We start from the raw sequence: 72,089 nt of genomic DNA, 5'->3' as shown, positions 1-72,089 counted from the left end.
TTAAAACGTCGTTTCCTGTTGGTTATCAACTGCTCTGAGTACGGCCCTTTAGCTACATCCCTTGAAAAAGTAGTGTTATCATCGTGGCACAGTGGGTTAAACAACTGCTCTTTAGATGATCCGTATTAGAAGACATGGGTTTGTGTCTCACTCTCACTTGAGATCCAGCTTTTGCTCCTGGCAAATGTGCCTGGCAGGCAGTAGATGACAGCCCAAGGACTTGAGTTTCTGCCACCCACATGGAAGACTGCTTAAGTTCCTAGACCCTGCCCGGTTAAACCCTAGCAGGTGCAGGCATGTGAGAAGAAAACCAGTAGATGACAGTCTCTCTTTCTTTTTCTCTCTCTTCTTTCTCTGTCTCTCTCTCTCCATCTCTCTCCCTTTCAAATAAAACAAAACTGAATACACATTAAAAATGAAGTTACCGGGCTTGGCAGCGTGGCCTAGTGGCTAAGGTCCTCGCCTTGATCCCATATGGCCGCTGGTTCTAATCCCGGCAGCTCCACTTCCTCTCTATCTCTCCTCCTCTCAGTATATCTGACTTTGTAATAAAAATAAAATAAATCTTAAAAAAAAAAAAAAAAAAATGAAGTTACCTTAGTTAGCAATGTGTGATTTTGACACTTAGCTAGCTTAGATTCATCTTCAGTTGGTCTAACTTGAGTTAAAATGGTACTTAAAAGATGTCTGCGCAGATTCAAGTCTGTTTGCATACTTAAAGCCGAGGCGATGCATCACTTAGGAAGCTTTCGGGAGGAACATAACACCTGCTGTGTTAATTTCTGCTAGGCCTATGAAGACAGCTCAGCTGCCTCCTCCACTGTACCCTGGCTAGTGTTGGCAAGACACTTCCGGAAGCCATGGAGGTAAAAACGGGAAGAAAATGGTGTGTGATGTGGAATTTAGGAAACCAGACCACCAGTATTTGGTCCTGCGGAGTGTATGGGTAGACTGAACCCATCATTTTATCTCAACTGGTGGTTCTGGTGTATTGTTTTCCTACCGCTACAACCAGCCATGAAACATATTCCTGAAAATAAATTGTTTTATTAGAACTTTGATCACTTGCTGTGGGTAAATTCCTAGAATTTATCAATGCAAAAATCGTGGTTTTGGTAGGTGCTTGGTGCAGCACTTCAGATGGTACTTGGCGGACTCACATCCGATATCAGAGTGCTTGAGTTCAAACTCTGGCTCTACCCCTGCGAATGCATTTCTGGAAAGCAAACACATGGCTCAAGACCTTGGCTCCCGCTCAGCTTCGTGGGAGACCAGCTTTGGCCCTGGCTGTTCTGAACTTTTTCAGAGTAAATCGATAGACAGAAGATCTTTTTCTGTCTATCTGTCTCTTCTCTCTCTCTCTTCCCCTCTCCACCCTCCTTTACTCCTCTCTACACTTTCTCCATTGATCTCTTCTCTGTCTTTCAAGTAAATAATACTTCTTTTCCAAACATTGCATTTCGCTGCCATTTTGATCTGCATTTTTTTATTAAAGATTTTTCTATTTATTACAAAGTCAGATACACAGAGGGGAGGAGAGACAGAGAGGAAGATCTTCCGTCCGATGATTCACTCCCCAAGTGACCCGCAACGGGTGGTGCGCACCGATCCGATGCGAGGAACCAGGAACCTCTTCCGGGTCTCCCACGCGGGTGCAGGGTCCCAAGGCTTTGGACTGTCCTCAACTGCTTTCCCAGGCCACAAGCAGGGAGCTGGATGGGAAGTGGAGCTGCCGGATTAGAACCGGCGCCCATATGGGATCCCGGGGCGTTCAAGGCGAGGACTTTAGCCGCTACGCCACGCCGCCGGGCCCTTGATCTGCATTTTTTGCAGTAATGTTGAACTTTCTTTCACGAGGAAGTTCATAACTTGTTTTTTATTTCTTCTTATAAATGTCCTGTTAATGCTGATGCCCAGCCTTCACTGGGGATGCTCATTTCCGTTGTGTGATAAGAGCAATTAATGTACTAGGGCCCTCAAATACTCACCTGATACTTGCTGCAACCTTCTTTTTTCCAATCTGTATCCCAAGGAGTATTTATATTTTTAATATTTTACATGAAACATACAAAATATTTTCACCATGATTCCATAGCTTAATTTTAGAAAAACGAAATATTGCAGGTAAACCTAGATCTGCAATGTCCCCTCCCCAGTACAAAATCCTTCTCTAGTTTTCTCATTTAGTGAACCACTATTGGGAACCTGGTAATCTCATTCCAGATGTTTTTCTATGCTTTAAATATACATTATACATACATATATGTATATATATGTTATATGTATATATATGTTATATATACATATATGTACATATAATGTGCATTTGGCATTTACCACTCTGCAAATATAATTTGCATAAAAACTGCTCTTTCCAGTCAACATTTTTTTCCAACATACATGTAGTTGTGGTATAGGTTATGATGTAAGCATGCCAAAACATTATCCATTTGTTGTGAATGAATGTTCTCACCTTTTGCTATTGCAACTTTGCAATTAATATTCATAACATACACCTTTAGTCTTTGTATGAGAGCATATTTCCTAAAAAGCAAAATATTAAAATCTTTTACTATTACACCAACTTGCACTCCCACTAATTGAGTAACAAAGTCAAATTTTAATTTTGATAACAAAACAGATATGAATTGATGTTGTTGCAGTTCATACTGTCATAACAAGTTGGACTTGGAAATCATTCTGAGGGCTTTTTTTTAAGATTTATTTATTTGAAAGCCAGAGTAGCAGAGAGAGAGAGAGAGAGAGAGAGAGAGAGAGAGATCTTCACTCCCCAAAGGGCTGCAACAGTGGGAGCTGGTCCAGGCTGACGCCAAAAGCCAGAAACTTCATCCAAGTTTTCAGTATATGTGTCAGGGGTCCAAGTACTTGGGCTCTCTTCCACTGCTTTTCCAGCCGCACAGGCAGGGAGCTGGATTAGAAGCAGAGCAGCCAGAACTAAAGCCAGCACTCCAGCATGGAAGTCCAGTCTTATTGAGTAATGGCTTAACCTGCTGGGCCACAACTCCCCTCCCATCCTATTCATAGTATTTGCCTGTATTTTAGTCTTTCTTTTTGTTACTATAACAAAGTGATGAGGACTGACTAACTTATAACATAAAGAGATTCTTACCATTCTGAAAGCTGGAAAAAACAAGGTTTGGGTTCATATGGGGTCAGGGCCTTTTGCTGGAAGGGACTTGCTGCAAAGCTAGAGCCCTCATGACACAGTCAACCCCTGAAGATCCCACTTTTTTTTCAGCCTCACCAACACTGAGCTTGGGGACTGTGTTTCCATCGCAGGATGCTTGAGAAACGCACTCAGGCCATAGAGCAGTCTATTTTCTACTGGATTATCTGTTGAGCACTATTTGTAGAAACTCCCTAAAGACCCGAATACGATTGTCTATTTTGTACACTGCATACAACTTCTTGCAGCGTGTGGCCTGCCTTTTAAGCTTCTTTTGTTTCAATGTCTTCATTGTGAGGAGGCTTTCCATATTCATGCAGCCCAATGTATTGATCCTTTTCTCTGTGAAAAAATGCATTCTTTCTTTGAAAGAAAGTGTTCCCATGAATAGAGCTCACCGATGCTCTTCTGTATTTTGTCTAAAAGCTCTACCTTTGAAATGTTCACTTTCAGATCATTGAAAATTTATTTGGGAGATGGTTATTTAGTCTAGTGGTTAAGACTTCCTACTTTGGAGTACCCGGCCTGCGGCTCCTGCTCCAGTTTCCTGCTAATACAGAGCCTGGGAGACAGAAGCGATGACTTTGATCGGGCTGTTCCACCCATGTGAGGGACCTACACTGGGTTCCTGATTTCAAGCTCAGTCCTTGACCTTGGCCAGAGCCGTCAGGGCCACTTGGAGAGTGAATCAACAGAAGTGTGTTCCTCTTCCTCTCCCAACAAATACGCAAAAATCCATTTGAAAGCATAAAATGGCTTTACTTACAGAGTGACCAAGAACACGTTTTCCTCCGGCTCCTCAGTACTTCATTTCCCATTCATTTGGGATACTATATCCTTCACAGGTCGTATTTCTTACACACTCAAGGATATGGTGCTGCGTTTTCTGTGCAGTTTCATCCTGTTTGTTTAGTATTTGGAGCACATTTCCAAACTGAAGACCAGGAATTCTATGAATTCGTAATCATACTCTTCATCACTCACACCATTGCTTTGTTCTGGAACTCTGAGAATTGCTACCAGTTGACGTTTATCCTCTTACCTATTAACTGCTAGCTTGTGCTTTGCATTTCTTTGCCTTTCTTGGAAATATAGAGTGAGAATTTCACTAATGTCTTCCAATTCACTTATTTATTTCCTTTTTTATAAGAATCCAATAATGATGATTATTCTTTTCTGGGAGTGGGTTGTTTTAATTATATCTTTTTTACACATACTTGAATTTTTTCCAGCTTTGTCTTTTCCTTTTGTGGTTTCTTATGTTCAAATGAAAAATGTTGTCATTTGTCTCTTTAATTACTCCCAATAAATATATCTTAAAGTCTTAGATCAGCATAAAGATTTTGTATCCTACTGTGTTCTGTTTTAAATCTATGTTCTATTCTAAATGTTGATTTAACTGGTCATCTTCCAGTTTTTTCCTTGCATTTTGATATTCCAGTTTACAATCTAATTTTCTTGGGGTCTTGCTTTTGTTTCGTGTCCACTCTGTCTAGTGATTCTTGGTGGCCTCCATTGGTTCTTTAGGACTTCAATCCAAAATCACACCTTAGTGGACTTTGAGACCATGTACAAGAACTGGTCAGGCAGGCTCCAAGTGTGCAAGTCAAGTCTATGTTCTTTCTCCTGGGCCATAAGCTTATCAGAAGCAATAGCCGGGGCTGACATGATGGCTCACCTGGCTAATCCTTTCCCTGCAAGTGTTAATATTCCATGTGGGCACCAGTTTACATTTGATTTGTTCCACTTCTCTTCCAGCTTCCTGCCTGTGGCCTGGGAAAGCAGCAGAGGATGGCCCAAAGCCTTGGGCCCCTGCACCCACATATGATACCCAAAAGGGCCTCCAAGCTCCTGGCTTCTGATCAGCTCAGCTACAGCCATTGCAGCCATTTGGAGAGTGAACCTGCAAATGCAAAATCTTTCTGTGTTTACTTCTCTCTGTAAATCTGCCTTTCCAATAAAAAAATTAATCTTTAAAAAAATTTTTAAAAAGATTTATCACCCTAGATATTCTTTTTTAAGGAAGCATTTGATTAAGTTAAAGTCATGGCCCATTCAATTTGTACTTATAAGATATACAGTGCAATGGTGTTTAAAAGCAAAGTTCAGTGACCAACATCTTATTCTAGAACAATTTTGTCAATTCAAAAAGAAATTTTGTATTCGTCAATAGTCATTCGTCATTCCTACCTATTCCCCTATCTTCAAAACAGCTCATCTCCCCCTCTGTATCTATAAATTTGTCTGTTCTGGAAACTTCACACAAATGGAATTGTACACTCTAAGGGCTTTTTTTGCCTGGCTTTTTAAAATTTGGCATATTTTCAAGATTCATTGGTGTTGTAGCATGTATTGTGACTTTGAGCCTTTTGGGGGCCGATGCTAGTCAGTTGTATGGGGGAACTGCCTTCCCTTCATCTATCCTCAAGTTACAGACATTTGGGCTATTTCCACTTTGATAGTCATTATGAACAATCCTACTGTCTTAGGAGGCAGCTCAAGCTACCATAAAAAATATCATTGATTAGGTGGGTTCATTAACAGAAATTCATTTCACATACATATGAAATCTGAGGTAAGGATGCCAACATAACTAATTTTTGGTGCAGGCACTCATCATGGCTTCCCAGTGCCCTTCCTCTTCCTGTGCCCTTAAGTGGTGGAGAGGGGAGGGAGAGTAAGCTGACTCTTCTTACAGGGCCCTTATCCCATCATGAGGTTACCGCCTTCTTGACCCCTTTAAACCTGCTCACTTCACCAAGATCCTATCCCCAAAGGCCATCATATTTTGGGAGATTCATGATTTTGTCCACAGAACCAGACCTGAACCATGCTGCATAGATTTTCATGTAATCCATTTTCTATTCTCCTGGGTATGTGTTAAAGAGTGGAAGGACTTGGTCGTATAGCAATTCTATGCCTAACGTTTTGAGAAACTGCCAAATTGTTTTTCCTAGGAGCTGCATCGTTTTACATTCCCAAAGCAAGGTAGGAGGATTCTGTGTTCTTCATATCCTTTCCAACATTTGTCATTGTCCAGCTTGTCACCACGTGAGTGACAAGTGGTGTCCCATTGTAGTTTTGATTTGCATTTCCCTAAGAACCAACAATGTTAAACACATATTCATGTTCTTATGTGGCACTTGTACATTTTCTCTTGATGTAAATGATTTGTCTTTTTATCATTGCATTTTGAGTTTCTGATATGTGTACGTTCTAGGTAAAAACCTATCAGATGCGTTTTTCCTCAGGCAGGATTTGGCAGCACGGTTAAGTCTCTTTGCAGGAGCATGCTCAGTAAGGCTCACTCCAGCCTCTGTCTTAAAACAGAGCAATGATTTATCTCAGATCTCCCCATCCAGCCTGATTCTGGATCCAGGGTCCAAAAAGCACTGGCTTGAGTTTGTGTTTCTGCTGTGTCCAATCCGTGAAGATGTTAATCTTGTACTTGAGCCTCAATCTATCTTTTGGTTTCCTGTTTATGTTTTATCCATCATTGCTGAGTGTCTAGCAAACAGCATCATTCAACTGCAAACCCACAGTACCACTTTGTCCTCCAAGACCTCTATCAATATTGTTTATGGTGCTTTTCTTTGTGTGTACATTTTGTTAAACTGTGAGGTTAGAGCTATCAATATTTTTGATATGATTTCCTCCCTTGCTTTTAAGCTTGGAAGGATCCCTTCCAGGCTAAAAGCAGAGAGATGTAGATCAAAATTTCTTCTTATAATTTCCCTTCTTCTTAATATTTTGCTCCTTAATCCATCTGGAATCTATTTATTGTGTATTTGAAGATCTAAATTTAAAGCCTTCTGAACTGCTTAGTAGTAACATCATTCAAAGATTTAAAATTTTTTAAAAAATAATTTTTGTGCTTGTTTGAAAGAGGGGTGACAGAGATCTCTCATCTACTACTTTACTCCCTAAAGGCTCACAACAGCCCAGGCTGTGCCAGGGCGGAGTCAGGAGCCTAAAAGGCTGTCTGGGTTTCCCACACGGTTATCAGGAGCCCATCACCTGCTGCACCCCAAGATACGTGTTAGCAGGAATCCTGAATTGGAAGCCGAGTCAGCACTCAAACCTGGGCACCCTGACATGGATGCAGGAGACCCAGGCAGTATCTTCACTGCTGTGCCAACAGCCCATTCTGTATCTAAATGCTTTGCACGACACCCCAGTTACTTGTAAAAGTTGAGTATTGACTTTGATTCTGTTTCCATTTTAATTCTATCTCATTATTTAATTTTGTTTTTCAGTCTTTTTCCAGAAGCTAGAGGCATATGCCGTGTGTGTTTCATCTAACCCCAGCCTATGGCCAGGTGTTCAACCAAGATATGCTGAGTGAATTTATGACTGAAGACAGAACAGTAGAAGAACTCAGAGGGAAAGTATTCTAACATGTTGGTGAGGATATTGTTGAAACAACTGACTGTGGCATTACAAAAGAAAATCTATAATCTGGGATGGTGTCTATCACTCTGACACCCGATATATTTTTAAAATGTGGGAAGAGTTTCAAGGTGGTAAGTTCTGCATGAATTCACTTCCTCTGTGTTTCCCTCATTCCACTATTGTTCCGATCTGTCTCAAAACGCAGCCAGTGGTGAAGCCTTCACTTTCAATGTATTTGCTGCCCTATTTGCCCTCGGCAGCTCCCCACAGAAACCCATGGATCAATGCCGAGTCAGGTGACCCGGCAAAAAGTGTTGGGGACAACTCAAGAAAATGGAAGTTTTGATGATAAATGGTGATAACCTTTGTGAGTCTAGTCTCAGCTCTTGCTCCCTGAAGGCCGGCCAATCATTTACAACCCATCTCAGCCAGCTTTCAGAGCATGACAGAGTGGCAGGTACCACTGGCTTATTCGCAGAAGCTGTGGATTTCTGTCTACTGATTTTGCTTTCTTAGCTCTGTGACTGTTGGCAAGATGCTGAACTCCTGCATCTCACATCCGCTCCATCTGTAAAACTGACATAATAAGACCAGTTGCGAGGGACAGTCTGAGAATGGAAGTGATAACGCAGAGTCGTTTGATGAGCAAAGTGCCGGATGTGTCTGATTAGATTTGCCCCTGCTGCATTGCTTAGCCCTCGTTGCAACACGCTGTCTCTGCTTCAGGCAGTGCAGGATTTTCCTTAGCACCCAAAGATTCTCCCTCCTCTTCCTTCTGAGCTTCTTCCTACCTATCCTGATTCTACCCATCCTCTCTCCCATTTTTCTCCCAACAACTTCTTGCCATTTTTGTTCATGTGCGTCTGCCCTTTCTTCTTTTATTCACATAATGTCATTCCCACACATTAACACACAACGATTCCTTCCTTATTTTGTGAAGGCTGAACCCGATTCAGTGACCCTTCAGCTGTGTCAGCTGTGGTCTCACCATACGGCCCACATTGCCTTTAGGTTCACCCTCCATGGTACCCTAGTGTCAAACTAGGTCCAACGGGGAAGTACAAAGCTCACTACCATATAAACAGTAAAGAGAATGCGATGGTTCTAATTCTACTAGGTTGACATTTTTTGTACATGTGTGCTGGCCCGTGTTACATCACTGAAACCACAAGGTATGTCTTCAGTAGCGGTCTGCCTTCGATACCTTCATCAAACATTCAGGGTTCTGAACTAGAGTGGACCTGGTTAGAAAGGAATGAGGGGGCAGAGACAGGGAATTCTGGGAAATCGATTTAGAAAGAGAATCATAGGACCAGGCAATTGGTCTAGCAACTAAGATGCTGTTAAGATGTCTAAGTCCAAATCAAGAGTACTCATGTTCAAGTTCTGGTTCTAACTCTTGATTTTCCACCAGCCACATGAGAGACCTGGGTTGAATTTCTGACTCCTGGCTTTTAACACTGTCCCAGCTGTTACAGATGTTTGTGGACTGAACTCATGGACGGACTCTGGCAAGGGTAGTGGAGGAAGATGAATGTGTCTATTCTCTCTCTCAAGTAAATAATACAAATTTTAAAAATAAGTTGAATCACAAAATACTGGCCCTTGAAAGAACAAATACTATAAATCATTTGCTCCAACCTTATTATTTGACAAGAAAGGAGACCAGGGAATAACTATTGCTTTCCCAAGGTCAACTGTTAAAACTGGGACCCAGTCCCCTTGGCTCCCATGCAGAATTCTTTCCTGTACAGTCAGTTCAGCTCCTTATACATGTTTTTCCCAGTCCAGGATCACAACTTGGACCAGGGATGATAATGGACTCAAAGACAATCTCAGGCATTGTCCAAAAGTCTGGGAGTCACAATTATCACTATGTATTGTCTTTCTGTTGAAGCTACTTTGGGAGGCAGAGAGAACTGTCATCTAGTTGACCTTATAACAAAGTCCAAAAACATGAGGTTTGTGATTATCCATCCATCTCATTGGGAAGGAAAGCCTTTGACCAGAAAATGACTCGACAAGCGTTGGACCACATGAAGCACACGTTTCCCCATTCATTTTTTCACTCTGCCATTCCTGTTGCCAGAGGTAACACCTTCAAAGAGATGACAAACAAGGCTGTGCTCTCTTCAGGGTCACTTCTGACACCCCAAAACATGAGGGTTGTAAATTGTTCTACAGGAAAGTATGTGCATAAGACTAGATTGCACCCTTCACTCTCATTAAGCTGGGCCAGAGCAGCACCTGCTGACTCATACCAACAATACTGTCAAAAGCTTTCCCTGCAGTGTTCTGAACACCAGGCTTTGGGGCTGCAGAGCAAGGCTGCCTGGTCCAATGACAAACTCTTATCTTCTCTTGCAGGCACTAATAAAGAACAAAAAACCAACATACCTAGGAGAATACATAGAGGAAGCCAGGCTCAGGCAAGGGCACAGCAACTACTATTGAGAGTGACCAGGCCTCTCATTAACAGAAGACGGGAAAGGGACCAGGGTCAGAGTCAGTAAGTCACTCTGTACAATGGAGTCTAAATGGAGCTGACTCTGGAAAGAGCAGATGCTCCAGTTCATTTATCATTTTGCAAGAACCAAAGTGTGGAGTGGCTAATTCCCAGGTCACCGAATTCTCTAGCATGGTTACTTTAGATGCCAACTTGACTGAGTTGAGGAATGTCCAGCTGGCTGGTAAAACTTCGTTTCTTGATGTGTCTGTGAGGGTCTTCCTCAAGGAGATTAGCATTTTCATACGTAGACTAAACAATAATCTGCCATGTTCAACATGAGTGATCATTTCTTCATCCACTGAGTACTCAAAAATGCTGAAGAAGGGCCAAGCCACTCTGTCATCTTCTATCTGTTTGTCTTTCTTACTCTCATCTATCAACCTGCTATCAGTCATTTCTCATCCCTTAAGTTGGGGCATCCATTTTCTGCCCCAAACTTGTTCTTGGTTCCCTGGACTCCAGCTGGATTACGCAACCCACTTCCCTGCTTCTCAAGCTGCAATAACTGCTTCTCGCTGGTTCTGTTTCTCTCAAGAAAATTGACCCATAGATTACTCATACAAAACTCCTTTTTCCTGTGGTAAGCTCAACACCTTAGATATTTTTCCAAGTGCTGGTTCCCATTAAGGGCTAAAGGCAGAAGGAACATGGGAAGCTCATCTTTGTTTCATACAGCTATCATGGGGGCCCTGGGTTAGGGGTAATTCATTCTCTCTCTCTCTCTTTCTCTCTCTCCCCATTCTTGAGTTGGTATGTCCATCTTCTCCCCTTGGACATCAGAACGTACCTAGTAGGTGGACTGAATCCATTATCCATGCTTTGCCACCCACCCTCCCATGAAAAATTGTGTTTTGATTTTTTCAGATCTCAGTATTGATACTGCGATTTTTCAATATCTTTGGTTGTGAAATGAGTTCCATGAGATCTGGGCAAGAATACTATTTCTTACCCACACAGAGGGACCCAGAGCACTGCCTGGAAAAAATTATCCAGGTCAGTACATGAGGGCTTACTTCTCTGTTTATTATGATCGTTATTATTACTGTTTGGGTGCGAGTCAGGGAGGGAGAATAATAGCCACAATATCATAAGCCTCAGTCTAAAATCCTCGAGAATCAGAGGCAGAAGTCACGTGTTCATTTATTCAAGGAATATTTACTGAACTTCTATTGTGTGCCCATAACCGTACCAGAGCTATAATAAGAAGCCAGATGAACCCCAGCTGCTTCCTTTCAGAATCTACAACCTGAGATGCTTTTCAAACAGTAAACAAATGTCACATTTCCCTAGAAAGCAAAACACTGTGGAAGAAAAGAGAAGGAAACTTTTTTCAAGCTTCTCTCATCAAAACTACATTTTACGTTAGTAGAACTTTGTCCCAACAGTGCAGCGACATACAAAATTGGTTTTGCCTGTGACTTTGAGACTTCCATGCCAATGCGTTCATGGCAGAACCATATCTGTCTTTTTACTGTTCTTCATGTTGACCCCACTATTTATGATGCCCCAATTCCTGAATAAGTAGTTGTAAGATGACATGGCAGGAGATTATCTCTTGACTCGTGGTGAAATTCATGGAACACAGAGTTCATTTTAGAGTGTAGAATTCCAAGGCATTTAGTACATTCACAATATTGTGATAACATCCCTTCCTTTTCTTTAGGATATTTTTTGTCATCCCCAACCCTCCTTCTCTCAGAATCTCCAATCTGATTTCTTTCTCCAAGGATTCCCCTCCTCTGCACACGTCACACACACAGAATCATGTATATGTGGCCTTGGTCACAGACTCCCTTCTCTTAGCACCATATCTTGGAGGTTCATCCATGTTACAGCATGGATCTGTCCTTTCATTGTTTTTTATGTCATTACATTTAACAACAGCATAACAATTCATTGTGTGAATGTAACATAATCTAGCTCACCACCTCTTACTGGTGGACATTCAAATACATTTTCTTACCAAGCACATTTCATGTTTCTAATAATTTGTATGTGTCTGTGAAAATAATTTTACAGTCTTCTAAGGTCAGTTTTTGTTAAACACACCAAGAATTTCTTTATTTTACTAAGAAACAATTTCATTAACTTTATTATTATTCTTACTTCATCGATTAGTGGTATACATGATGTAAAACATATTTTGAAATATTTGCATGTTGTAAAAATGGCTAACCCAAGCTAATAGACACATGCACTACTTCACACACTTACATATTTATAGTAGAAATACCTGAAATTTGCTGTTAGGAATTTTTAAGGATATAACACACATTTGACTGTACTTGTCATACTGTGCCAGCGAGCTCCTGACTTTATCTCTCCTGTCTAATGGATTCTTAACTTCTCCAATTCTCCCTCTCCTCCTGCCCTCCAACTCATCGCCTGGTAACCCTAGCCTGCTCTCTGTTCCCATGAGACCAACTTTTTTGATCCCACGTATCGGTGGTTACAAACAATTTATTTCTCTCTGTCTGGATTATTTCATTTCATGTATGTCGGTTGACTGTGATCCCACTTTGTGTCTCTGCCCTGTTTTACCTGTTCTTCTATGGATGGTTATTTTAGTGGGTTCCGTATCTTGGCTACTATGACCAGCACTGCAGTGAGCATGGAAATTCAGGTAACTGCTTGATAGTGATTTTATTTCCATTGTGTGCAATTCCAGTAAGGGGATGGCTAAGCCGTATGGTAGTTCTATCTTTAACTTTTTAAGGAAACTCAATGCTGTTTTCCATATTGTCTGCACTAACTCACATTCCCACCAGCAGGGAGCCAGGATTCCCTTGCATCCATAGCTTCATCGGTACGTTGATAAAAGCCATTCCAGCTGTTGTGAGGTGATGCTTCATTGTAGTCTAAACGTGCATCTTTTAAAGTTTCTAAAATCCTATTTCTTTATTTGAAAGGCAGAGCAATGGAAAGAGAAATGAATGTGCGCTTTTGTGATGGTGTCATTAAGAAGCTTTTTACGCCATTTTTGACCATTTCTATACCCTCTTTTGAGAACTATTTATTCAGGAACTTGGCCTGTTTTTAATTGGAGTTCTGCTTTGTTGGTAGATGAGTTTATCACATGTTTAGATAGCAAGCCCTTGTCAGACGCATGGTTTGCAAATATTTTCTCTCACCTTCATGCAAAAGTTTTCAGTTTAGGGGCCCACATAGTAGCACATCAGGCTAATCCTCCACCCTGTGACTCCAGCATCTCATTTGGGCATCAGGTCATGTCCTGGCTACTTCACTTCCAATCCAGCTCCCTTTTTATGGCATGGAAAAGAAGTTGAGGAAAGCCCAAGTCCTTGGAGCCCTACATCCATGTGTGAGACCTGGAACAAACTCTTGGCTCCCAGCTTCAGTTCAGCTCTGGCCATTTGAGGAATGAACCAACCCATGGAAGACCGTCTATCCCTCCTCTCCCTGTTAAGTCTGTGTTTCAAACAACAATAAATACATCTTTTTTTAAAAAAAGCTTTAGTTTGATATAATCTCATTCAGTCATTTTTACTTTTGTGGTCTGTGCTTTTGAATTCGTATCCGCCCCCGCATAAATCACTGCCCAGACATATGTCATAGAACTTCTTCCCTGTGTTTTCTTCCAGGAGTTTATCTTTTCAAATCTTGTATTTAAATCTTGAGCTAATTTTTAGCCGTTTTTTTTGATGTAATGTGAGGTGTTTAATTTCATTCTTCTACTCATAGATATCCAGCTTTCCCAATACTGTTTATTAAAGAGACTTTTCCCAATTGTTGCTTTTGTCATCTGTTGGAAATTAGTTCACAGTATATGTGGGGTTCATTTCCAGCATCTCTGTTCTGTCTCATTGATCCATCTGTCTCTTTCTTTGCTAGTGACACACTATTTTGATTAGTACAACTTTGTCTTATGTATTGAAATCAGGTAGTAAGATTCCTTCGGCTCTGTTTTTTTTTTTTTTTTGGATTTAACATCATTTTACTATGTGAGCTCTGATGGAGTTTCATTTGAATTTTTACATTGTTTTATCTAGTTCTGCCAAAAAAATGTCACTGAGATTTTTGTAGATAATTCATTGAATTATTAACTATTATCATCTTAACCATATTAATTCTTCTAATTCATAAATGTTAAGATAACTTCTTTCATTTCTTTATTTCTTATAGTTTCCAGTGTATGGATACCTCATTTCCCAGTCTAATTATTCCAAAATACTTCTTGGTGCTATTTGAAAATCATTTTTAAATGTTTCTCTTTTTGTTTTTGAAGGGTTTCTGGTGAGTGTATGGACAATCTCATTGATTTTTTTTTTAAAGATTTTTTATTATTACTGGAAAGCCGGATATACAGAGAGGAAGATCTGCCGTCCGATGATTCACTCCCCAAGTGAGCTGCAACGGGCCAGTGCGCGCCGATCCGAAGCCGGGAACCTGGAACCTCTTCCGGGTCTCCCACGCGGGTGCAGGGTCCCAAAGCTTTGGGCCGTCCTCTCCTGCTTTCCCAGGCCACAAGCAGGGAGCTGGATGGGAAGTGGAGCTGCCGGGATTAGAACTGGCGCCCATATGGGATCCCGGGGCGTTCAAGGCGAGGACTTTAGCCGCTAGGCCACACCGCCGGGCCCAATCTCATTGATTTTTAAAGATTTTTTCTGCTTACTTGAAATGCAGAATTAGAATGAGAGAGAGAGAGATCTCCCATCTGTTTGTTCACTTCGCAAATGGCTACAATGGCCAGAGCAAGGCCAGAATGAAACCAGAGACCAGGAGCTTCTTTTAAGTCTCCCAAGTGCTTGCAGGCATTGAGCACTTGGGCCATCCTCTGATGCTTTCCCAGGCAGGGGCTGGGTCACAAGTGAAGCAGCTGGGACGCAAACCAGCGCTTATATGAGATGTCAGTGCCTCGGATGGCAGCTTTACCTACTATGCCACTTTGCCAGCCCCAATGCTGTTGATTTTGTATCCTCCAACTTTACTGGTCTGCTAATTCTAGCCTTTTTGTGTGTGTGTGATGGGTTTTGGGTTTTCTGTGTGTAAGAGCATATTGTCACCCAGATTAAGACCTGGCTTCTGAATTTGGCCTGACTCAGCAACAGTTGTGGTGGTCATTTGGGGAATAAAACAATGGATGAGAGATCTTCTTCTCTGTCTCTCCTTATCTGTAACTTAGCCTTTCAAATAAAAAATTTTAAGTCAGATTTACAAAGAGAAAGATCTTTCATCCACTGTTCACTCCCAAAGTGGCCCCAATAGCCAGAACTGAGCTGATCTGAAGCAAGGAGCCAGGAGCTTCTTCTGGGTCTCCCACGAGGATGCAGGGTCTCAAGGCTTTAGGCCGTCCTTGACTGCTTTCCCAGGCCACAAGCAGGGAGCTGGATAGGAAGTGGGTCCACTTGGACGTGAACCAGCACCTACATGGGATCCCATCAGCTACAAAGTAAGGACTAAGCTACCACTAAGCTACCACGCTAAATAAATAAATTTAAAAAGCATCTGGCTTCTGCTGGCATGGGTAGGCCTGGTTGGACAGGCAATGGCACCCACTGGCTTAAGTGTGGGCTGGATAGTGGGGTCAGTTGGGCTAAGCTAGGCTGCAGCACCCATTAGTATATACAAAAACCGAATGGAATGTGGGACAGACTGTACAGGTCTACTGTACATACCTGCACACGCAGGAACCAGGACTGGGGGCAAGCCTGATGGAGATTATTGGGGATTGCTCCAACTAGGCTGAAGTTCCTGCTGGTGTTCATGAGGACTCAGTCTGTGGTGAACAGGGTTAGACTGGGCTGCAACATCCATTGGTTTGAGTAAGAGAAAGGCCTGGAGTCACTGACCCCACAGCTGCAACCACCACCGTGTGTGTAGGCTGATGTGGGTAACGGAACGAGCTGGACCCTGTACTAAGCAAGCACACACAGAAGTCAGATCTGGGGTCACCTCCAACCCTGGGGGGTATCATAGTATCTGTGTTCTGACTGTGGAGTGCATGTGTCAGAACTGGGCTTATCCAGTGGCTCAGATGGAGCAGGGGGGATGTGGAAGTTCACTGGGGCCTGCAGACGACATCTAGTACCATGGCAGAGGATGGAGGGCTGAACAAATTGGACAATCCTCCCAGCCAAGTGTTGACAGAATTTATCTGGGAAAAATGGATTCTCTAAGGCGGGCTCTGTCAGCCAATGGACCTTGGAAGGATTTCTTCATCCTTGGAGTGATGAAATCAACAGCATTTCAGAACTATTGAAAACATTTGAGCAACACCCTCGGAGCCTACTCTACATCGGGAACCCTGGGATAACACTGGGTGGTCGTCCCTCATCCTTGGGTCCTGATGTGTTTAGGATGCTGGGTGCGGCCTCTCCTCTTCTCTCCCTATTTCTGCCAGATACAGCAAAGAGAAAACGAAAATTGGAAACAATGGTCTCATCTGCTTTCCCCTGTTCCTCAGCCCTTCCCACCCTGATCAGTTGTCCACATGGGCATGCACTTTTTTTCAACAAAATTTTTAAAAACAGAGCATGTTATCAGCAGAGATACTTTCGTCGTCTCCCTTCATATTTAGGTGGTTTTAATGTTTTTCTTTCCTAATTGCTCTGGCAGGACTTTTCATACTTTTTATTTCTGATTTTAGAAAAAAATGACCCTCTTGTTTTTTTTTAAGTTGAATAGAATGTTAGCTGTACACTTGTCATCCATATGACCACTGTTACTGAGAGGTTTGATCCTTCTTCTCCTGAAAACTTTGATATTTTTCCAAGAATTTTTATCATGAAAAAGGTTCAATTTTGTCAAATTGAACCTTTCCTGTGTCTATTGAGATGATCATCGAGGTTCGTTTTTATTCTGTTAATATGATGGATCATATTTACCAATTTGTGTATGTTGACTCGCACGTGCACCCCAGGAATAAATGCCACTGGATGATGGTGTGTGACCCTCTCGTTTTGTTTGCTAGCGTTTAGTTGAGGATTTTTGCATCCACACTCATCAGGAATATTGGCCTGCAATTCTCTGTTCTTGTTTAATGAGTTTCTTCGGTCTTACTATCAGGATAATGTTGGATTCAGAAAACGGATGTGAAAGTATTCCCCGGTGTTTTAACAATTTGAAAAGAATTGCAGTTAGTTCTTTTTCCAATGATTGATATAATTCAGTGTTGAAGCCATCAGGGTTTTCTCTGCTGGGAAATATTTCTTTACTGATACAGGATGCTTACTCATTGTTTGCCTGTTCAGGTCTTTATTTCCTTATAATTCAACCTTTGTAGCCTGTGTGAGTCTGGGAATTTATTTGTTCCTTCAACATGATCCAACGTGTTGGTAAATAACTGTTCATAGTCATCTCTTAGGATTCTTTGTGTTTGGAACGCCTCTTCCTTAATTTCTGATGTTCTTTTTCTGAGTCCTCTTTTGATGCTAGTCAAGCTAAATTGTTCGTGGTCTTTCAGAAACCAACTCTTGGTTTTACTGATCTTTTCCGTTATTCTTCGAAACTCCATTTATTTTTGCTCTGATCATTATTATTTCCTTTTTCTACTGACTTGAACTTGTTTTTATTTCTACTTACGTGGATTTTAATGCTCAGATGTTTGAGACCTTTCCTTTTTTTTTTTTTCCAACATAGGTATTTAATGCTATAAACTTTTGTCTTAGAAATGCTTTGGAGGAATCTCACACATCTTGGTATGCTTCCTTTTTCACTTATCTAAGTATGTTTTTTAATATCTTTGTAAATGTTTTCTTTAATTAACTGGTTGTTCCAAACCTATACTTTTTTAAAAATTTATTTATTTATTTATTTATTTATTTATTTATTTATTTATTTATATTGGAAAAACAGATATATGGAGAGGAGAGACAGAAAGCTCTTCCATCCACTGGTTCACTCTGCAAGTGGCCGCAACAACTGAAGATAAGTCAATCTGAAGCCAGGAACCTGGGGCTTCTTCCACACGGGTTCAGGTTCCCAAGGCTTTGGACCATCCTCCACTGCTTCTCCAGGCCAGAAGCAAGGAGCTGGATGGGAACTAGGGCAGCCAGGATTAGAACCAACACCTTTATGGGATCCCAGCGTGTGCAAGACAAGGACTTCAGCCTGTAGGCTACTGGGAGGGGCCCAAAAGCCTGTTACTTTAAACTCCACATATTTGTACGTTTCTTCCAGTTTTTCTTGTTGCTAATTTCTGGTTGTATACCACTGTATTTGGAAAACATACACTTAATATAACTTACCGAGATTTGCTTTGTTGCCTGATACATGGTTCTTTCCTGGAGACTGTTTTGGGAGCATTTGAGAAGAGTGTGTATATTACTATTGTTGAGTGGGTTGTTCTATATATGCCTGTTAGGGCCATTTGTCCTAAAGCATAGCTCAAATCCAGTGTTTCCTCATTGATTTTCTGTCTGGATGATCTCTTCTTGTTGAAAGTGAGGTATTGAAGTCTCCTGTTACTATTATATTATAGTCTATTTCTTCCTTTTGATCTACTGATATTTCTTTTTAATAATTTAGGTGCCCCAGTGTTGCTTGAATACATATTTGCAATCACATTATTTTGTTGAATCAGCACCTTTGTCACTGCATAATAATCTTTATCACCTTTTAAGGCTTGATATGTGAAGTCTGCTTCGTGGGTTGTAAGTGCAGTTCTCTTTTGGTTTCTGTTGTATTGGGCTATGGTTTTTCCATCATTTTATTTTCAATTCCACGTTGATCTTTACAGATAAGTTGGATATCTTAGGCAGTTGGGGTATGTTTTCATTATACAGTTAGTTGCTCTATATCTTATGATTGGAGAGCTTAAGCCACTTGATTGGTAGGTAAGGACTTAACTAGTGTGAGTTTGTTCATGACTTTCTAGTGGTTTCATCGACATTCTGATCTTTTCTCAGTCTGCTTCTGAGCTTCTTTTGTTATTTTCAGTAGTAATAGAAAAATATTTTCATTGTCTATTTTTTATTTTTCTTTTTTTAAAAAAGATGCATTTTATCCTTCTTGGAAAGTCAGATATACAAAGAGGAAGATCCTCCATCCATTGATTCACTCCCCAAATGACTGCAATGGCTATAGCTGTACCAATCCAAAACTAGGAGCCCGGAGCTGCTTCTGGGTCTCCCATGTGGGTGCAGGGTCCCAAGGCTCAGCTTGGGCCATCCTCAACTACTTTCCCAGGCCATAGACAGGGAGCTGTATAGGAAATGGGGCTGCCAGGATCAGAATAGGTGCCCACCTGGGATCCCGGCATGTACAAGGCAAGGACTCCAGCTGCTAGGCTACCATGCCAGGCCCTATTTTTTTTTTTTTTTTAGTTTTCATGTACTAATTGTAAATTTCTGCTTTATAGTTACATAAAATTTAGATGAAACGTCTTCAGTTGGTTATCTTAAGCTGATAACCCCAGTCACATGAAAATACCATACCTCTGGGGCAGGCTTGGTGGCACATTCAACTAACCCTCCACCCTGTTGCATCGGCATCCTGAATGGATACCGGTTTGTGTCCTGGCTGCTTCACTCTGAACCAGCTTCTTCTATGGCCTGGGAAAATAGCAGAGGGTGGCCCAAGTATTTTCAGGCCCTGCGACCATGTGGGAGACCTAGAAGAAACTCCAGGCTCCTGACTTCAGATTTACTCAACTCTGATACTGCCATTTAGGGAGTGAACCAGTCAATAGAAGACCTTCTCTTTGTCTCTCCTCTCTTTTTAAAATCTGTCTTTCACATAAAAATAAATAAATCTTCCTTTAAAAACACACATTCCCTTTCACACACATTTTATATCTTTACATCATGATTTATATTTTAGATTACTTATCCCTTAACCACTTACTCAGCCATTGTTTTTCAGTAATTTCATCTTTAAGCCTACATACTAAGGATATAGGCATTTACAAACTGCTATCAATATAGTGTTCATTCGAGGCAGAGAGACACACGGGGGAAAATGGTAAGACAAGCAGAGATGCCACCAGTCTGTTCATTCACTGCCCCCAAACCCACAAAGGTGGGGATCGGATCAAGCTCAACTCAGGGCTAGGAACTCAACCCACATCCTTCACATGAGTGACAGGAATGACTTGTGCCATTATCGCTTGCTTCCAGAAACCTTTTGGGATTGGCTCATTTCCCTTAGCATTATGGTTTCCAGTTGGGCCCATTTGGCCACAAAGAACTGCATTTTGGTTTTTTTTAATAGCTGAGTAGTATTCCATGGAGTAGATGAACCATAGCTTTCTTATCCAATCCTCTGTTGATGGGCATTTTGGTTGCTTCCATGTTTTTGCAATTATTGATTGTGCTGCTATGAGCATAAGGGTGCACTTGTTTCTCATGAAACAAGTGTTTTGGATATATTCCTCGCTTTAGCATTTCTTTAAGACAAGTCTTGTCTGTCTAGAAAGGTCCTTTCAGTTCTGAAACATAGACTTGCTGGGTATAGCATTCTTGTCTAGCAATATTTTTGTGCTCAAAGCCTGCACTTTGACTCTTCTATTCCATTCCCTCTTGACCAATACTGCTTCTATGCAACCCACGAAAAATCTTACAGATACCTTGTATGAGACACACTGCTTTTCTTTTCCAGGTTTCAAAATTCCCTTTGACCAAAGGTCATTTGATTATAATGTCTTGGTGAAGCTTTTTTGTTCAAACGATGTATAGTGCTTTTGGTGTTCACAGACCTGAATGTTCTTTCCCACTTTTGGATATGAATACTCTTGTGTTATGTTTTCATGCTTACTTATTTTCATCTACACGAAAGCCAGAGTGACGGAGAGGAGAGAGAGAGATCTTTTAGCCACTGGTTCACTACCCAAACATCCATGCAACTAGAGTTGAGCCAAAGCCAGCAACCTAACACTGCATCTGGATCTCCCATAGGGGTGCCATTAAATTCAGCCTCTCCCAGGATGCCTTAGCAGGAGGCTGGATCAGAAGCAGAGTAGCTGGGTGGATGTGGGCGTCCCGAGGGACACTGTATCACAACAGTTAGCCCTGTCATTATTTCTTTAAGTACGATTTCTTCCCTTTTCTCTTTCTCTGTTCTTTGTAGTACACTTACGGGATGGCTGTTGCTCACTTGTTAGTGTCACATACTCCCTAGACTCTTTCTTCAATCTTTTTCTTTCTTTTTTTTTCTTTGTGTTCCTCTGATTGGGCAATTTCAAATGACTTATTGAACTCAGTAACTCTTCTATTTGATGTAGTTGGCTGTTGAAGTTCTCTATGGAATTTTAAAATATATATATTTTCTTTGAAAAGCAGAGTTAGAGGAAGAAGGAGAGAGAGAGAGGTTTTCCAGCCTCTGTTTTACTCTCCAACTGGCCACAATATCCAGAGCTGAGCTGATCTGAAGCCGGGAGCCGGGAGCTTCTTCTTGGGTCTCCAATGTGGATGTAGGGGCCCAAGGACTTGAATGATTTTCTGGTGTTTTCTCAAGCCATAGGAAGTGGAGCAGCTGGGACATGAGCCAGCTCCCAAATAGAATGGCAGTACCCTAGGTACAGGCTTAGCATATATTTCCACAGAGCTAGGCTGCTTCTATGATTTTTTTTTTTAAAAAAAGCACTATGTTATTTAGCTCCATAATCCCCCCCCCCCTCTCTCTCTCTCTCTCTCTCTCTCTTTTTCTCTCTCTCTCTGTCTGTCTCTCTCTTTTCATAGTTCACTGTTGAAGTTTTCTTTTTAGTGTATGGTTTTATCAATTTTATTGAGTTTTTTGAGTCTGTAATGGAAGACAAATCTTTACTGTGTATCACTCTGGAGTCTGGGTAGTTCTGTACTCTCAGACTACTAGAATTAGTCCAGTATCTAGATCTACTGAGGTGCAGTTAAACTTTGGAGCCTTTTGAACTTGGGTCCCTGCTGGCCCTCCTTGGGATGAGCATGTAAGCACTGGCCTGAAGGCTAAGTCCATGAATGTCCACGAATGTCATTGTGAATTGAAGGATCACAGGGTTTTATTTGGCCCTGCAGTGGAGCACCTGGGGTTGGTCCATCTTGACTAGTCAGTCCAATGTTTGTGTCTACTTAGATGGGCCTGTTGGAGCTTTGGGACACAAGTACCACCTAGAGCCTGTACCCTTTGGAGCCAAATTTGGAGTAGAGTTTCCGGATTTCCACCTGGCATGGGAACAGGCTTAGCAATTGGACCTTGTTGTGCCAACCTGGAGTGTGGGGTTCTAAGGGTTGGTCTGCTGCCAGGTGTGGGATGGAGTTGCTGAGGTTAGAGTGAGCATGGAGCCTGAGACTTTGGACTTGCATTGGGCTACAGTGAGTTCAGAAGCCGAGTCCCAGGCCAACTCAGTGCCTAAGGCATGGGGATGTAACCCAGCATGGAAACTGGCTTGAGGCTAGGTCTTTGTGTGCTGGCCTGAAGTCGAAGGTTTAACGGGCTGGTCAGGAAGTGGAGCAGACCTAGAAACTAAGTCCATCCCATCTTCCTGTAACCTGGGACCTGTGGGGCCAAACATGGTGCTGGGGTTGACCTGGTGCTTGAGGCTGTACAAGGAAGGCTGGGCACTGGAGCAGGCCTGGAAGCTTAGTCTACAGCTATAACCCTGCTTGGGGCTATGGAGGCCTGTCTGGGTCTGAGTTATTGGAGGATCCCCGTGTTGGGGTTGGGAGATAAGGAGTGAGAAATACTTCACTCTCCCTCACCAACGTGGAGGGCATAACGCTCTGTGTGATACACTGCTTAGCCTTAGGGAACGGCTTATATGAGTGACATAAAACTGTCCTTCCTACTCTCTTCAAAGCATCTCTTTACATTTCTGTGCTATATCCAAGGACTGTCATCTCTCAACCGGTTTCCTTAGCTCTTGCAGAGGCACTCTCATGCATGAACAGTTCATCAAATTGATGCTAGATGAGAGCTACAAAGCCCTTTCCCAACATTTTGCTAATATCACTGGTTTAATTAACTTTTTAAACCAAATTGACCATTTTCAATTGTCCATTTCAATGAGATTGCTGAACTGGGAGTCCCATGTAGACTCAAACATAACATAGTGGGAAGAGGAACATTGTAAAAAGAGAGGAATGAATCCAGTAGAGACTCTAACATGCCTTTCTTCCTAGCCACAGGAGAACGCACTTACATCTTCCCAAACATAATTACCTTCCTGGTGCTTAATGAATACCACTTTAATACATGTGATACAATGGAAATCTACTAAAACTCAAGAAGAGAGTTTCCTTGTATTTGCTGAACTAGTATATACACATGATGCTTTCAATATCTGGAAATTATCGATTTGGCTATTTACTTGGGGCAATCTAGCAGAGTGTTCCTGCAGTCAACTAATGTATCACAACCTGTTTAGCAAATCTAAACAGAAACCCTGGAGCAGGATGCCAGGTGATGGACCCGGAGACACAGCAAGACTCATCGCCTGGGACCAGAACAAACCAGTGGTTTTCAGTCTTTCGCAGGTGCAAGGATCACTGGGGAGATTGTTAAAAACACAGATGCCTAAACCAATTCTCTGACTCTGATTGCGTGGCAACAGGCCTAAGCCTCTATATTGCTAACAAGTTCCCAGGATACTTATGATCCACACCACAGCTAGAGAACTATTAGACCCAACCATTGGAGAGCTCCCCAATGTTTAGCTCTTGCAACAGAAGAGATTTTTCCCGAATGATCCCATCACTCACACTGAAGAATACTGCAGGAAACTGCTGTGCAAACCCATTCCTACAGTGCTGCTTACTTGATGTTAACGCTGTGACCTTGGGCTTTCTATGGAGCCTTGTGTGGAAAAAAAAAATCCAGACTCCATAGTCCAGAAAATTCTTGTCTGCCTGGAAGAATTATTATACCTTAACAAAGCAAGCATTATTACAATGAGGATTTTTAATAAATCACATTTCTGATTTATCCTAATGGATAAGATCCTCCTTTTAAAATAATTTCTAAAATCGTATTTTGTTTTTATTTGAAAGGCAGGGTTACAGAGAGAGAAGAGAAAGAGAAGTCTTTCATCTATCAGTTCACTCTCTAGATGGCCACAATAGCTGGAGCTGGGCCTGTCCAAAGCTGGGAGCCAGAAGTCTCTCTCGCAGGTGCAGGGACCCAAGGAGCTGGGCCCTTCTCTGCTGTTTTCCCAGGCCATTAGCAGGGAGCGGGATTGGAAATGGAGCATCCAGGACTCAAATCAGCACCCATATGGGATGCCGGCATTGCAGTCAGAGACTTAGTCTAGCATGCTGTGGCAGCAGCCTATAAAATGTGTTTTTATTGCCATCTTTTTGCTTGATTGAACCATATTAAACTCTGAACGCTTTGTCTCAGTCTATTGTGTGTTGTTTGCTAGATATCTGTGGCTAAGTATTTTGCTCAGAAAAGATGTTTACTTAGTTTACAGCCTTGGAGAACCAAAGGAATGGCACAGCATCTGCTTATCCTGGTGAGGGCTTCTGGTTACTCCAAAGCATGAAGGATGACATTATAGCAGATCCACATGTTACAGAGAGAGCCCACAGTGTACAGGCTGGCAATAGGTTGGCTTGCTGTTTTAAATAACAGCCCACTCTCCAGGGAACCAGCACAACTCCTACAACACACTCATCCCTTCCAAGTGTCACCCTCGATGACCTAATGACTTGCGGCTAACCTACACCTCTTACAGCCTCTGTCATCTCAACATTACCACACTGAGGCCAGGTTTCTGGCACACAATGCTTGGGGAGACAAATCAATCCAAATTGTAGCAAGTTTCTATCCGATACATTCCTCCAGAATGCATTTTTCTATGCTATCGATTAAAATTTCTCTTTTGGATCAGGGCATGACCTTTTCAGGGACTATGTAGAAGAGGACATGTTAAGGGACCTGTGCTGTGGAATAACAGTTGAAGTCACTTCCTGCAGGTCAAGCATCTCATGTGGACTCTGATTTGAGTCCTGCTGCTTCACTTTCAATCCAGCTCCCTGATATATGGGAAAATGGTGGTGGATGGCCCAAGTGTTTGGACCCCTGTATCCACATGGAAGACCCACATGAACCTCATGGATCCTGGCTTCAGCCTGGCCCAGGCCTGGCTGTTGCAGCCATTTGGAAAGTGAACCAGCAAATAGAAAACACTAAGGAATCTCTTCAATGGAAGGATGGTGCCAATATGTGAAAGCCTGGGAAATTACGATGCATGGCTGTGAGGGTTTCCTAAGAAAGTAGATGCAGGCAGTCAGTCCTGAAGGACCTTTCCCTTCTCCCAAGCTGACCTCCACCTCTGGGGATTTCATGAGCCCAACCGGCTCCAGGGCTCATGGTATCACATCTTTCCATACCAGTTTACACAGTCTCCGTCTCCTGACCTTGGCAAGTTGCCTGACAATTATTGCAGAAGCAGCAGACCAGAACATGTGGCTAGAGCAAGGATCAGTTCCTCTCCACTCCTGGGGAAAGAGCTGCTCGTTTACATGCTGGTAGCTACAGCTTAGTCGTGTCATCCTTAAAACGCGGGCATTAGATGGTTTCCATAGGGGAAGAGATTCATTCTACCACTTACCCCTTTAACCTGCTCTGGCATGGAGTGCAGGTCTGAAACAGGAGATCACAGTTGGAGACTTTTGGCAAAAAAAAACCCTGTAGAACGGATTACACAAGCCAGCAGCAGCAGAGTGGACTGCGAATGACCTTTGCACGCAGCGCAAATCACAGGATACTCACAAAACCATGACCTCCTCCGAAACAGTCCTAAATTGAGTCCCTCAGAATGCACCACTTTCCTACAGAAAAAAGCTCCAAATAATAAGACAGCAATTTTCTCCTGTTTCCTGGTCTGGTGTCGCTGTCTGGGTTTAGAACGTGACAGTGTCCATCTTTACTCTCAGACATGACTGAGCCAGCTCAGCGTCCTCCACTTCCTTTTGGTGTCTCACTGGCATAGGCAACCCTTCCTCCCATTTTGATGAGTGATTTTTTTTTGTTTGTTTCTCCTGGAAAGCAAGTGTGCTACAATGTCCACATAACAAGCCATGAATAGAAACGACAGGAAGGCCAACACTCTAAGGAGAAACAGTGAGTCACTGTGGGCCATTTATGGATTTTTAGGCAGTGACCTTTCTCCGTGGGGGAATAAAGACTGTCCCCGTTGGTCACGAAGGCATGCATGGGCCAAAGGATTAAGCCTAGCAGGTAATGCCTTCCATAAGATCAGGATGCCTTCCATAAGCCAAGACTCTTCTAGCCTTCTGTGTTATTTAGTGACAGGTGAGGTATCGCCCAGCTGACGAGTACACTAAGGATCTGGAATGAATTGGTGGGGGTGGGTTTATCTCAGATCCAGTCCCAGTACACTTGGAATGCTACATGTCTTCAGCTCACTTTGCTTTTCCATAGATACAGAAAAAGAATATTTTCAAATAACCTGGGTGGGTTTCTTTTTTCATTTAGTGATATGCGGCCAGTGTGGGCACAAACCAATGGGGAGAGAGCACCACCTATACCAGTCAGGACACGTGAATTACACCAGTGCCTTCCTGCCCAAGGGAAACAGCATGTGGGCCTTCCAATGCTTGGCTGAGTGGAGTCTATCGCAGGCCTGGACCCATGCAGAGACTCTGGCTCTGCGGCCCTTGACTATAGGCCCGGTTCCTGTCTCCGTTGACCATCTCATAACCCTCGTGGCCAGAGGCTGATGTCTTGGGGAACTCTGTCATGTGATCTCATTTTCAACAGGTGGAACCTGAGTCTCTGGTTGCTGCAAGTGCTTGTCTCCTCGCTATCCTCTCCTTGCATCCCTGTGGCAGAGTCGGAGGCATGGAGCCCTTCTGCTTCTCTGAGACTCCAACTGAGGCTACATAATAGGTCTACAGAGAAAGAAAGGGAGGTAAAGAGAGAGAAACACAATTTGGTATCATACTTACAAGCAAGGCTTCTCAGCCTCTCCTACGCACCTAAATGTGGATGATCACTTCATCTTTCTGCCTGTCAGTTTTCTCATCTATAAACTGAACTATTATATAGAGGAGGATAGTTCAAAAGGTGGGTGGATAATGTGGATGATTTTAAAAAGAAAAAAGGCCTCACATGAGTCTGGTGTGATGGCTCAACAGTTAAGTCTTCACCTTGTGAGCACCGGGGTCCCATACGGGCATCAGTTCATGTTCCAACAACCCCACTTCCCATCCAGTTCTGCTTGTGGTCTGAGAAAGCAGTAGAGGATGGCCCAAAGCCTTGGGATAGTGCACCCACGTGGGAGACCTGGAAAATGCTTCTGGATCCTGGCTTCAGATTGGCTCAACTCTGGCTGTTGCAGCCATTTGGGGAGTGAGCCAACAAATGAAAGATCTTTTTCCCTCTGTAAATCTAGTTTGCCTTTCCATTTAAAAAAATTACAAAGAAAAAAATCACACATAAATTTCAAAAGTGTTTTGCACCAGGTTAGATATTTGACCTAGTAGTTAACACAGGGATTGGATGGTTAGTGTTCAAGTCCCAGGTCAGTATCTGATTCCAGTTTCCTGCTCACGAGCACACTGGAAGAAGGCAGATAATGGCTCAGGTGGTTGGAACCCTATGGTCACTTGAGGAGATCTGCACTGAGCTCTCTATTCTGGCTTTAACTTGACCCGGCCCCAGCTGCTGTCCACACTGGAGGAAGTGAAGCAAAGGATGGATGATCTCTCTCTCTCTCTCTCTCTCTCCCTCTCCATCTGCCTATCTCTTAAAGAGATTTTAAAAATTCTTTTAATTTTGCATCAAAATTAATTTACCTATACGTGCATTCTTTCTGTGAACTTGTTGAAGTATTTGTGTATGGTATCCATCAATCATGTGAGCTATAGATAAGTAGATAGACTCGTGCTCAAAAAGTTGCTGTGGCGTGTGGAGAAAGAAAATGAGAATCCTTGTTTAGCCTAAAGGAAAGAGTCATTGTCATGATCATGAGAACGCAATCTTTGTGTTTAACCTTTCTGGGAAAACGGGAGATTTCCAAGTGTCTGGATTTATGGAAATCTCTGCAGAAGCACACACACACACACACACACACACACACACACACACACACACACAAATCTTCACCTTCAGGGAGAGCGCTTCTACAGATTGAATAATCCGAAAGCCCTGCGGGTTTGTGAGCAACTGTGAGGTCCCAGAATCATCTCTTCTGAAAACCACAGAATAAAGACATTAGCAATCACCTTCTGGGCTAACATAGAAAATATCTAAAATGTCAGGCCAGACTGATCAGAGAAGCAGCAGTTAGAAACACCTGCTGTTTCTGTAATGGACGGAGCGCGTTTGTAGACTCTGATCATAACACACGACGCGGTGTCAGCATTGCATTCTATTTGCAGTGCCAACACTCCCGTTTAGGCAGTGAGGTGCTCTCCTCGGGAGTTAATAAAACCGTAATGGCCAAGGCATCAGGGTTTCTTAATTTCCCTCAGTAGTGAAGGCATTTTCTCTTTGAGAAAGTCTATAAAGCTTTTTATTAAATCCATTGCCCACTCCTTCCCTAGTAGAGCGATCATTGCCATCCCTTTTGGCTGCCTAGCCTCTGACCTCTCAACGTTTTCAGAGAAATGGCCCACCTGCAATTTAGAAGCTAAAAGTGCAAGATACTCATTTCCTCAGCCTCCCTTGCAGCTAGATGCATGATGCATGATCATACACCCTCTGCCTAGAAATCAAGACAGAAGTCAGAGGTGTGAATATGCCAGGGTCTCGTGGGTCAATTTGCAGCTGGTGTAGCAGCTGTCTAGCCCTGACTCCTGAGTCATAAGCATCCCACGGGGGCAACGATGCTATACATCCTACGCTGTACATCCTTATTCACTGTTTCTGTTTGCATCAGACCCTCTGGGCACGATTTCCAGATTCTTCCAGAACTTCTGTCAGCTTCTTCCTGTGTAGCTGGTACTCCTTCTCTTTTGCGCCGTGTTCTTCCTTCCCTTTATCTGATGGATTCCTGCTCATTCTTGTAGAGGTAAGACCTGGCTGGCCTTGCTTTCAGCCCGGTACAAAGTGCTCCCTCTCCCGAGAAATCTTCCTTGACATAACCATCTTAGACGCAGAGAGCAGCCCTTACTGGAATCCAAGCCTGGTGACACTTTGGCCAGGAACTCCCATCCTCCACCATTCTTAAGCATTCTGTCATAGCAGCAAATGTGGGACCAAGACCAGCCATATCTTATCTATTCTTTTGTCAGAAATGTCCATAATTATAGGTATCCAGTAAACACAATTGTGGTCATTTTCCCACAGTTGCCACACAGATGAGTACACACTTGAGGTCTTCAATGATAAAAAAATGTATTCCCACAAAGACCTGAAGACTGGAAATTCAGGATACACTTTTGTTGGTTCAGAAACAAGATGTCAGCAAAGAGATGTGGGGTCTCCAGGGAAAGAATCCACTCCTTGTTTCTTCCTGCTGGCGGTTGCTGTGGACAATCTTTGGCTTGTGGCTGTGTGCACTCCCTCTCTGCCTTTCTGGCCATATTGCCAGCTTCCCTTCTGACTGCTTGATTTCCTCTCTGCCATATAAGGGAACATTCACAGGTGTCAGAAGCCAAGACATGGACAGGTTGGCCACCAATGTTCAGCCTCCCTCCATCACAGGTCAAATACTGACCACATTGCCCTGATGAAAGTCACTAGCCCTTCCTCTCTAGAACACTGTACTTGAATTTGCTTCTATAGAGCCAGGTCTGTCTTGGGTGAAATCATTAGATGTTTTACAGTATTAACCCCTTATGCTGAGTCTCCATTGAGCAACCTGTTCCATCTGCAAACTTGCTGGTGGCTGAGAGTTCTTGCAAAGGTCTCTAAAGCCGTTGTGTTATCTCTGTTCTCAGGCCTGCTGTGAATCATGAGTCTTACACAGAAATGCTAAATCAATGGAGCAGCTCTGCCTCCAATGGCTGGGAAATGTTGCCAGCATCATCTTCCGGTGGGAACTTTTTTTAAAATTTATTTATTATTTTTAATTCATTAATTACATTGTATTATGTAACACAGGAGAATCCAAGTACCTGTGGGAACTTAAGTGAGAATTTCCTCTGTTCCTGGGCCTTGGTTTGTTCACTCCTATAAGAACAGGCTGAACACCTCAACTTAGTCACATTACATACAATATAGTTCCATTTACATAGCCCAAATGAAATGGTTTTATTTACAAATGCTTTCCTGGGTGATAAAACAACTTTTAAAAAAAAAAAAACAAAAGGAAATGATGTTCATAAAAGTTAAGCAAAGCCTATGTGATACATGCAGTGAATTATTATTTAACTTTCAAAAAGAAGTAAATTCTGACACGCCTGTAAATGGGTGAACTTTGAGGACATTGTAATGAAGTGGAATAAGCCAACCACAATGGAGTACACCTCCAAGGATCTCCTTATAGGAGGGGATCGTAGAAGCAGAAAGTAGTTTAGCACTTGCATGGGGCCTATAGGTATAAAGCTCAGAAAATGTAATTTATAACACGGTGCCTAGAGTTGTCAATTTCATGGAAGCAGGAAGCAGAATGCTGTGGCCAGGGTCTGGGGAAGGTGGATAGGAGTGTACTTTTGGAAGGAGGCAGAGTATGATTTTTCAAAGATGAAAAGTTGAGAAGATGAACGGTAGTGATGACAAAATAAATCAGTATAATGCCATAGAACTGAACACATAAAATTGGTCAAAGCAGTACATTTTACATTATTTGTGTTTTACCACAACTTTAGAAAAAAAAAAAAACCAGAAAGGTGTAGGGACTGTGTCTTGTTTGGAGAGGGCACTAGGAGATGTGTTTGGAACTGAGCAGTTTCTATTTCTTGTCAAATGGGTATTTGCTTTATAATTATGTGTGAAGTTGGGGAAGGCTTGGAGGGGCCTTGGACTTGGTATAAGTATGAGCCCTATGAAGGAGAGAGGGAGACAATGGGACAGGGAAGAAAGGGCTTAGAATATGCCATGGTTCTGAGGTCACTTTGGTGAAGCTCGTGGAATGGTCTTGAACCAGAATCTCCCTCAAGAAGAGTTCCAGATCTCACAGAAATGAGCCTGCTTTCCTGTCCCCAGAGTGTCCTGTCAGCTGGATGCACAATGTTGCAATTTGGATGTGGTTTGTGTCTCAGAGATTTGCATGTTGGGAACTTGGTCCTCAGGATAATGATGTTGGAAGATATTGTAAGGTGTAAGGCCTAGTGCAAGCTCTTTTGGCCAGTTAGGAACAAGCTTTTGAAAGGGACCTGGTCCAGGCCTGACTCCTGCAGTTCACCTGGCCTGGCCTGGCTTACCCCAAGTCCCAGCTCTCACACTCACCAGCAGAAGATACTGCCTAGCAAAGGATCCCCCAAAGTTCCCTACCAGACCTGCTCCAAATCCTGGATCTTGTATGTGCTGATGGATGCTTCAACACAGCTTGACATGGCCCGTTCCCCAGCTTGGCACATCTCGATCGATGCTACAGCCCAGCCTGGCATGGTCCACCCCGGGCTCTGGCCTCTGCATGTGCGGGCAGGTGTTGTAGCCTAGTCCAGTTCAACCTGCCACAGAACCAACCCACACTCATGCCAACAGGTGCAGCAGGGAACAGATCAAAGGCAGAACAGCTAGGAGACACTTATAACTCCAATACAAGATGCAGTTGCTTAAGCTGCTGCACCACAATGCCAGCCTCTTAATATGTATACTATTTGGCCATTTTCAAAAAGCGTTCACCAATCCTCTCTCAGAAATGCAGTTGTTGAGGGCTGGCATGTAGTAAAGCAGGTAAAGACACGCCTGGCAACACTGCCATCCCATATGGGCCCAGGTTCAAATCTCAGCTGTTCCACTTCCAATCCAGTTCCCTGCTAATGTAGCTGGAAAGTAGCACAACATGGCATAAGTCTTTGGGTCCCTGCAAACATGTAGGAAATTCAGATGAAGCTCTTGGCTTAAGACTATCCCAGCACCAGCTATTCTGACCGTTTGGATGTCTTTCCCTCTCACTGTAACTCTACCTTTCAAATAAATGAATAAACTTTTAAAAAGAAAAGAAAAAGAAAATGCCCTCACTCTGTGGCGACTGGAAACAGATCCATGGTTTCCTAGAGATGGGGCTTTAGGAAGGGGCGAGTTGCAAAGAAACTTTGGGGTGATGGGTACATTCACTACTGTAGTTGGGATAGTTTCAGAGACATTTGCGAAAACATCACGTTCTACAACTTAAGTATATACAATTTATCTCCAGTTGCTCAGAAAATTAATCCTGTGAGCTAATGAATACTGGTCTCTCCAACCTTCTCATATGTCATTCTGCCTACTGCTTAGCCAATACCAGAACTTTGAATTGAACTTGGAATGGTGGTGCTTGATTGACCCATGATGAAACTGACATTCTTCAACCTGCAAGTTTCCAAGTCTTCTGTACCTCTCTTGCCAATGAAAACATCTTGCCTTCTGATGTCTGAGTAAACCTAGTGTGCTTTATTGGAAAAAAAAAAAACATTGTTTTATGGAGCCAGCATTATGCTGCCCCAAGTAAAGCCACTACCTGCAATGCTGGAATCCCATATGGACACCAGTTCAAGTGCCTATATCAGCTCAACCTTCAATCCAGCTCCCTGCAAATGTGCCTGGGAAAGCGGCAGAAACTAGCTAAGGCCCAAGTATCCATGTGGGAGACACAAAAGAGGCTCATGGCTCTTGATTTCATCCTGGCCAAGCTCTAAATATTTGGGGAGTGGATCAGGGGAAGAAAGACCTTCCTCCCTCTTTGTAGCGCTGCGTTTCATATATAGATAAACCTGTAATTTTAGAAGAAATGGATCCCCATCTGATGTCTCATTTCTCAAATCCCTGCAACAGTGGGGCCAGACACCCAAAACTTGTTCCAGGTTTCTCGAGAGAATGACAGAGATCTAAGTACCTGAGCCATTACCTGCTGGCCCTCAAGGTGTGCCTTAGCAGAAAGTTGGAATTGGAAATGGAACCAGAACTTGAACCTAACTAGTTCTGTATGGAATGTGGCCATTCTGAGACCATGGGTCATCACTTGAAAGCTCTGTGACAATTTTGTCTAGACATATTTGTTGAGAGAGGGTGTTTATCCTTTTTTTTTAAGATTTGTTTTTCTTGGAAAGTCAGATATACAGAGAGGAGGAGAGACAGAGAGGAAGATTTTCTGTCCAATTATTCACTCCCAAAGTGACCACAACAGCTGGGGCTGTGCCGATCTGAAGCTGGGAGCCTCTTTTGGGTCTCCCACATGGGTGCAGGTCCCGTATTCTGCTGCTTTCCCAGGCCACAGGCAGGGAGCTGGATGAGATTTGGGGCTGCCAGGATTAGAACCGTTGCCCATATGGGATCATGACGCGTGCAAGGTGAGGGCTTTAACCACCAGGCTACTGTGCCAGGCCCGGTGTTCATTCTTGTTAAAGCCGCCTCAACTGCCCCCTAAACCCTTGGCAAGATCAAAGCTCAGTATGATCTAGATGGTTTAGGTATGACCTAGGATAAAATTACATGGAAATAATTGTAAGACTTTGCTTTTTGTATCCTAGCAAAATCCTAGAGGATATGGGCAGAAGGGGATGTAGCACAAAGTTGAGTTAATTGCTCTGGCTTCGGTGCACTTACTAGACAATCTGGACTGAGTGTATCAGCTCCTGCAGCTGGAGGTGGCTCTAGCAGTTTACCTAGTAGAAATACTGAAACTTGTCCTCAACAGGAGCCTTCCTTTGATGGAACTGAGATGAGAAGCGACAGTTTTCCTCTTAGTACATGGAGTGGGAATCCAAAGGTTAGCAAGATAAGGATATTGGAGTCGCTTTATCATTTGCAACCAACATATTCACCTCCCAGCTACATTCACTGAGAAAGCATAAAAGACACTTCTTCAACAAGGCACCGAAACATCTGTGCTAATGCTAAGTTGTGTTGTTGTTCCGTGCGTTTTGAACCAGATGCCACAATTAAGATGGGTTCCAGGATTTCAGTGGGGATGATGGGAATCTGAGCAATGCAACACATTAGCATCAGAGACCTGATGGGCATTCCTGGGCAGGTTTGGGCAACAGTGGCATAGCAGGTAAGATGCTGCCTGTGATGCTGGCACACCAGATCAGAACAGTTCAAATCCTGGCTGCTTTTGCTTATGATTCAATGCCCCGTTAATACACTGGGAAAGTGGAAGAGAATGTAGCTAGTATTTGAGTAGACCCAGATGAAATTCTGGGCTCCTGGCTAAAGGGCAGCAGGGCCGTGCCTGTAACCCAAATGCCCTGGCTGGCGGAAATCTTCAGCAGTGGTTAATGGGTGAGTCACCATGTTCTTAAGCACAAAATGCAAGGGCAACCTAACAAAGATTCACTTGATCTATTCAACAGAAAAAAAAGCAGGAATATCCCCACCACCAACCCCCTGGGAGATTGCAACAGTCCTTGCCACCCTCTAATACTTGAATTGGCAGGATTTTGCATGTATAGTAATTGGATGGATCTCAGAAAAAGACAGCATTATTTTCATGGGCACACAGAAAAAAATTAATGATCCCACTAGTACCCAACATGCTAGTATGGCAGCAGGCAGGCCAGGGGACTCACAGGTCCTAGGGCAAACTACACCCATGGTACTGGGCCAGGGATTTGGGATCAGGGACCTGGGGGAAGGGCCTCACTGATGGACCTTGGCAGGCTAGGTTCCTGATGGGTCCTAGACAGGCTATGAGGACTGTGTGATATTGTCTAGGTCTGGGAGCAGCAAGTAGGGAACTTGGTGAGTTTTAGACAGTTGTGTCTGTGGCCTGAGGTCAAGGTCCTAGAGTAGGGACCTCACTGATGCCCTTTGACATTGCCAAGAAACCCAGGCTTTCATGTTGATCCAAGACTGAAAGGATCTCTGACCTCAGGGACCAGGGTGCATGTCCTGGCAACACAGCACGCAGTGCATGGTGTGCCACTTTCTTTGCTGACTCCAGGGCAGAGGAGAGGACCATGCCCAGGTGCACAATAAGGATGAGTCAGCCTTCTCCTGTGAACCAGTGGAGGCCCATGGATGCCACTTCGAAAGACAAGAACGGCCAGTGATTTTTGAAGAGTGGCAGTGCCTATGCGGGGGTCACAGCCATTGTCATCAGCTAGAATTTTCATGGCTCATGAAATGGATCCATAGATGAGAGAGATTTCCAAACCTGGGACATGCGAGGCCTGTGCTCCTAATCGGTAGGAAGTAGTTACAGAAGATGAGATGAAACTATATCCTTCAACAACCCTTAAGAAGACCGATTGGAAATCCATGGGGAAGGAATGTAATGGAGCAGTTGGATAACTAGCTTAGTGTCACGAACCAGAAGCCAAACCTCATCTGCCTTATAGACTACTGTCTGCCTGCCTATCCATCAAATGACCCTTTGCCCCTCAGCTGGGACTTGAGGGGCAGTGTTACATAATGTCTCCTCTTCCCAAGCAGTAGAGACAGGAGTGCTTTCTCTTATCTTTCTCCTACCATTCCCCTTCTTGCTCACTATATCCCTGTAACTGGCCCACATGTGTTGGTGATTTCCTCACCTTTTATTGGTAGCGCTTGACCCTCTGCACCCTAAGATTTCCTCGCTTTTTAAATAAACTTTGCAAAAAGAGTAAGAAGTGGCTTGTGTGCTTCAATCAAATCAAAATTTGAAATGCGAAGTTACAAAGAGAGAGGGAATGAAGGACAGACAATGAGATCTTCCATGCACTGGTTCATTCACCAAATAGCTATACCTCATTGAAAGGCAAAGTTACAGAGAGAGGTGGAGTCAGAAAGAGAGATCTTCCATCTGCTGATTTCATTCCCCAAATGTCCACAGCGGTCCTGGCTAAAAGCCAGGAGCTTCATCCAGGCCTTCGATGTGGGTGGCAGGAGCTTAAGCACTTGGATCATCTGCTGCTGCTTTCCTAGGTGCATTAGCAGGGATCTGAATTGCAAAAGGAACAATCACATCCGTAAGAATGAAGAATGTGGTGCTGAGCGGCCACCTGACGCGCTGTGGCACAGTGCTGGCCTCAGAGTTGACAGCACCAGGGGGTGTACGTGTGTGGGACAGCAGTGGAGATGCTGCTGTAGAGGCCCACATTCCACATCTGAGTCCTTGATTCAAGTCCCAGCTCTGCTTCCAATTCCAGATTCCTACTGGCCTGCATCCTGGCAGGGCAGCAGGTGTAGGCTCAAGCACTTTAAATCTGTTGCCGCCTCTGGGGGAGTCCTGGCTTGAGCTCAGGGTTCCTAACTTGTGGCTGACCCTGCCCTGGCTGTTGTGGACATTCAGAAAGTGAGCCAACAGATGGGACATCTATCTCTGTCTCTGGGCCTTTAGAATAAAAAGAAGCTTTTTTTTCTTTCTTTCTTTTTTTTTTTTTTTTGGTGATCACAGAGGCAGGTGTTTAGCCTAGGGGTGAACATGATGGTTAAGAAATCCTTGCTTTGGCAGAACACACACTAAACTTGGAAGATTAGCATGGCCCCTGCACAAGGATGACATGCAAATTGGTGAAGTGTTCCATAGTTAAAAAGAAAAAGAAAAACTCAAATTAAATTAAAAGTATTATATTTTTTTTAAAAAGAAAGAGGTCCACTCAGGACCAAGCGCAGTAGCCTAGTGGCTAAAGTCCTTGCCTTTCATGCACCAGGATCTCAGATGGGCATCAGTTCTAATCCCGGTGGCCCTGTTTGTGACCTGGAAAATTATCGAGAACTACCCAAAACGTGGGGACCATGCACCCGCATAGGAGACCTGGAAGAGGCTCCTGGCTCCTGGCTCCTGGCTTCGGATCAGCTCAGCATCAGCCATAGTGGCCACTTGTGGAGTGAATCAATGGACAGAAGATCTTCTTCTCTGTCTTCTCCTCTCTGTATATCTGACGTTCCAATAAAAATAAATAAATCTTTTTTAAAAAGAGGTCCACATCCTAGTGCCTGGGTTTGAGTCCTAGCTCTGGCTCCTGACACCTGCTTCTTGCCAGTGTAGACCCAGGGAGACAGTAGTGAGGGCTCAATCACTGGGTTCCTGCCATCCACATGGGAGGTCTACACAGAGCTCCCAGCTTCTGACCTCAGCCCTGGAAATATTGTGGGCCTTTAGAGAGTGAACCTGCAGATGAAACTCCTCTATGCCTTTCAACCTCATTTAAAAAAAACAAAATTATTTTGGAGTGTTTCCGGAGTACCAAAGACAACTGTGCATAATACTCTCTATTGCATATTTCCTGTTGACAACCCTGTGGACTGGAGAGACCATGGTGCCTTGGGAGATGCAGGGCTAGAACCTGGGTTGGCTTTCTCTTCCACCGTGTATGCTATGCAGCCTGGGGAAGGTCTCTCAGCCTCTCTGAGCGTCTCCTTTTCCAGGACTGTAGCTAGCTCACCTGCACATGTAAAATTGAACATCCCCAAGCTAACCTGACTTGTACAGCTTCTTGCCTATTCACATGCAGCTGTTTTCCCTTATAAGTCTCCCGTATGTCTGCTGTCAGCTCTTTTGTTTGACAAGGATAGTGTGACGCAATTGCCTTCTTTCAAAAATTATTTTGAGAGCAAAAAGACAGCTGGGCAGAAATTTCTCATCTGCTGTTCATGCTGCAAATGTTTGCAACCGTCAGAGCTCGACCAGGCCAGAGTCAGATGTCAGGAAACTCCTCAGCCAGAGCTGCCTTGGAACCCTACAGCATCTGCACAGCAGGTGTCCTTTCGGTCCCAGTGGTCATCACATATGCGGTGACTGAAGGACAGAAAGACCACTGGCTTTGCTAAGAGACCTCTTCGCCACCAGCAGCCAAGACCGCTTGGAATCCTGCTGTGATCTTCAACCAGATCTTACTTGGCCTTTTCAGACTCCAGAGGTGACAGACACAGACCCTAGCTTCTCTCCTGCTCTGTGGAGGATCTGCAGACCCTATTCAAGTGCACCCAACACCACCAGTGGCAGCCTTGGTCTGCCCTTGAACTTCAGTGTTGATCAAAGCAGGGAGTATAGGGTATTTATGCTATAAATGTGTTTAATCTAGAATCATAACATGAGTGTTTTCCAAACAGAGTAACCTAAAGCATGCTTCACTTTCAGCTTTAAAAGGCTTTTGCTCATCACAGTTTCCTAGAGACAAAGAAGTCAGCATGTCAAAGCAATTGAACCAAAGCCCCATATGACAAAGAGGGCTCAGCTTGAAGTGAGGGGAGGCGAAGTGGAGGCATGGGACGTGGTGCCCCACTAGAGATCTGGAACTCACGGGAACTCACAGAGGGAAGCTCAGTTTCAGGATGCAGGGGTCACTGCTCAGACACCTTGATGAACCCCAAGGAACTGGAAGATCATTGCCAAGTCCCGCTCAGTCTTCCCTGCCCAGCTTGTCTGTACTCCTGCCTCCTCTGGTGTGGCACGAGGCTTGTTCTATCCAGTCACAGGAGAAGATGTTGGGCTGCCCAGAACAAGAGGGTAAATGAGATTTCTGTGGTAGCTCAAACCCCAGGGGCAGTCACATGTAGCTTTTCTGCAGCAGGTGGAATAGCCCTGCAGCGCAGCTGGCTTTAGCATGCGGTGAGTGTGACACCTCCCCACAGGTGTTCCCTGCTCAGCATCTCCCACCAAGCCCTGCATCCTTTGCCGTTGGGAGTTGCCAATGCCCTGAGATGCCTCATTTTGCTCCAATTTCTGGTGAAGTGTCCACCCATCCTTGAAGGTTTCCTCCTGACACTTGAGTGATGCTTCTTACAACCCTGGCATTCCCCTCTCCACTGGTAAAGGGGGCTTCCCAACAGCCAGGACAAGAGCTGCGAACGATTGGTTCCTTTGTTTCTGGGCAGAAGTACAACCGCTGGCAAAAGGCACAGTGCAAAGAGCAGCAGAAATGAGAGAAGAAGACCCGTTGGCTAGGGGATGGGTTGTGGGGAGGAACCAGAGTTCCCAGCTCCCAGGCAGCCACCTGAAGCTTTCTCTCTGCTCTTTTCCCTGACAGCAGGATGTGCATAGTCATAGGACTGGGCTTGTTACTGTGCCATAGTGGCCCAAGCTTCAAGGCCATAGCACAAGCATCACAAATGAGCATTTATTTGAATCTTGCCTGCTCCACTTCCAACCTAGCTCCCTACGTGGGGCCTGGGAAAGCAGTAGAAGATGGCCCTCGATCTTGGGACCCTGCACAAATGTGGGAGACCCAGAGAAGCTCGTGGCTCCCGGCTTCTGATCACCTCAGCTCTGGCTGTTGCCACTATTTGGGAAGTGAACCAACAGATGTAAGATCTCTCTATCTCTATCTCTCCTCTCTGTAAGTCCACCTTTCAAATAAAAAAAATGAAAAAAAATAACAGTTTGCCTTCAGGTTCTCCATAAAATGCAAAGGAAAATGCTACCTAAGAAACATATAACTCCAACTTGCAACACGGTCACTCTGCTGCAGTAGCCCTTGAGGCTGGTCACTTCTCTCTCACTCAGTCTCCCCTGAACATGCAGTTTCCTCCTGAAGGATCCAACCAAGCTACAGTTCAAGTTCAGGAGCTCAGCTGGCAATGGCAATCACTTGGTTTCCATTCAGTTGCTCGGAGAACAGTACAGTGTGGTCTGGGGTCTGGGGTAGGTTGAGCTCCCTGGGCCTCAGTTTCCCTATTCCTAGGGATGTGGGATGTGCTTGCCACAGGCAGTTCCTGAGCAGCAAACACGCCTGTGGGTGGTGCCCAACACATTAGACCACAACAAGGGCCTGTCACTTAGAGTGTGTTCGTTAAAGGTGGGTCATAAAAACGGGCTTGTACAGGTTAAGCTGCTGTTGATCTTACCAGCATCCGTTATCCCAGCACTGGTTCCAGTCCCAGCTGTTCTGTTTCTAGTCCGACAGCCTATGAAAGCACCTGGGAAGGCAGCAGACAATAGCCCAAGTCCTTGGACCTCAGCACCCATGTGGGAGACCCAGATGGAGATCCTGGCTCCTAGCTTTGGCCCAGCACAGCCCAAGGGGTCTGTGGGCATTTGGGCGAGTATTTTAGCAAATGCAAAATCTCTCCCTCTCTTTTTGGTCAGTCTCTCTCTCTCTTTGTTTCTCACTCTTTCTTTGCCTCTCCTTTGCACCGTTCTGTCTTTCAAATAGACAAACTAAGCCTTTTTGAAAAAAAAAAAAAGAAAAGTTAAATTGTGCAGATGGTGATAAAATGTTTAACCGCTTCGTGGTCACTGATATTCTTCTGGTCCTAACAGATTTTTGGAAGGGAAGGGTGCTCTATAAGGAGAAGGGTTTCCAGAAAGTAACGAGAAAAAAGCCCTGGCCAGCCTTGTGAACTTTCTCTCTTTGGATTTCCAGACAAACCCTGTAGGCACAATTCCATCCTTGAAAAAACTCCAGCAGGAAGGAGGGGAGAGGGGGACACCTGAGAGTGGTCCTCAGTGATTCCTATCTATCTTCAACACATCATCTTCTTCCTCCTCCAAGCCTTTCAATTCATTTCTCCATTTTCCACTCCCCCAAAAAATTGATGGCTGAAAATCTGTAGTCTGGTATCCTTCTGTTGTCCCTTAGAGTAGAATACTCAGTGTCCAAGGGGCCGGGGGAAGAGACCGCGTTTGGAAGATCCCGGAGCTGACAGTACTTCCTGTTCTCCCACACCTGCTTCCCTGCTCCTCTTTCTCTTAGAATTATTTTACTTCCTTAGAGTCAGCCTCCATGTTTCTTCCTTCCATTATAGATGTACTTATTCATTTGAAAGGCAGAGAGAGGGAGAGGCAGGAAGGGAGATTTTTCATCTGCAGGTTCATATCCTACAGGACTGCAATGAACACGGTTGGACCAGGATGAAGCCAGGAAGCAGCAGCTTCCTCTGGGTCCCCCCATGTGAGTGCAAGGACTCATACACCTGGGCCATCCTGTATTGCTTTCCCTGGATCCGAAGTGGGGCAACCAGAACCCAAACCAGCACCCATGTTGGATGTCAGTATTATAGGTGGCAGTTTAATTGCTGTGCTGCAACATCAGCCCCTAGCTTTCATCTTTTTTTAAAAAAAAATGTAGACTTTTAGACATTCCAGAAAGGACTGCCCCTTTTGAGTCAGCATCTCTCTTTGGAACCTTCCAAATAGGGGCTACTGGCTTTCCCATAAAAGCTCACCCTTCCCAGAGTCCTGAGGGACAAGCGTCCTGTGCACCTACACAAGCTGGAAACAGGCAGTCAAGGGCAGAGGTTCTGGAAAGTGTCCCACAAAATGAAACCACCTGCACCCAGGCTGCAACAATAGGGATGAGAGGTCTTGAGGGAAGGCTCTCATAGACTCATGTCCAGCACAGAAACCACCACAGAGGTTGAAAATACAACCTTGCCCAAAGCCACCCCTGGCCAGGAGCCACGTACCTGACCTTTGCACATCCTCCTGATTATCCACCATCACAGCCAAGGATTTTTGCTTCGGTAGCATGTATGTAATCCCCTTCATTTTGCCTTCATCATCTCCGTCTTCCTTTGCCTCCCCACACATCACAACATGCTTATCCCAGGTTGACAAATGCCCAGCTCACTCTCAAAGCAAATCATCTTTTCAAGAAAGTGTCTGTGTGCATTCAGGTAAACCAGGTGTTTACTCATCCTCCTCTAACATCCAGGCTCGCTCTTCCACTGAAGTGCGGAGAGCACTTGGCTCAGGCCCCCATTGTCTGTGAGACGCCAGGGCGACAGGGCCAAGTTTTGTCACGGCTGCAGTACAGGCTCTGTCCCCAGCACGGGGAGCCAGAATTCCCCCTCTGTCACCACTTATCCACCCTCCACACACATTAGTTTGCTCTCAAGCAAGATTGGGAGAACAATAGCTGCTTAAAAGTGTTGTGAAAATTAAACGATCCGCTGTGTGAAAAGCACCAAAGAAAAGCAGACCACATAATATTTAAAGAAGCAAGTGGCCTGCAATTGTGCCAGCATGAATGCTGCTGGCTCCTCCAGTTCCCGCCACTCCCAAGGAGCCATAGAAATGGGCAAGTGGTTGCTTTTTATTGTTATTATTATTATTATTAATTTGAAAGACAGAGAGAGAGATCCTACCCACTATTCCTTTTCCAAATGCACACAACTCCAGCTGGGACCACAACTGGGAGCTGGGAATTCAGTCCATGTCTCCCAGTTGGGTGGCAGGGATCCAATGACTTGACACATCACTGCAGTGTCTATATTAATGCAGGAAATTGGAGTTAAGAGTGAAGCTGAGAACCAAACCCAGGCACTCGGATGTCAGGAGGGAGGCAGGTGTCTGAGCCTCAGTCGTCACCGTTAGGCCAAAGGCCCAATCCATCAGCCAATATTTTGGCAGGCAATGAGTGTAAGAAAGCGAACTTCCACTTTGGATCAGACAGCTGGATGCCAGGTTCACCAAGCACTAAGGAGTTAGGCAACATCTATGTACCTAATTAGCAAGTGCACTCACCTCCTGCTGCCTGGAGCTGTGACCAGACCCAGAAGCCCTTGTGCAGGAAGAAATTTCTGTGATTCTCCAAGCTAGTGGGTCCCCAGAGATGCTGGTCTAAGAGGACATCACCCCTCTTCTGTCCCTTTTTAACAACCTGGAAGCTACTCCTCAGTCCCTCTGCAGCCTAGGCTCAGCTATGCGGGCCTTGCATCCTGGGCTAGGAGCCTGGGCTCAGCTATGCGGGCCTCGCGCCCTGGGCTAGGAGCCTGGGCTTGAGCCTAGGCTCAGCTATGTGGGGCCTCGCACCCTGGGCTAGGAGCCTGGGCTCAGCTACGTGAGCCTCGCACCCTGGGCTAGGAGCCTGGGCTCAGCTACGTGGGCCTCACAGCCTGGGCTAGGAGCCTGGGCTCAGCTACGTGGGCCTCACAGCCTGGGCTAGCAGCCCAGAGAGGCCTTACTTGAGAAACCCTTAGACCCTGTCTTTCTCCAACGCCTGGCTTTGATTTATCTCTCATCCTGGCCCGTGTTCTGCTGACCTGATCTTATAACCACATAATTATGTTATTAGCATATGATGAGCTGCAGTACACAATGTGTCCTGCTGGGGAGGATTAGAATAAATTGCTGCTCCTGCAAACTTGGTGATAGAACAGCACCACCAGAGAAAAGGAGGAGAAGGCGGGAGGAAGGGGGCCAACTAGGGTCCCAGGCACAACCATCATGACCCTGAGCGCTCCCACCATCGTCTTAGGCTCCCTCCCCCTCCACCCCCAGCCGTAGGTAAAGAAACAGACCCAGTGAGAAAAAGAAGCTCGGCTTGAACACTGCTGGTCCAAGGAACAGGCAAAAGCAACCTAAATGAGCATGTCGACCCCAGGCTAGGGGTTTGCAGGAGTTCCAGCATGGAGAAACACAGGCAAACATCATCTCAGGCAGCTGTTGCAGCTCAGGAAAGCCAAACTCTGCATGCCTGGGCAGACCTGCCAGCAAGGGTTTGTGTCTCACAGCCATGCGTAACACCCTATGGGTCACACCTTAGCTCAGGCCACAACCAAGGGCAGGGAGCTTGCTCTGTTTAGGCTGGGAGGCTGCTGTGTGAAGAGAGCTCAGCTTCCCACACGGCAGTCACGCTTCCCGGGATGGCCTCGCCCTGCATGCTCATCCAGCTCAGGGCTGTGGCTCATGCAGTCTCCTCTGCCAGAAAGGCCTTCCTCCTCCTGCTTCCCCTCGGTGCTCGCCTCCAGGGCTGCTCATGGTAGACCTCCACTCAGTGCACGGCACGCTATGACAGAGTTCTTGGCCTAGGTGGAGTGCAGGTCACCCCAGTTTTTGCCTGCAAAAACGGACAGCATGTTTGTGTCCTCCTGGAAGTCGTAGATGGACACCTTCATCTTGCTACTGTAATGTTCGCAGGTGGGGACATGGGGAGGTAATCGGGTGTAAGGGAGGGGTCACCATGATGAGTAGGATTAAGGCCCTTAGAAGACACCAGGGGTGGTGCTGCAGCATAGCCACCAACTGCAACAGTACAATCACAAATGGATGTCAGTTTGAGCCCCAGCTGCTCCACTTCCAATCCAGCTGCATGCCAACGTGCCTGAGAAAGCAGCAGAAGATGACCCAAGTGCCTGGGTTCCTCTACCCACATGGGAGACCTGGAAGAGGCTCCTGGCTTCTGGCTTTGAGTTGGCCCAGCCCCAACCTTGACAGCCATTTGGGCAGCGAAATGGAAGATCTCACTTTGCCTCTCTCTGAAACTCTTCCTTTCAGGTAGGCAAGAAGAGGGTGGGGGGAGTCTGGAGTATTGGCAATCAGCAGGTGCTAGCTGCTAGAAGAAGGAGTTGATGCTGCTGGGTAGCCAGGGAGGGTTAAACAAATACATGCAGGCTGAAGATGGAAATCCTATAGTAAGAAGGCAGTGGTGAGCCTCTCGGGTAGAAGGCAGGGCACAGCGCCGACTTTCATCCTCCATTCTGGATCACCACTTGTGCTTACCCACAGCCCAGGGGGTCCTAGCTTTCTGCTGCCCAGTCTTCACCCTAGCCATGTCCCAAGCTTCCTGCCATGCTTCCCTGCTCTCGGATCCAGAGAAAGGTCGGCAGGGCTGTGCAGCTGCTCTGCCTGCTTCCCTTCTTGGCTCCTTGCTGGATCCTTGATGAAATGCCCAAAGCCTCAGCTTCTAAGTTTCCTGCTTCTTACAGGCCCCAAGCTCATGCCAGTCCCAGTGGCTCCCACCGCTAAACTCATCTGCTTTGCTCTGGGAGGTGGGGGCTACAAGAGAGCAAACTCCAGATGTCATCCTTTCTGTTCCAGCTTTTCTGGCCTCCTCCTCAACCTCTCTTCCTTTCCTTTTACCTCCTGGCAACAGTGTCCTCTCTCCCTCTCCCTCTATCTCAAACACTCCCATTACACCCCGCACTTTCGCAGCTGACCCTTGGTCCACAGGAGGGCTGCCCCATCAAACAAGTCTTCACCCCATGTGTGGAGCAGCTCAAGCTGCTGCCCTGCAGTGCAACTTCTGGTCCCCACGGGAGATTCTCTGCTGTTATATATAGCAGGTTGTCTAGGAAGGATGGGATGCTATTCAGCTCAGAGCTCTGAAGCCTGGGGACTTGGTGAGCTTCCTCTTACCAGTGGGGATTCACTGCGAGAGGGAGGGGCACACAACAGACACGGCTTTAAGGCAAATCCGTTTTCAAGTCCGCTGGTGAATGCATCCCACCTGACATCACCTTTCAACACCTCCCAAGGGGAAGTGGCTCCTTTGAGCTTCTTTTAGAGAGCGCAGGTGTGTACCTACTCCTATCTGCTGATTGGCAGAAACCTGGACCATCCCTGCGGCCTCCCAGGTTTGCTTTAGCATCCAGCCGAAGTTAGGAGCCAGAACAGAGAAACCCAGACTCTGTAACATGGGATGCAAGTGTTTCATTCACTAAGCTAAATGTCCACTTTTAGAAATATACTTATAAATGTGGAAATTTCAGCACACACACACATCTGTTGCTTCATTTTGGACTAGAAAGACTGAAGACCACCCCAAGATTCTTTTCGAAGGGAGCACTAATTCATTATGACACAAGCATCTATTAGAACATAGAAATAATATCTGAGTGAGATGTGTAGTAGTGAAAGGGAATGAGGTAAAACATTATGTAGCAGTTTGAAAAGCACATGTTATTTGGGAAAATTGTGCTTCCCTGTCTCCTTAGAAACGTACTCAATGTGCCTCACGTTGGCCAATGAAAATGCTAGCGAGAGTCACATTGGGGTTCCAGCCACTGCTAAAGCCCTTGATCCAATACCCTTGTGCAAGGCCCATGCTGACCCATCATAGGCGGGCGCCCTGGAAAGACAGAATCAGCCTGCAGGCTCACAGACCCTACAGCTCACCTAGATAGGGGAGAGCAAGCAGAGAGAACAAAAGAACTCCAGGAGACACAGACACGGCGGTGGAGGAATGAGCTGGGGCGATGGTCCAGACAGAACTTGACAGACCCATCCCCTAAATGGTTGCTCCTTTCCGAGTCCCAAGCTCAGTTATGGTGAGGGTTAGGGTTAGGGCTAGTGTTTAGGGTTAGGGTTAAGGGTTGGGGTTATGGTTTAGGGATAAGGTTAGGGTTTAGGGTTAGTGTTATGGTTTAGGTTTTAGGATTAGGGTTTGAGGTCAGCGTTAGGTGTTAGGGTTAGGGTTAGGTTTAGGGATAGGGTTAGGGTCAGGATTAGGGGTTAGGGTTAGTGACCTGATGTCTTTTCATCCCTGTTGGCTTTGGAGAAACCATAGAATCTTTTTTTTTTTAAAGATTTATTTTATTTTCATCACAAAGTCAGATATACTGAGAGGAGGAGAGACAGAGAGGAAGTGGAGCTGCCGGGACCAGAACCAGCAGCCATATGGGATCAAGGCGAGGACCCCAGCCACTAGGCCACGCTGCCGAGCCCAAAAACCATAGAATCTTAAAAGAAATCCCCATTGAGGTAGCTGACCTGTGGCTGCAACACAAAACTCTGCTAAACACTTCTCATTGGTGCAGCCTATTCTACATTTTCAGACCGTTCTCCCAACTTTCTGTCACTGACACCTCCAGCAAGGCTCACTGCCTTGTTATCTCCACGCCTCACTTCTCCACTCTCCAAGATGGTCTGACCCTCAGAGCCCAGCCTCGGCGTTCTACCTCCCCGAACACCCCATTCTCAGAGACAAACTGTCTCTTCCTCATGCCTAGATCACTCCTCTCCGCAATCATTCATCCAGATGGCCCCCTTACATCATAGTTGTTTGGATTACTTTGTTCTGGGTCTCAGTTCTAGGGTCTTGAATGGTAATAAGTGTATCTTGACCCTCTTTTGCCAGAAGGCTTGAATGTTTCCTGGATGTTTAAATTATGAAGGGCTGCTTTTAGTCATTCTACTAACCCCCTTCAACAGGAAAGCTTTAGTAGGTCTTCAGAACAAAGCCTCAGGCTGCTCCTCTATAAGTCAGCATCCAAATAAACACTGGCAAGTCCTCTTATCATTGACTCCTGGCCTGGCCTTGTTCAACTGCATTGATATTTACTGCTGCCAGCGATCATAGGAAATGTCTAGAACTGCTCCTGATTCATGAGTGAAGAGGCGTGCCCAGAGGAATGTAACTAGGGAGAACTGATTTTAACCCAGATGATCTGTCCTTGGGGTTCAGGCATTCATTCAATCATGCGGCAGTGGGAAAGGTCGGAGAGGAGGGAAGTGGGACTTAGCCTGCCCACGCCTTGGTCTGTGGAGAAGACCTTGGACATGAAGCTTCTGCTGCCATCTGTAGTAGGTGTGCAATGGGTAAAATCTCACCTACAGACTATGGGCCTCTGAAAGGCCCACACTGGGTGTCTGAGGAAGCTTCACACACACACACACACACACACACACAGAGAGCAAAAGGCTTCTGTACAAGGTAGATATTGCCACAGCAGTTAAGGTGCTGCTTAGGAGCCCAGTGCATTGACTCAACTGTTCAATCTACTATCGGCAATCACTGGCATCGCATATGGATACCAGCTCATGTTCCCGCTTATGGCCTGGGAGTGGAAGTTGGACCAAAGCCTTGGGATCCTGGGAGTGAAAATTGGACTAAAGCTTTGGGATCCCATACCCACATTTGAGACCCAGAAGAAGTTACTGGCTCCCGGTTTCAGATCAGTTTGACTCTGGCCATGGCAGTCATTTGGGGAGTAAACCAGCAAAGGGAAGGTCTTTCTCTAATTCTCCTCCTTTGTGTAAATCTGCCTTTTCCACTAAAACTAAAATAAGTTAAAAAAAAAAAAAAAAAGGACACTGCTTTAGGATACCTGCATCCCATATTGGAGTGCCAGGGTTTGCCATTGCCCATTATGCCCGTTTGCTAACATATACTTTGACAGACGACAAGTGACACTTCAAGACCCCGAGTCTCTGCCACACATGAGGGAATCCAGTTTCAGGTCGGTCCAGCCTCGGCTGTTACAGGCCTTTGGGGACTAACCCAGTAGAGGAAGCATCTTTCTCTTCCTGTCTCTGTTTCTCTCCACTCTCTCTCTCTCCATCTCACTACCTTTTAAACAAGTAAAAATAAATTTTGAAAAAATGACCAAAAGATGGTAGGTTCTCTCTGTGTTTGAAAAGGTCCAGGCCCAGGCAGAACAGTTCTGGCCATTCGTGAATCAGCAAATGGAACATCTCCTCTTGCTTGGTCTCTTCCTGTCATAGAAATTAAATATATATTTTTAACAATGGTCCCAAATGTTCGGGATTGTCCTGTGTACTGAGTACAGATGGGTAAGGTCTGAAGACAATGTGTAGCATGGGATATGCACTTGAGAAATTAATCTGTGTGTGCTGAGGGGTGATTGTGCTGAGAACTGAGAACAAGCTCATGTGCTGAGAACTGAACTTTCATTCCAGTAGTGTTGAAAGGCAGGGCTTTTGAGATGTAACTAGGACCTCACGAACGGATTGAGTCTATTACCAGCGAAAGAAGTTCATTATAGCGATGGTGGTTGGGGGGGAAAGGCTTGTTACCATGGAAGCCAGTTCCTTACAAAGGATGAGGTCACCTCCCCATCGTGTGATGCCTTCCTCCACGTTATGACAGAGCAGGAAGGCCCTCATCGGACATTGCCACCTTGATCTTGAATGTCCTGGCTTGCCAATTTATGAGAAAATAACTTTTCGTCCTTTAAAAATTACCCAGGCTGTGATATTGTGCTAGAGCAGCACAAAACCTACTAGACATGCACAGCATTCCTGGCTTTTATGCAGGGAGGGACTCAAAGCCAACCAGAAAGCCACACTGGGTCATCCACAGAGGGGTTACATGGGGCTTCCAGCCTGAGCTCTCACTGATTCACCCAACTTGGCCCAAGTCTGTGCATGAAGCTGAACCCCAACCAGGAGAGCCTGAAAAAGAGACCAGAGAATCCAGCAAAGAGGAGACTTGACCATCCATGGGCAGCGACTAAAGCATACAGACCCAACAGGAACTGTGTGTGCTCCAAGTGTTTGAAAGTCAGATAGAAACAGGTCTCCACAGTCACTGGTTCACTGCCCAAGAGCTCACAGGGATGGCAGGGACCCAAGTACTTAAGCCATCACCTGCAACCTCTCACAGTGCTTGTTAGAGGGAGTGCTAGAATCAGTAACCGAGATGGAACTCTGAGAAGCAGCATCCTTTTAAAGGATTTGTTGCTTACTTATTTACTTATTTGATAGGCAACTGCAGAGAGAGATAGAGACAGAAAGAGAATCTTGTATCCATTGGTTCAGTCCTCAAATCACTGCAGCAGCCCAGACTGGGTCAAGCTGAAACCAGGAGCCAGGAACTCCATCTAGTTCTCTCATGGAGTGTCAGGGTCCAAGCACATGGGTCATCACCTGCTGATTTCCCAGGCACATTAGTAAGGAGTTGGATAAGAAGTGAAGCAGCCAAGACTCAAACTGGCCCTCTTAAGCAGTTACTTAACCCACGACAGCACAATACTAGCCCCACAAGCCGCATCTTAAACGCTACTCCAAATGTCTGCCCCGGGATTGTGCTTTGTTAAAATAGTTTTTCCTCACTATAAAAACAAGATGAGCACATTATGGAAAACTTGAGAAATAACTGAACAGTTTGAAATTAGCCCCTTTCATAGTCGTCTCCTCATAGAAATCCCATTCCTCTTGTGTGTATATCGCATTGGTGATCAACTTATTTGTGTTAGAAATAGCCCAAGTCACACGACCCATACATAGGGGCTTCTAGTTTTTGGGTTACACACTGTAACATCAGCTTTAATTGCCAAATCTCTTTGCTGACTTCTTGACAAAGACTTGGAAGTCAGTGCACTGAGTGAGTCTCCTTCAACCCCAGGATAAAAAAAGGAACGAATGTGTGTAGAAATAAACTAAAATGGGGGAAACCACTCTTAAATTTCCCCAGAAACAAAGCAGGTGCCTCTTCCTAAGCTACACCTTGGGAGCCAAGGGAGTTTCCAGGGGAGCACACCTCTGCACAGCTCCCAAGCCAGCAGCCAACTCCACAGGAGCTGACAGCCAGCTAAGCCTCAGGGAGTTCTTACAAAATCCCCTACAAGGATGAGGGAAAGTTCCTACAAGGGGTGGAACTGGCTGCTCGTGGGAGTGTCATGGAAACACCATAGGCGTGGAGAGGCGGGGGAACCCCCAAAACATGCTTTGTGGCATTTCCAGCTGGAATTATAATAACTACCAGTCAATCACCCATCATCCTATCACATACCCCCCCTTGACCCGCTGGAGTAAGGTGGGGAACAGGTGCCCACTGTTAAAGACCAAAGAGAACCTAATGCAAGAAGGGTCTCTGAGGGGAAGGAGGGTCAGGGAGAAAGAAACAGAGGATGGATCTTGAAGTGAAAGAGGGAGAGTGACTACTATGGGGATGGAACAGGAGTTTACGGAGGGGATAAGGAGGCGTTTCAATGGGGCAGGGGTTTACGGGTGGAGGATTAAGGAGGCCCCTCGTTGAGAATGAGCTTTGAGTTGGTCATGATCAGACCCAAGGGCTTTCTTTATCATGGCTGCCATCAGAAACATTCTAACCTGGCTGCACATTGAAGTCACCCAGGGAACCAGAAAATAAAAAACCAACCACTTCCAGCTGCGGTTGGTCTCCACCCAAAGGTGTGGGCTGACGAACAAGTCCCCTGAATTTTTGGAAATTCACCAACTGACTCTAAAGCACAGCCCGCGTTAAGACAGACTCCTTTGTGTGCCAAACAGGTTCCTATTTCAGAAAAGTCAGCTTGATGTCTAATGGAAGGGGAATTAGTCAATTTATATGGGAATCTTTAACATTCGTGGTATGAACTCATCACTTCTAACACAAGTTTATTTTTTAATTACTTGTGGAGCAGAGATGGAGACACACAGTCAGCATGCCCACCCACTGCTTTATTCTTCCTGGTCCCTCGCAAGGAGCCAGAGACTCCATCCAGTCTCCGCCAAGGGTGATAGGAGCCCAACTCATTGAGTTGTCACTTGTTGCCCCTCATCAAAGGTACTTGGACAAAACAACCAAAGTCTTGAGTGAGCTTGTGGCAGGGGGCAAGAGAGTTCATGCCAGACAAATCCAGGATGTATTAAGCAGTCTTTATTTTTTTTTAAAAAGATTTTATTATTATTGGAAAGCCGGATATACAGAGAGGAGGAGAGACAGAGAGGAAGACCTTCCATCCGATGTTTCACTCCCCAAGTGAGCCGCAACGGGCCAGTACACGCCGATCCGATGCCGGGACCAGGAACCTCTTCCGGGTCTCCCACGTGGGTGCAGGGTCCCAAAGCTTTGGGCCGTCCTCCACTGCTTTCCCAGGCCACAAGCAGGGAGCTGGATGGGAAGTGGAGCTGCCGGGATTAGAACCGGCACCCATATGGGATCCTGGGGCTTTCAAGGCGAGGACTTTAGCTGCTAGGCCACGCCGCCAGGCCCTAAGCAGTCTTTATTAACCAAGCTTGGTGATGGCAGGGCCCACTAGAAATTAGCAAATCATGAGTTCATGTGACAATCCAGTCCGAATCGAAACCCTGAGAGGAATAAATGGTCATTACTGTGAAGTCCATCTGGGGCCAGGTACGGTAGCCTAGCAGCTGGAGTCCTCGCCTTGCATGTACCAGGATCCCATATGGACGATGGTTGTGATTCCAGCGGCCCCGCTTCCCCCCCAGCTCCTTGGTTGTGGCCTGAGAAAGCAGACGAGGACGGCCCAAGGCCTTGGGACCCTGCATCCACTTGGGAGATCCGGAGGAGGTTCCAGGCTCCTGGCCTCAGATCAGCTCACTTCCAGCCATTGTGGCTGCTTGGGGAGTGAATCAGCAGACAGAAAATCTTCCTCTCTGTCTCTCCTCTTCTCTGTATATTTGCCTTTCCAATATAAATAAATCAATAAGCCCATCTGTTAAACTGAAAACCTATGTTCCAGCTTCCCCAGCAATATAAATGATCCTAAGAGACAGGCAGCGAGCAACCTGGGCACACTTACAAAGCTGTAGACATTCACGTTTCCCTGGCTTCTCTGCCCGCATTCCATTACTGCTAGGCCTCACCTCTCCTGGAACTCTCAAAAGTACACAAATAAGAAACACAAAGCATCTAAGCATTTGCATCTTCACTGACTTGGCCAACCAGTGAACAGAGGGTGAGGAATACAGACATTGCAGGGGCCATGCTGAAGGGTTATTTGTGCTTAAAGTCTGTCTGTGGGAAGCCAGAGAGCAAGCAGGTACTAGGGAGGCCAAGAGTTGGAGTATAAGAGCGAAGGAGGCACGTGACCAAGAGAAAGAGAGAGAGAACCCCTCCTTATCATGGGCCTTTATGGGGACTTGCAAGGGGAGTGGTTACACAACAACGTGATACTGCCCCCTCTTGGGTTCCAAGTGAGCATCACAGAGGGTCAGAAAGGACCACGTAGGTGGGGGAGTTGCCTAAGACCTGAACTAGCTGCCCATGACCACAGCAAGGTCTATCTCTTCTTTGGTTTGCTTTTATTCTTGCTCAAGATTCTGTATTCGATGACCTCTGAACAGTTTGAAATTAGCAACTCCAGGCTTCTTGATTGTTTTTTTTTTTTCAATGTGAAGCCTGATACTCACAGTTGCTAGAAATATCAGCTTGTGGGGGTGAGCACAAGCCAGCCGAGTGATTCCCGCCCCATGAACTCCTCGGGTGGAGACAGTGGCTGGGATGCCCAAGAGGAAAGATGTCAGGTCGCCTTCATCCGAGGCTGCCTCTTGGTGGAAGGCACAGATAAAGAGGACCTTCTCCAGGCATCAGCCACTTGACCCAAATTTCAGGTCTTTCATTTATAGGAGGAAGAAGCTGACTGAGACAGCAAGCCTGTCAGGGGAGCTACGGTGAGCTCTAATTGCTTCAAAGCAGAACATATGCAAGCCAGTGGCATTTAGAGAAGGGACAGGAGAAAGTTGGGATGCCGCAGCAGAACCTTTGCAGTCCAACCCCCCACTCCTCTAGGACAAGCAACCAGCCCTTGTTCCTCCCCTGAGCTACACGCAAAAGTCTGGCCCGTCGTTGTCATGTTACAGCTATGCGATGATGAACATCTGTTTGCTAGGAAACAGGGTAATTTGGATAATTGAAGCCAGGATTTGTTTGAATTCCAGACCCTGGGACAAAGTTCTTCCAAGGTCCTCTTTTCCCACTGCCCATTCTCACCCTGCATCCTGGGCCCTAGGCCACAGGACTTGGCAGGGGCCACAGCCATGCACAGGCTGCCTGGGCAATAGGTTTTCCTGAGGTTGCCATGACCAGATTCTACCTCATAGCTTGGGATGTAGGAGATACTTATTTTTATCCAGATCCGCGTTGATTTTTATCCAGATGTTAGGCCACCAAGATGAAATTAAAGGCAACAATAAGGAATTGGTTACCTGCTCCAATCCTACCTGTCTGAATGGCTCTTGAACTCCTTATTAATCTGTACTTTGTGGGCTTTTAAAGCAAGAATGACTCTTGGACAATATCATTATGGCATTATCAGCTACCTGCAGGCAATGCAGAGTCAGGATTTTATGGTTACACATGTGCATATCCATCATAAACAGGCAATGACAAGGGGACCCGAGTTGTGGCACAGTGAGTTAAGCCACTGTCTGTGAAACCTGCATTCCATATGATTCCCAAGTTGAGTCCCAGCTGCTCCACATCTGCTCCAGCGCCCTGCTAAGAAATGCAATGGAAGATGACCCAACTGTTGACACTGCTGCCACACATGAGTCCTGGCCCAGCCCCACCACTGCGGTCATTCGGAAAGTGAAACCAAAAATGGAAGATCTTCCTAGGTCTCTCCCTCTCTCTCTCTAATTTTACCTTTCAAAAAAAATGATAGATAACATCTATTGAGCATTACTCTACAAGTTGCAACTCGATGCTAAGTGCTTTAAACATAGTAACTCAATTCTCACGGAAATCACAATATAAGTAGCATCCACTGTTCACTTTCTTACCTAGATTTCTTTTCAATAGAAACAAAAGAACTAAACCTTTTATTCCAAATCAGCAGGACTAGAAGGATGGAGTTACCAACTGCTAAGATGAGGAGTGATGGATATAGCAGTTTAGGTAAGGAAATCATGACTTCTAATTTTGACATGTTAAGCTTGAGGTACCCATTAGGGGTGGAGATGGAAATCTCTTGAAGCCCATTAAATACAAGAGCAAGGTGGACACTATGTAAATTGGGAGTCCCAAGATACCAGCAGTGTTAGAGCCACGACCCTGGAAGGGATCGTGAAGGGCCAGGGAGTGGAGAAGAGGTGGAAGGATGGCGTCTGGCCATATTGGTCTTACGGAGTCTAGAAGAGGAACCAGCAGGGGATTGGGAAGTGACTCCTGTGGTCACGAGAAGAGCAGGATGACCAGGGAAGGTGGGCACCAAGAGCTGCAGTGTCCAAGCACCAGGGAAGGGGGGTGTTTCAAGGAGGAGAGGGTCTACTTGTCAAATGCCACCAACAGGAATTGGCCTGTGATCAGGATTAGCAAGAGGGGGGTCACTGCTGACCTCCCCAAGAGTATTTTCTGCCAAGTGCTGGGTAGATTAGAGTGGAGATGGGCTGTCTGTGAGACTTGAATCCCAAGGAATTAGGCCTGTCCATAGCGGCCCTTGTGTCATGGTTCTTGACCCTCTTGCAGGTGCAGTGACTTCCACATCAGCCACCCATCCTCACAGACCCCACCTTCTGTTCACTCTGTATGCTGCCCTTCTGAGATCCTGGCTCTGTCACCTCACCCTGTGCTGGGACCTCTGATCCTCTCAGAACTCCCTCCTACCCTACTCCACTCCCTATCTTCCTCTGCAGGACCCCCCAACCCTTCTCTGACTTTGTTTGTCCTCTAGTGCATTTTTTTTTTTATTTCCTTCCTTTTCCAAATCAAAGCCCTTTGCTTCTCTGGCTTCTGCAGCCCATTCAATGAAAACCCACCCCTGGGCTCCAGTTGACTGAAGCCTACTAGAAAACCTATGACCACCTCTCTTCTATAGCCAACCACTGAGGATTCCTGACTCCCCACCCTACCCTCTCTCCCCACCTCTCCCACCGCTGCTGCTGCTGCTGCTGCTGCTGCTGCCTGGGCATCCTTGTGAGGAGTGACTCAAATTCCTGAAAACCTCCACCATTTCAGACTGGGTACCATTTTAAATATCTGCTAGGTCTCAGCTTCCTTAGGATTCACGTGCCCTCTCGCTTCAAACTGTCTGCCAATCCGCTCTGACTTTGTAACCCTGTTCCTACCAATACGCTGTAACCTCATGGCACGATACGTGATGGCCCTCTTCACCAATCCCTTGTGACCCCTCCCCTTAGTCCTCACCCACTCCAGCACCTACCAATCCCCTGAGGTTCTGACAGCCCTGTCCACCAGTCCCTCACAGCCCCGTGACACCCACCAGCCATAAACAGACCGAACAATCCTCCTGTTAGTTTGCAATCGGCAATCACAGCAACAGACCTCAATACTTTCCCTTATTTCACAGCATTAAGCATCCCCTGGCCAACTCACCTCTCCCCCAACCCAGCCCCTCCACCTTTCTGCCAAAATCCTTTCAGGAAACACATTCCTGAATTTCTGCTTCAATGCAATGACTCTGGGGGGTTCACCATCAATTTGAAGGAGAAATGATTCATGCTGGATACCGGGGCCTGCCTGATTCATATTCCATGACTGAGTCAGACAGAGAAACCCTGCCAGCGGGAGATGGATGGCAGAGGTGAAGGAGGAGCACTCACAGGGATACAGACACGGTCTCCAGACAGCTCGGGGCTGCCCATGCATGGCAGCATGCTAATGGGACCTCGTTCCTACACAGCAGCTCCTGGTCCCCAGAGGGGGACTGAGGGAGCAGCGGGGCCATTCCACTGTGCAACCAGACATAACTTTTAATATATACAGAACACAAACTTCTCTTGAGTGTCCTCACCCCATCCTCTGTCCCTGTTCTTACACCTGTGCCACTTGTAATAGAAAATGGCTATGTAAACCCTTTTAATAATTCTCTAAGCGATTGACATGAATGATCATTTCTAGGTGTTTCTGAGGCGCCATGTGTCACCCAGGTACCTTTCACATCTCATTTATTCCAGGGCCTGTGCTAGGCACGGGCTGGCCCGTTCATATTAGTCTGCTGTTCATTGCTTTAACTAAAATAGCTGGGAAAATAGAAGGTTTATTTTAGCTTACAGTTGGAGGTTACAATGCAGAATAGGGCATCTGATGGAGGCTGGTTGTGGCAAATGCAGAGCCAAGACTGCATAGTAAGCCAGGGAGGAGGAGAGGGTGGAGAGAGAGAGAGAGAGAGAGAGAGAGAGAGAGAGAGAGAGAGAGAGAGAGAGGCAGAGGCTGAATCGAATAATCAGCCACTGAGCTGATGCCCCTCCCTGTAATGACCCAAAGGCCTTTCACTGGCACCATGGTCAAATCATACACTGTGGTTAGATCAAGTCTCCGACATAATCAATCAGCCATTAATATTAAGACATTAGAGTTCAAATATCTTGCATGAATTTGGGGGAGCCAAGTCTTGTTATCCCCCACAGAGTGGTAAAAGTCAATACAGTTTTTATGTCTTTAAAAAAAAAGATTTTTTTTTTAATTGGAAAGTCAGACTTCACAGAGAGGAGAGACAGAAAGAGAAAAGACACACTTAAAACAAATAAATGCAAACTGTATGTAAGTACTTCTGAACTACGGAAGTGCTACAAAAGAAAAAAATTGGATGAAGGAATTCTTAACTTCTAACACCTCAGAATGTGTCCCTATTTGGAGGTAAGGTCATTACAGTTAGTATTAACTAAGTTTACATTACTGAATCCAAAATGACTGGTAATCTTGTAAGAAAACAATATGGTGATGTGGTGCTATGATTTTCAGGTTAAGCCACCACCCAAATGAGCCCCAGTCGCTCCACTTTCTATTCAGCTGCCTGCTAACGTGCCTGGGAAGGCAGCAGAGACAGCCCAAGCTCACCCAAGCCCACGTGGAAGACCAGGAAGGAGCTCCAGATTCCCAGCTTCCAATGGCCCAACCCTGGTCAGTGTAGTCATTTGGGGAATGAAACAAGAGGTGAAAGATGTTTCTGCATGTAGTTTTGCCTTGCAAACAAAATAAATTAACCCTTTAAGAAAAGAAATGAGTTGGGAGATAAGAACAGCGACCCTAGGATATGCAGATTCTATATAACATAACATTGAAGCCCAAGTCAGAATGAGACATGAGTTGGTCAGGCTGCCTGAAGGACAAGTGACAGGGTGAGGTCCCAGCAGATGAGAACATAGGGATTTCACCTTAAGGAAAGGGGGCATGCAGACATTCACAGCCGGTGTGGAAAAACTGAGCCTTGGAAAGGAGAGAAATCATGGAAATTCTGCATCTCTGAGCAAGAACCATGGGCAAATTTTGAAGACATGAACAGCCAAAGAAATGCACTCTACTGATGTTACTGTCTTGGATAAATATGAACCCAAATGGGATTTCTGTGGCAGCAAATCCAATCGGCTTCAGCTCAGGTCACGTGCCACCGCTTTGGAAGGTTATGAGATTAGAGTGCAGAGCTCCAACACCTGGAGTGTGGGTCACATCCAGACTGCTTGCCTCCCAAAGAAAGATCCAGCAGCAAAAGGGGAGATGCTAAAAAGGAAAGAAGCAGCATAGAAGGAGGTTTGGTGGGGCTTGGCCTTTCAGGGGACTCTTAAAGCATGATGAGACCTGCAGGTGGAGATCAGAGAGCAGGATAATGACAGGAGTGAATGCAAAGCCATCAGACACCATTTACTCTGTTCAAGGAACATGCCAGCATTGTAGCTTAGTGCATTAACCTACCAACTGTAACGCTGGCGTTCTAGAACTGAGCCAGCTCAAGTTCTGGATGCTGCATTTCTTCAATTTTTTTAGAAAATTTATTTATTTATTTTTCATTGAAATACAGAGAGAAGGAGATACACAAAGATCTTCTGTCCCCTGGTTCACTCCCCAAGCAGCCGCAATGGCCAGAGCTGAGCCAATCCGAGGCCAAGAACTTCTGGGTCTGCCACGCAGGTGCAGGGTCCCAAGACCCTGATTTGGACTCTCCTCAACTGCTTTCCCAGGCTACAGGCAGGGAGCTGGATGGTAAGTGGACCAGCCGGGAATAGAACCAGTGCCCATATGGGATCCTGGCGTGTGCCAGGCTAGGACTTTAGCCACTAGGCTACTGAACCAGGTGCTGGATGCTCCATTTCTGACCCAGCTTCCCACTAATACACCTGCGAAGCAGTAGATGGTGGCCCAAGTCCTTGAGTCCCTGCCACGCAGATGGGGGACTAAGATACAATTCTTGACTTCTGGCTTCAATCTAACCCAGTCCTGGCTATCGCAGCCATTTAAGAGAGTAAGTAAAAAGCAGAAACATGTTTTCTCTCTCACCTTACCCCTCCTTTCAGTCTGTTTTTCGAATCAATTAATTAAAGCAGCTTTAAAAATAATCAAATAAAATGGCATACAGATTCCATTGCACTCATGTACTTTGTAAGCTAAAACACACACAAGGAATTTTGAAAGATTAAAAATAGAAGTTACTATAAATGAGGGGACTACCAAGTTAGGGGTTTTTCAGTGTTTCCGTAAAGAAGGCAAGAGTACATTATCAAGTATGGTTGTGCTAGCCGATCAAAGGAAGAATGAGAAGTTTTTTTGTTTTGTTTTGTTTTGTTTTGTTTTTTTAAATTTGGCAACACCGCTGACATTAGTGACTCTGACAAGAGCAGTTTCCATGGCAAAGCGAGTTTGGAAGCCATGGCAGAGAGTTGAAAACAAATTGGTTTCTTTGCTTTTCTCTTAAATTTCCTTGAGAAGCAGAGACACAGAGAGCTGCGACTTACTGCCTGCAGCAGCTAAGGCTAGACTAGGACCAAAGCCAAGAGCAGAAAACACAATTGAGATTCCCACAGGAGTGCTAGGAATCCAATTACTCATACCATCACTGCTGCCTCCCTCCTACCCCTGGCCCTGGTCTGCATGGGTGGGAAGCTGGAGCCAAGAGTTGGAGCTGGGAATCAAACCCAGGCACTTGGATGTGGAAATTCCAGGTCTTAGCCATTAGGCTGAGCACCTGCCCAGAAAACACAAGGGTATAAAGTGATGTAATTGCCTTGCAAGATGGGAGTCAGGGCTGAGAGCCCCACAGAGGGTGCCTCTATGTTCAAACGCAGAAGAATGAAAATTTAACACCCGGTCTGTCCGAATTTACAATGCTTGAATCCTGCCGTTAAAGGAAGCTAATAGGTATAAAAATGCCATTAGGTAGAATCAGAGCCTGGGTAGGAGTGAGAACAAGTGCTCACAAACAGCTCACTGTCGGTGGCAGAACATTCTGGCAAGGAAGAGAAGACATTGGTGCCATGCCAAGTGCAATACCCTTCACCCAGGGTCTCTATTCAAAAAAAAAAAAAAAAGAGAGAGAGAGAGAGAAGCTTCTTCCAGCTTCAAGAAGTTGATCCAAACACCACGGGTTGCATCTTAGCAAGAGGTCAGATGCTGCAGTCAACAGTAAGACACAAAGTGTGTGCAGGGAAAACAGCCCTGGAGGAGTCTATGCACTTGGAGACTAACGAACTATGCCTCCATAAGCCCGACCCAGCAGCGTTTCCTCCAGAGAGGACAGATCTTGCTTTAAATGAGCACCAGATGAGGTCATTGACTTACTTGTACTCCGGGGCCCACATTGTACAGATAATAATCTCTGGAACATATGATTACTCAGCCCAGATCAGCCTCATGGCCCCGAGGAAAGTCAAAAAGCAGCGGATTCCCATCTGCTTTCACGCACATCGCACGGGGCGTGCATTTCGACTTGCCAGTGGTGCTTATGTTAGTCTCACTCTTGTTTTTGTTTTTTTAACTGAAAGGCTGAGACAAAAAGAGAGAGCTCTTCCGTTCTTTGAAACCCTGCAACAAGCCAAAGTTAAGAACCTGAAACTCAACCCAGGTTTCCCACCTGGGTGGCAAGGACCGGAGTGTTTGAACCATCACCTGCTGCCTCCCAACATGTGCGTTAGCAGGATGCTGGTACAGAGCCAGAGGAGCCACAACTTCAGGTAGGAAATCAGCACAGGATGTCGGTGTCCAAGGAGCAATTGAACCACTGTGCCAAGTGCTCGCCTGCAATTGCTCTCACTCTTGCCCTGTGCTTTACAGTAACAAAGACTGGGCTTCCCCTCCCACGGTAGACAGCCAGATAACTGGGCAAGCTATGTTTGTGAAGAATCAGATGGGCTAAGAGGCAGTTAGGATCTCTGGTCCCTGGAGAAGTTACTTTTGTAAAATGTAAAATCTTGCTTCTCCCCATTTCTTACCATTCTAAGAGCTCATTCTCCCCTGGAGGGGGAACTAGGGACAGAATCAGCGTATCAGTTCCCATTTCTTCAAGTTGTTGTCGTAACAAAAGCAAGGAGACACATCCCATGCTAATCCCATTTCTGGGCCACCTTCTCTCTCTCTTAAATAAATTTTGCCTCTCACGCTAGAGTTGTCCCCAGCGTGTTTCACAGTGAATTCCTTGCGACAATGAGAATAACTATTCCCAGATCCTGGGCCGCAGACATCAAAGGGCTGTGAAAATAGCAACTGAGACATGAAGGAGGTGAACCCTGAAACTGGCCCCATTTCCTTCTAGAACACAAGGATAGGGAAGGGGACGTATCCGCTTTCGTGGAAGACAGAAGCGACAGCTGGAACTTCCAAACAGCATCCTTGAAAATATTGTGGGGAATTTGAAGCGAAACTCGGCAGCAACCTCCTCACATAAAAGAATTTTCATGCGGACAATTCCAGTTTGCAAAGCAAGATTTATTTAAGAAGGAGAGGGAAAGTGACTCCTTAGCAGCAGGAGGGGGCTCCAAGGAAGGAAAGACCCCCAGATCTCCAAGGGGAATCCAAGAAAAAGAGAAAAAAAACCCATGCACAAGGGGAGTTAATAACTTTTAAAAATTATTTTATTTTTTATTGAAAAGTCATGTTTACAGAGAGGAAGATCTTCCATCCATTGATTCACTCCACAAGTGGTCACAACTGTTGGAGCTGAGCCAATCCAAAGCCAGGAGCCAGGAGCCTCTTCCAGGTCTCCCACACAGGTGCAGGTTCCCAAGGCTTTGGGGCGTCCTCAACTGCTTTCCCAGGCCACAGACAGGGAGCTGGATGGAAAGTAGGGCCACTGGGATCAGAACTGGCGCCCATAGGGGATCCCAGTGTGTGCAAGGTGAGGACTTTTAGCTGCTAGGCTACCTCACTGGGCCCCTAGTTAGTACCTTTTATACCCCATCTCAACATTTACCCAAAGAACAAAGGAAAGAAAGAAAGAAAAAAAATTATTCACAATAGCACCTGGTTCCAAATCAAAGAACCTCAGAAGGTTGGGACTGGCTAACTTCCTCCTCCCATTCTAATTCTAAGCTGATCACCCAGGCACCATCTCTTTGACTGTGACCCAGAGATGAAATAAGTGTGGGTCTCTTCTCCTTGCTTTTGCTCTGACAACAACTCTGCGATGGTGAATGGCCATGTAAATTCTGTCCCTCTGTCCTCCCTCCAGGGAAGAAAGTGCCCCAGGAAGGGAAAAGCATGCTCTTGAGAAGTTAGGACATGGGGAGAAACACAATTCTATGTTTTTGAGTAATTTCATTAGCAACCAGAATCCCCACCTGCCTACTATCCCATCTGATTCCTCATACTGAAGGAGGGAGCTTCCTAAATCTTTGTAGGATTCCTGCTGAATCTTTGTGGAGTAGCAGGCCGTTCGCAGAGTCTTCGCAAAACTCATCGAATACACTAGAGTGCAGCAAGTTGAGTTACCTGCAATGTCTCATTCCCTAACTGTGTGAAGGTTTAAGCCCCAGCTGCTCCACTTACAATCCAGCTCCCTGCTAATGCATCCGCAAAGGCACTAGTAGAGGGTTCAAGTGCTTAGGGCTCTGTCACCCATGTGGGAGATCCGGATAAAGCTACTGGCTCCTTGCTTCAGCCTGGCCCAGCCCTGGCCATTGTGGGGGGCGAACCAGCAAATAGTTGATCTCTGCCTCTTTCTCTCCTCCTAACTCTGACCCTTCAATGAATCAGTAAGTTCTTTTTTTAAAAATAAATAATGTATAGGGAAATACACGTGGCTCAAAGTATTTTTAGTAATACTTGAAATTAAAGTGTTACTGAAGATGACTAATAATCAAAGACATGTAAACAAAGTCACAACGAAGTGGTAAAACGCTATTTCTGGAAAACCATCTGGCAAAATACATCAATAGTTCTCAAAAAAAAAAAATAAGAGTGTATGCTCATACAGAAATGCTTCTTCTAAGCCCGTAGCCTTAGAAATAACCAGGAAAGTAGACACAGATTTATTTCTGAGATGTTCTTGAATATTATTTATAGTAGTGATGTTTGCTTGAAGACATTATAGACTGACCATTTCTGTTTTTTTTTTTTTCAAAAGGCTGATGTGATTATAGTTTTGCTTTAACAATAAACAGATTGGAAAAAAAGAAAGGATACCTGTTACATTAAGACATAATACCACCCAGAGATTTCTGAATTGCTTTTAAAACCAATAATTGCTGCTGCTTGGGCACTCAACAATATTCCTTCATGCTTCATTGTAATTGCAATTTGGGAGAAAGGTTTATCTGTCTCCTGAGGACAGGTGCCAGCATTAGTTATGGGTGTGAGTGTGACATTGTTGGAAGTCAGCTCGCAGTGGGGCACTGCAAGTAACAGATCTTTGCAACAGAGGTAGCCCTTCCATCTGCAAACAGGAGCAAGGGAGCTTGGGAGTTCTCCACCCTGAACAACTCCGGCTGAGCTTCCTGAGTCAAAGGAGCGAGGGTGGAGCCTGGAGCCTCTGCAGGTGGCTGACAGAGTATCCTTCACAGAGAGGCTCACCGGGCACTCAGAACATCATCACTGCCTACCATTGCAGGCTTGCAATTCTAAGAGGCTAGGGGAAAGCCAAAAAGTTGAGAGCTCTTAACATTTGTTTCCTAAGTCACTGCTGTTTGGAGAATGCTGCTATAGACATTCTGCCACTATTCTAAAAACCCTGAAGATATCACCTTTAACAATTTTATTTCTAAGACCTCTTGACAGAAAACAAAGTCATTTTTGGAATGATAACGCTGGTTGAGTGAACTAATGATACCTTCTATTTCTGTTGCACGTTCACTCGCTCAGAGAAGGAAAAATCTAATACTGACCGTGTATGTGAGTCCAAGAAGTTCCTTTTAGAAGTAAACTCACACAACAGGAAGAAATGAGGAAGTATTTCAAAACGATGTAAGTATCTATTTGAAAGGCAGAGTTGCAGAGCGAGAGAGCCAAAAGGACAGTGAGACTGTCCACCCGCTGGTTCACTCTGCAGATGGCCACTATGGACAGGGCTGGGTCGGACCCAAGCCGGAAACCAGGAGCTTCCTGCACATCTCATTGTGACAGTGTGATTCCCACATCCCGTATCAGAATTCCAGAAATCCCAGTCAGCTGCTCTGCTTCCCATTCAGCTTCCTGTCAACACACCTAGGAAGCAGCAGACCATGTTGGAGATCTGAATGGAGTTCCTGGCTCCTGATTCTTACCTGGCCCAGGTGAAAGATTCTCTCTCTCTCTCTTTCTCTCTCTCTCTCTCTCAACTTCACCCCCACCCCCTTGCCCTATGAAAATAACAAATCTTTGCAAAGGGAAAGAAGAGGTAGACATTTGGTACAGTTGCTGAAAAGTTACTTGGAAGACCAGCATCCTATATCACAGAGTTCTTGGGATCAAATTCCCTGCCCCACTTCCAATCCCAACTTCTACTACTAGCCACAGATGATGTCTCAATTATTTGGGTCTCTGACACCCATGTTGGAGAACCACATTAATCTTAGCCTGGCCATCCTAGCTATTGTAGGCATTTGTGGAGTGAACCAACAGGTGAAAACTTCCTGCCTGACTCCATCTCTCTCTCAGCCTTGCCAAGAAATAAAGAATTTTGGATGCCAATAGAGTGGTGCAACAAACTAGACTTTGGCTTGTCCCGGCTGCTCCACTTCCCATCCAGCTTCCTGCTTATAGACTGGGAAAGCAGCAGAGGATGGCTCAAGCCCTTGGGATCCTGCACCCATGTGGGAGGTTTCAGCTTTTTAGATCAACTCAGCTATGGCCATTGTAGCCATTTGGGGAATGAATCAGTGCTCTCTCTCTCTCTCTCTCTCTCTCTCCCTCTCTCTCTCCCTCCGTCTGTCTCTCCTCTCTCTGTAAAATTTGATTTTCAAAATAAAAATAAATAAAGCTTAATTTTTTTTAATTTGCAAGAAGAAATAAAGAATTTTTTTAAGAAGAAAAGAAAAAATATGTCTCCATTAAATGTTTCATTAGGTAAATCCCTAAAATCTGGGGCTGGGAGAACAGGGGTTCACCTACTGCTCCATTCCATCAGGGGTGATTCCCAGGCCTTAGACCCTAACATCGCACACATTTCCAATGCAAGGGCTCCAACAGTGGTAACTCCCCTTTGCCCTCCCAGGATGGCTTTCTGGCTCCCCTTGATTGAAAAACCATTGGAATTATTTTTAATCTGCTCAGAGTAGCACGTTGAAGAACAACATTTTCTTCCTGCATGTAGTGTGTGTGTGTGTGTGTGTGTGTGTGTGTGTGTGTTCATCTATGAACAAGCCTGTGTGTGACAAGTTTCTCTCGAGTCACCTGCAGTTGGTCTGACTCACCAAGGCTTTGTCAATGTTTCTGGAGAAATTAACAAGAGCTGAGAAAAGGCTGAGGAACATTTTTCCAAAAGTGTTGAGCCTGAGCGGACGGAATGAGGAAACCTAAAGGCACGAAAGGGTTTCATGCCCAGTAGTCAAACCAGGACAGGATTGCACACCTGCAGACTCCCATTTCACAACAGGGTGCTCACTTTGATTCACAAAAAGAAACAAGAGAAGAATTTGTAATTATCCCTGCAGCTCCCAGTAGCAGGCTCAACATTCCTTTACTGGATAAATTATTTATATTTGACAGGTGTTCTGAGAAGTCATGGCAAAGCCACACAAGCCAAAAGCAATGTCTAATTTATTATGACCACATTCCCTGGCCTCTGCTGCTTCCACCATGCTAATTTTTAATGCCACATTTCCAGTTCCAGGTCCTGCCTTGGCTAAACTGAATGCTTCATTGAGCATAATGGAGGATAGGATTGGGACTGGACTGACCCAGCAACCACATCTCCAGCCATGGTGCCCTATAACCTGCTTAGTAAGATTCACACAACCCAAATGCATTATTACCCAGTGTTATTCTGGGTATTTTGCAGAGGGGAACTCATTTGATCTTCAAGACCATGCAGCTTGGCGTATATAACCTTGATCCACCTGCTCTAGAGCAGTGATGGGAAGCACGTGGCAGCTGTAGACTCAGGATCCTGGGTGTCTGACAGGAGGTCAGTGTCTGAGGCCATTCCCCAGAGAGTTACTTAGCTCCTATGTAGCAGCATATCCTGTGCACCTGTGAAGTGGAGACATTGTGAAGATGAAGTGGTTATAGAGTAAGGTACTTTCAGCAGTTCATAGTAATCGCTGCAGGTATTTGGGGGAATGAACCAGGAGATGGAAGTTGTCTCTCTCTTTCTATGACTCTGCCTTTGAAATGAGTAATATAAATCTTATTTTTAAAAAAGGTGATGATACCTTTGGTTATTGTTATTGTGTGATGATGGTGATGAGGAGGAGGACAATGACAACAACAGTGATGATGATGATGATAACAGTGATGATACTGATGTTGATGATAGAGAGGCAACAAGGAAACACAAGATCCAAGGTGAACTCGGGAGCTCATGAGGTTAATGCGTCAGGAATGACTCAAAAACTGGCTCCAGAAAAAGCCTTCATGCCCGCAAGCAATGATGGGACTACAAAGTGGGACGTCTCTTTCAGGCAAGGGTCAGCAGCAGCCAGCCTTGCCTGAAAGAGTTCCCCAGGTAAGGACAACCCCTGAGTTTACAGATGGGCCAGGAAAGAAAGGTGGCTACAGGGATTCTTTGTGGTGGTCATCGGTCAAGTATTTCTTCACACAGGCAGCACTGTCCTTTCAAACTTGCCCCTAGTGAATATGAACCCTTGGCTATGACTCAGCTCTCCCCAGAGACAAGGACAAATGATAATCTCTCTCGTTTCACCTTTGGGGAGCTGGGCTCACTGAAAGAGACTCATGAGAGGAGTTTAGGTAAAAGGTGCAGTTAATGCTGTTACTGAGGAGAAATGATACACTTAAATGTCTAAAGCCTGGAATGGGTGGAGGGAGGGAGAGCGCTTTCTTCACTGCTGACCAAAAGCAACATGGGTCCTACCTTAATTTCATAGTATTTGATCCTATCAATGTATGAGTTTACATGAAGAACTTAAAAATAGCAGCAACCAATCAAAAGCAAATTTCTGGGGTCAGCCCCAGACACATATTGAGTGAATTTGCTACACGGTGAAATAGACATTCAGTTTTTAATGCTAGGGTCTCCTTTTCATCTCACCGAACCAGACAAGGATTTATACTTGCAGAACACAGGAGGGTCGTCAACCTGTGTTCCAGGCCATGTTGACAGCTGACCCAAGGATGGGTCACGACAGGCACTTCCACAGGAATATATAATGCAACATCTAAGTATTACTCATGAAAATCAAACACCATGAAATTGACAGCACGCCTGAGGAGAAGAGGGAGTTCTAAATCCCAGGCCCAGTGGTTATGCCCCCCTGTTGGTAAGATGGGGAAAACTAATGGGCATCCTGCCTGTCTCTCAGGGTGTTTATGACTCCCTGATGAGGACGTAGGTAGCAAAGCACATTGCAACTTATAAGACCTTGTTCAACAATGAGTTATTATGTGAGATTAAAGTTGTCACTATTCTGCTGGTTTAGTGGGCATAAAATACATTCAGCATAAAAACAAACAGTTGTGCGGAGGAAAAAAATCACCTTGTTAGACTAATTTTCATGCAGAGACTGAGTACATAGGCCTCAATGGATCCAGCCTAGAGACCCATTAAAATCATCCCGCCCTAACCCACTGCAAAGTGAACACCACCAATACAACCGATACAACCAGGCCACCAGTGTGAAGCCAAGGTTGCTTTTCTGCCCTTCCCCAGTCTGAGCTGAACCAAGACAGGGTAAGCTGTCTACAAACATTTGCTTGCTTATAGGGTAAGTCTCTATATCATGCACATTAATTATTGGGCTCTGTTAGGAGTCTAGTGTGCAAGACTAGCAGGCCACATCCAGACAGGAACATCTGGAGAGCTGAGCCTTGTAGAACAGCAACCAAAGGACCAGACCCTGGGCTGGCTCAGCACAGGTGGAAGCATCACCCACAGAGGCCAAAAACTGCAAAGCCCGAGTTGGTCTTCCCTTCCACTGGGGGGTCAGAGGACTCTGTACACTCTCAGAACTGCCTCTGTGCCCTCTTCCTTAAGCTAAAGGAAGGCAGTCCCAACTTAGGGTTGCCTAGCTTCAACCTTATAGTCTAAACTCAGCCCCACCCAGCTTTGACCCACCCTATTCACAACACTTTAGCCCTGGGATTCATCAGCTTGGGTGCTAGCAAAATACCACAGGCTGGGGGACTAGTCACAGAATTTCTTGTTCCTACAGTTTGGGGGGGCTACAAGTTCAAGATCAAGGGGGTGGATAGGCCTCACTCCTTCTGAGGAACCTCTCCTGAGTTCTCAGGTGGCCACCTACAGACTATGTCCTCACATGGTCTTTTCTCTGGGCGTGCACAATCTTGGGGCCCCATCCTCTTCTTAGCATGACACCAATCTGCTTGCATTAAGATCCCCCACTTGAATTAATTCATCTTCACTTGATCACCTCTTCAAAGACTTCATCTCCAAATACAGTCACAGTCTGAATACTAGGTCATAGGTTTTCCATGTAGGAATTTTGTGTCACATGTCAATCATCCCACAACATTCCAGTTGCTACCACTGTCCCAACACCCCCTTGGCTAGACTTTCTGCCCACTACGTGGCCCTCGATCTTAGTCACTAACTTTGCTGAATATCCTCTCATTCATTCTGCTTTATTCCAATCCTGGGAGTCATAGGACAGACAGCCACCTTGGCTAAGGCCCCTGGCCATGGACGTAAATTAAGACTCCACTCCTTCATCCTAGGGTAAAGGAATTTAGACATTTTGCTAAGAACCGGTGTCTTGAACTGTGTACACTCCCTTGCTCTGATCTCATGACTCCTCCCATCTTTCCCTGAGAGTTCCAGAATTTAGAAGAGGGGGGGAAACCCAGGAGAAAATAAGTGGCCCTTAGGGTGATTGTTAGTAATGGGAGAGTCCTTCAGTAGTTCCTTTAAAACTCTTCCAATTCAACCTCTATAAAATGGAGGGGAAATCCAAAGAAATCAGCCAAGATATTCACACATTTAGCTAAAAATGCTCTAGCATATCAGCAAACAGGTGAGACAAAGCGCATTTATAGAGTTTGCAAGTTGCTTTGAGATGTTTGGGGCTATGATACCTCTCTCCAGACAGGGGAGAGCATTCCCAGACAAGGCAGCATTCCCAGACAGGGTGTCCTGGGGGTGAGAGAAAATATGAGCGGCTGAGAGCCAAAGGGGTCAGTAGCAAAATTTACCAGGGAGTCAAATTGCTCACCAAACATCGTCACTTCTCCCCAACAGCTGTTTTAGCACCCAGTAGCAATCTCCCAACTTGTGGGCGACTTGCTTTGTTGGCCAAAGTGTGGGTGAAGTGATACTTATCAATCTATTTATTTAACAAGTATGAATTATGTATTACAGTCTCAGTCCCATGCTGAAGGCTGCAAAGAGGAAGATGAAAGCCGTACTCCCTGTTCTCAAGAGGAAGCTTTAAGAGACTCCTGGGAGATGGAGATGTTTGATGTTGGTCGGCCATGGAAGCCAGAAACGCCAAGCAGGTGCATGGAAGGAAGAGGGTAAGACCTCAGCAGGGGCCCTGGACTTTGAGAAACATGGACCCTTCTGACCAGCACATCTTCAAGGCCATAGAGAGGTGGCGCCAGACTCCGGATGAGAAGACAGGTGTGAATTCAAATGAGGTGTTTTTTTTTTCCAAAGGACACCAGGGGAAGGACTGGACCAATAGCCTCCTGTTTACACACATGGCCAGTCCTCGCAGAGCGCAAATGATGCAAATGCTGGGGCCACCCAAAGTCCTGAGGGATACGGCTTGGGGCAGTGGATCCAGGCAGTTGCGAAGTCTTTCTTGGATTAGCAAGATCACAGAGGGTACTTGAAGGTCAAACTGTATAATGCCTGGGAAAGATTCACTTCCTTACAAGCAGGTCTCCTGGTGTCCATCTCAGTGATCAACACTGGGATAACCAAATGAGGAAAGTTGTGGCATGATTTTTGTTGTTTTGGTTTGGTTTAGTTTTTGATCCCCAGTTAGCAGCCCACGTGTTTTGGCTTCAAAAGATAGCATTCAATACAATCCTCATTGGAGGTATATTAGTTGGAGTTCTCTAGACTCACAAAACACACACACACACACACACACACACACACACACATCTGTTTGATTTTGTGGAAGAGCAAAAGTTTCAGAACTTATGCAAGTGCACGTTCGAAATCTACAGGGTAAACCAGCTGAGAGGAGACCCAGGAAAGAGCTTTTGGTGCAATTCAAGTCCAAACCAAGGCTGGCAGAATTCCTTCCTGCTTCAGGCAGTTCAATCTTTTTCCTAATCAGGTCTTCAACTGCTTGGCTGAGACCCCTTGCTTTACAGAGGGTCGCCTGCTTAACGCAGAGTCCACCCATTGAAATGCTCTCTCTCTGTAACTACACCTTTAAATTAAATAAATCTCTTTAAAAAAAAAAAACACACTGTTGATAGTGACATGAACTCATTCATGAAGACTGTGATTGCATCATCTCTTTCAGTTCCCACCACTGCATTGCAGGTTAAGTTTCCCATGTATGAACCTCAAAGAAATATTCTAACCATAGGAGACATATTGATGATGTTGATTGTGGTAATGGGACCCTGGGAACATGCATATGCCCAAAATGCATCAAATTCTGTACATCAGATATATGCAGCTATTTGCACTATTAGTTACACCTCAAAAACCTTGCAAACAGGGTAGAAGCCTCGTCCAGTAGTTAAGATCCCCATTAAAACAGCAGCATCCCATGTCAGAGCACATGGGTTCGAGGTCCAGCTGTGTTCCTGCTGATGTGCGACCAGAAAGGAGCAGGTGATGGCCCAGGTAGTGGAGTCCCTGACACACATGTGAGAGACCCAGATTAAGTTCTCACTTCCTGGCTTTCGCCTGGCCCAGCCTCAGCTGTTGTGGACATTTGGGTGGTGGGCCAGTGGATAGCAGATCTGTTTGTGTGTGTGTGTGTGTGTGTGTGTGTGTATGTGTGTGTGTGCACGCTCGCTCTCTCTGCCTCTGAAATAAACAAAAGTTGATTCCTGAAATAATATATGTTCTGTATCCGCTCCCTGTCTCTCTGCAATTCTTTCAAGTAAAATAAATAATAATAATAATAATAATAATAATAATAATAATAATAATAATAAAAGGTCCCTCTAATTTTCTTGGAATGCAATAGGCTCTTTTCATTTATCTTAAAATATCTTCAGTGCACTTGCTATTTTTCCTATTGTGCAAAATACTGTTGCTTTATAAAAGGACAATAAATGTGATGTGGGGTGTATGTGTGTGTGTGTGTGTGTGTGTGTGTGTGTGTGTGTGCGTTTCATAAGGCAAAGATGACAGATGCCCAAGCGACCTGCATCTAATCTGAGGAGCAGTTCATGGTTGATTTGGCCTGATGAATACTCACTCAGCCTGCTCTGGAGAACACCTGTTAGCGCCTATGCCTGCATGCACCTGCTCCCAGATCCATTCTCCATCACGGCTCCTACCACAGGGCATGACCTGCCCACTGCATTGAACCACCACCAGCTCATGGTGGGATAGTCAAGGGGGAAAATATCCTATTCCTTATCCTCGTTTTCACACCTCCTCCAAGGGTGACAGAAGGTCCCTAGGGTTCCCACTCCCATGACAGCCCTTGACGCTGTATACCAGCTCCCACAAGTGGTTTCTGCTTCCCTTCCAACTCCCACTGTCCAGGATCTATACTCCAGAACTCTGTAAAGTGGATCTTGAGTTCCAGGGGGGTCTTGAATCAATCCTGGATTTATAAACAGACAAAGAGAATGTGGAAGCTGCCCAAGGTCCTTCTGTCTCCCTCCTCTACTTAGTTTTATTTTGTTCCAGCTATGGAGAGAGATAGAATGATCTCCCAGTCACTAGTTCAACATCCAAAGCCAAAACTTCAGTCCGGTTCTCCTATGTGGATGGCAAGTACTCAGCCACGTGAGCTATCACTTAGGTGTGCCTTAGCAAGAAACTGGAGCTGAAAGTCAAACCCGAGCACTCCAATGTGCGGTGTGGGTCTCCCTGTCCATGGAGGTGCCCACTGTGCCAAACACCTGCCCCAGACCTTCCGTTTCTGAGTGGTGCAGTCACCACCATCCTCCATTGTTGTACATACCTCAGGGTTGGGAGCATGGACATGAGAGACCTATAGGATTTGAATCTTGACCTTGGGCAAGAAACTGAACTTCTACATGCTTTCCATCACCTGCTAAATGGGAATATGGGTAGTATCTGATTGACAGGCTGTGGCAATGAGGAAGTGAGCTGAGGGCCCATTCTGATGGTGAATATGCACTCCCCTCAGTGTTAGTTCCTGGAGTCTGAGCTCTGTCCAGCATGCAGGTTCCTCCTGTCCATGCCATCTGGCTCCTCAGTGGGCGGATCTGGCCCAGGCTCTTCCCCTGCTTTCGTCTCACGTGACCAACCAAGCCCAGCCTGTGATGAGGGGATGCTTCCAGAAGCTCTGAAGTTATCATCATTTTCAGAGAACTGGGGAGACTTGCCCAGGCTTAGGTGCAAGAAGGTTGACTACAGAGAGCGCTTTCTGAATGTCTTGTCTCGGGATCAAGAAGTGGAAGTTGTGGGAGGCCAACAGATCTTGGTGCTGGCTTAAGGAAAGGTTCCCCCAGCAGTGAGAAGTAATTCCCCACCCCCTGGGAGGTCCCCAGTGGACAGCAGAGGGGCTTCAGGCTCTGTAGGGAAGATATCCTGCTGTCCTTTCAGATGCCT

The 72,089-nt window shown here is 45.3% G+C and overlaps 1 pseudogene; it reads left to right on the top strand.

Moving 5' to 3' along the window:
* Positions 1-36,438: 36,438 nt before the first annotated feature.
* LOC118757819 (U6 spliceosomal RNA) lies at positions 36,439-36,529 on the top strand (annotated as a pseudogene).
* The last annotated feature ends 35,560 nt before the right edge of the window (positions 36,530-72,089 follow it).

The sequence above is a fragment of the Ochotona princeps genome, chromosome 24 (assembly GCF_030435755.1).
Source record: "Ochotona princeps isolate mOchPri1 chromosome 24, mOchPri1.hap1, whole genome shotgun sequence".
Lineage (NCBI taxonomy): Eukaryota > Metazoa > Chordata > Mammalia > Lagomorpha > Ochotonidae > Ochotona > Ochotona princeps.
This window is presented reverse-complemented; position numbering and strand designations above follow the sequence as displayed.